Source organism: Ochotona curzoniae, unplaced genomic scaffold (genome assembly GCF_017591425.1).
Source record: "Ochotona curzoniae isolate NIBS_2020 unplaced genomic scaffold, NIBS_Ocur_1.0 contig_3255, whole genome shotgun sequence".
Classification (NCBI taxonomy): Eukaryota; Metazoa; Chordata; class Mammalia; order Lagomorpha; family Ochotonidae; genus Ochotona; species Ochotona curzoniae.
In genome coordinates this window covers 868,907-940,995 of record NW_024465777.1, presented here as the reverse complement: position 1 = coordinate 940,995, position 72,089 = coordinate 868,907, and the positions used below count along the sequence as shown (strand labels likewise).

Sequence of the window (72,089 nt, the reverse complement as noted above, 5' to 3'; positions counted from 1 at the left end):
GCAAACAGAAGAGGCTCCACTGCTGGAAACACAACTACCTTCCTTGAAAGCAAAAGGTCTGAAGAAAGCCAATAGTGGAAATCCTTCCTGAATAACACAGAGAAAAACAAAACACTCTCCTTCCCTACCCCTGCCCCTCTGGCCCTCTGGCCATCCAGGCTAAGACCTGTATGGGAACTGGCAGGTTCTCTGGTTCAATGGCCCCAGAGACCTCGGAAGAGGAGGGCTCTCCTTCTGCACACTGTAACTAGCCCAAGCCTCTCTTGAACCCTGAAATACCAAAGTTATCAGTGTCCCCGCCCACACAAGCACATTTCACTACTCCCAAGAGGGATGCCGCATATAGCAATGAAATCCATCTATACAGTTCGCAGGTTCCCCCATGACAGAATCTGCACCAATGCCGGATTCGAGGCCCAGCCGGAGAAAGAGACAATAAAGACTGCCAGTTGGCTGGAGGTTGATGAAAAAGCACGCAGTTTCATGGGAACCAGGGCAATTCAGGTTTTGGTGAGAGATGTAAAGCAAGATCTCTGGCTTTGAAGGGTAGGGAACTCAGAAATGGAAGCACAGGATACATTCTCAGGCTGCGCACTCTGTCGGCAGGGAGAATTGCCCAGTAATCTCGGGTTCTGGTCTCTCTTCTCAGGGGCAATGAGGAAAAGAAACTCAAGCAAACTTGCTAAGCCCCAGGTGCACACCAGCCACGTTTCTTGCTGCACCTCTGCCATCTAGTGGCTACTCTGGATCATTACAGGCTCACTACAAGGCCACTTAGCCATGGTCTCCTCTGTATTCCCTCTGAGGGTACACAACCAGGTACAGGTGGGTGCTTTAATTACACGTCATCAGAGGGTCAGCAGAAAATGTGATATCCAAGTTCACTCTCTTTACACTGTATTACTCCTCCTGAAGGGTCAGAAGTCCCAAGGCTAAAGATAACTTCCATTTTCCCATGAATCCTTCGTGCTCAAAGCTCTTCACAGCTGGTCTCCCACCTCCTACACCTAGACTCCCCCAGCAAACAATACAGCACTGAAAATCGGCCAAGCTACTTGACTCAAGAGCTCTGTGTAAAAATCGAGGCTGGGCCTGGTGTGATAGCCTAGTGGCTAAATCCTTGCCTTGCATGCACCAGGATCCCATATGGGCACCAGCTTGTATCCTGGCTGCTCCCCCTCCCATCCAGCTCTCACCCAGTAAAGGATGGCCCAAAAGCCTTGGGACCCTGTGCTTGCGTAGGAGACCCAGAAGAAGCTCCTGGTTCCTGGCTTTAGATCAGCTCAGCTCTGGCCACAGCAGTCACTTGGGGAGTGAACAAGTGGATGGAAGATCTTTTTGTCTCTCCTCTTTGTAGATCTGACTTTCCAATAGAATAAATAAATTGTTTTAAAAAATGAAGTTTAAGAAATTGAATTTTAAAAAATAAGAGGCCACTGAAACACATGTACCCAAATGTCCACTGGGATATTAGCCGTAACAGCCAAAAGGTGTTGCAACACATCAACTGAAGGATGAAGAAACAAACTGTGACACTCCACCCTTGGGAGACAACATCATAAAAAGGAATGAAATAATGACACAAGCTGTCACAAAAACTGCATTAGGACTCCAACGAGCAATGTCCAGAAGAGGGCGATCTACAGACAGAGGATGAACGTGCGGTTACTGAGGCCTCAGCAGGATCGGCTAAGGGGCTGGGGCGGAGCCCTCAGGGCTATGAGGTTTCTTCCTGAGATGACAATGCTCTAAGGTTAACTTGCACACCTTAAGCACATAATCTGTGTAGTACATGAGTTACACCCCAATAAAACTGTTCTACTTCACCAACCCACCAGGAGGCTGAGGAGTGATCTAAGCAGCCTCCAAGGACCAGCCAGCTGTTACCTGAGCAAGTTGCCTACCACGGTCACTGCCAATCCCATCAAGTCACAACATGAGCACCCTCTGCACCTACAGTAGCTTCTGTCTGTGCCAGATGCTTCCCAAACCTTCCTTTCACAGATGTTCTCCTTAAGTACAACTCCAGGGCCTGGCGGGACAGCCCAATGGCTAAATCCTTACTTTGTAACCGCCAGGATCCCATATGGGCACCAGTTTGTATTCCACTTCCATCCAGCTCCCTGATTTTGGGGCCTGGGAAAGCAGTAGAGAATGGCCCAAAGACCTGGCACCCTGCAGGTGCCTGGGAGACCTGGAAGAAGCTCCTGGCTTCTGATCAGCTCAGCTCTGGTCATTGCGGCTACTTGGGGAGTGAGCCAGTGGATGGAAGACTGCTCTGTCTCTCTAGTAGGACTTCAGCCCCTGAGAGGATGTTCACTCATTTTTGGCAGCAAGGATTGTGGAAAACACACAAACTTTGGAATCAGAAGAGATCTAGAACTGAGTTGTGGTCTTTATCATTTACAGGCTTTGTTTTGGACAACTTACTTCACTACTCTGCCTACATTTTCTGTAACACCATGATGAGTAGGTGGGTGCTTTAATTACACTATGGAAATAATTCTGTCAGTTGAGGCTAATGTTTAATGACACAGGCCACTGCAAGGAACATGCTCTCTCCTGAGCTCTGGTTTAAGAACTTGTCTCTTCGAGAAGCCCTACCAGACAGTCGCATCTCATTCTACAACCTAAACACCAGTTTGCAAAGTTGTTGTTTCTCATAATTTATTAAAGACTAAATTCTGCCACTTTTCACTAGCGAGAATTGCTGAGTCTTTTCGGCATGTTCAGTCTTCTGCTCTGTGACTCCTGGTGCACACGACTGAGGCTGGTTCTGCCACTAACGTGCTTTGTATGACTTGAGCTGGCAGCCACCTTTCTTGCATAAAATGGCAAACGAGCAGTAATTTTAGACCTCTACAAAACACAAAGACTTTCCCGTAAAGCCTGTCGTCACTAACAGCTAAAAAGCAAGTAATACAGGGGCTGGTACTGTGGCATAGTAGGTAAAGTCACTGCCAGCAACACCAGCATCCCCTATGGACAGAGGCTCATGTCTTAGCTGCTCCTCCTGCCAAACTACTCCTTGCTAATGGCATGGGAAAAGTAGCAGAGGGCGGCCCAAGTGCTGCGTTCCTGCAACCCATGCGGGACTGAGATGGAGTTTCAGTTCACTGGCTCTGGCTTGGCCCAGCCCTGGCTGCTGCAACCATCTTGCAAGGCATGAGGGGGGAGGTGTGTGTGAACCAGTGGACAGATCCCTCTTTTGTCTCACGGTAACTCTTTCAAATAAATACATATTATTGCTATTACTGCTGTTATTATTGTTGTTGTTACAACAAGGCATTTAAACAAGGTAGAAAAGACACTTGTAACCAGAAAACAGAATGAAATGTTGGGGTCAGACTGGGCCCTTGCTGAACTTTCACCGTGTCACTGGCCTCTCTCCTACTTAGCTTCAGTTCTTTTTTTTTTTTTTTTTCCTATGGGAACACCCTAGAACTTTTATGCCAGTGTCAAAGATTCCCTGAAGTGCATTAGATGCTTTGAAGATTATAATATATTTAAGACAGGAGAAATATACAATAATATAAACATCTTGTTGCTCTTTAACGAATTCTGGGTCATAAAAACCTAGAATTTTGAGGAGCAATTTCCTCCCCTTTTTGGCCTTAGAAGATTTTGAAGGACCTACTGTCGCAGATTTAAGAATTAACAGCAGCATGGGGGTCTGTTCTGTCATCTCCAGGACACTGTCCAGCATCTCTGACAGGTCATGTGTTTTGCTTTCTAGTACATTCTCGTAGGGACTAGAACATAAGCTCCATAGGTGTGAAAAAGTTTGCCTTGGTCACTCCGCTCATGGTAGACAATGGCTACTTCTTCGTTACGTCAACACAATAATGGACAGCAGTGGGTGTTGTGTAGGTGCAGGAACTACACAATAACCACCAAGGCAGCGCACAGTAAGCGCTGTGGGTGGAAGTCACTGTGGGCAGCGATCCCTGGACGCAGCGGGATGAAAACTCGCTACTGACAAATGATCACAGTGTTCCCACCACCAACCACCCTCCCTGAGGCCAGCCATGCTGCTTCCTCCGCCCTCACTTCTGTGCCCAGGGGTGTGCCAGCACCACTGCAGGCCCCAGGCCCGGGCACCATTAGCTGTTCTAAGAACTATGTGGGCCAGCAAGACACTGGTCACCACCCTCCAACCCCATGGCCAGGATCCCTGGCTTAATCCTTGGCAACCTCAAAGTTACACTCCCCTGGAACCCCACTAAAGCAGAGCAGAATCACGTTAACTTAAAACTAAAAAAAAAAGAAAGGGCTGGTCACTAAACAGCTATGCAAACCCAAGCGAACGGTTTCCCTTCCCACAGCTCATACCGTTATTTTAAAACATAATGAATTACCACTCCTGGCCTGCCTACCTCCCAGAGATGGTGGGATAAACTGAAAGAATGTACAACACTGTGCAAATGTGAAATCCTGGTCATTATTTTCATGGAGGAAACACAGGCCTCAGCATAGACTGGGGTCTTACCCAGAGGGACTTGAGGGCTCATTAGAAATACTGCCGGGATCGCTTGACGGATTTCTGAACTGCATCCCCTGCTCATCGCAACTACTAAACGTGGCCTCCAGGAAATGCCTAAGTCTAGCAGCCACAGGGGACTGTTTGGTGTCAGAGCACACAGCAGCTAACAATCAACAGCCAAACACTGTTTGTAGCACAATACACATATGAACTCGTCTAACCCTCCCCAAACCCGCAGGAGGCATTTACTGCTACCAGCCTCTCAAGGAAAACATCCAAGACATCCAAGGTCATAAACTTGCCCAAGATCACATGGCTGGTAAACAACGGAGCTGAGATTCCAACCTAGAAAGTCTGGCTCTTGAGTCCCTGCTCCTAATCATGATACTACACTGACTGTTGCGAAATGGACAAGACACAGACCAGCGTCCCGAAGGGAATGCACACCTAAGCGAGAATAAATCCCAGCAGGCGATTTACTAACATTATAAAATGAGATGCTGCGAGAGCATTTCCTGACCGACTAAGCTATGCCCAGCCTGTCACTGGAGGAAGGGGAAGACAGATGATTCCCTGGCATAAAGTCCTACCAAAGGTTACCAAGTATTATTGGCTCAATTTTCACAGATGTGCCAATCAAGACTCAAAAACTAGCATAATTCACTCAAATACTCCAAAGTGTGCATGCTCTTTCTACTGTTCAGTACTATTTCTCTTTAAAATTAAATAGTTGTATGTAGAACTGGCTCTGGAAGGATTCCTTACACGTAAGTGGCAACTAATGCTCCATCTACTTCATACCCAGGGACCCCCGAGCACTTACAAAGACAGGCACACCTTAGCAACATTTTACCATGGCGTTCCTTTTATGCTTGGATCCTACTGGTACAGGAAGATCCCTAAAACAGAAATGCAGTGCCTCCACCATTTCTCTTTTAGGGATAAAATCAAGTCTGATTTATCAACAAGCAAAATCCAGGTCAGCGTGCTCACTTAACAAACAAAACATTAACATAGAACCAAACTTAAAACCTCTCAAATGGATGTTAGGACTGTCAGAGGCTACAGAAATTTTAAGAGTTCAAATCTCCTGGCAGTCCCTAGAGGCTCCCCAGGGTCGCACACAGTGCTTGTCTCTTTGGGACAATGATATAGCAAGGGGAGTGAAACTGCTAGACCTGGGGATGATGTTATGGTACAACAGGTTAAGCCACTGCCTGTGAACCTAGTATCCCATTTGCATACTGGTTCAAATCCCAGATGCTCACGTTCTGTTCCAGCACCTACTAATATTTCCGGGAAGGCAGCAAAGGAGGACCCAAGTACTCAGCCCCTGCCACCCTTGTAAGAGATCTGGGTGGTATTCTGGACTCCAGGCTTTAGCTCAGCCGAGACCTGGCTATTGCAGCCACTTGGGAGGTGAACAAGTAGACAGAAGATCTTGTCTTTCCCTCTCCCTCTCTCACTGTAACTCTGCCTTTCAAATAAATATATAAATCTTAAGGGCGGGAGGGGGGAAGAGTGCGATAGCCTAGTGGTTTAAGTCCTCACCTTGAACATGCCGGGATCCCATGTGGGTGCCAGTTCTAATCCTGGCACTCCGCTTCCCATTCAGCTCCCTGCTTGTGGCCTGGGAAAAGCAGTGGAGGATGGCCCAAAACCCTGGGACCTTGCACCCATGTGGGAGATCTGGAAGAAGCTTCTGGCCCCTGGCTTTGGATTGGCTCAACTCCAGCCTTTGCAGCCGCTTGAGGAATAAACCATTAGATGGAAGATCTTCCTCTCTGTATATCTGCCTTTCCAATAAAAAATAAATAACTCTTTAAAAAAAGGGGGTGGGTGGGCATCAAACAAAACAAAACAAAACAACTGCTGGGCTAGCTAGCAAACACAATGTTTCACATGATACCTGTACTGTTTCTGGGATTCTACTGAAGATTGTGCTTAGAAAAAGAGAGGCATGCTGTCAAAAAGCCATAAACTGAAAAAGAATAGAAAGCCAATTTATTTACACACGTGGAAACGAAGACCCAAAGAGGTACAGTAGCTTATCCAAGAAAACTCTGAAGCCCTAGTTAGAGCCTGTGCCTCCAATTCCCAATCCAGAGCTTGTTTCAGCAATTTTACTACTATTACAGGAGCAATGAATAGAAAACATGAAACACTGTAACGCAAGCTAACAGCAGAAAGAGGGCTTGGTTAGTGACACTGTATTTGCCAGGACTCAGGTCCTATCGGGAGGCTGGTGCTAAGCAGAGATGGTCCTTAGAGTAACCGGGGATCCATCCACGACAAGGTGGCTTTCCGGTTGCTAGCAGGGAAACGGCCACCAATTTGGCATCCACCGGTGAAGTCCTCCCATGAGGCCAGTGACCCTGCCCACACTCCACAAACTGCTGGTGCAGGCAGTCAGTCCCTAACACCTCTGACTCCGACACAACTGAGAAGTCCTCAAGTTAGGAAGAAGAGCTTAGTTCTTTCAGGAGTGGAAGCTTTAGAATCAGGCCCCAAATCGGGGCAACCCAGCACAGCTTTACAAGGGAAGGTGATAAGCTAGCGCTGCGGCTCCTTCATGGGTCTGCAGTCCCAGCCATTTCCAGCCCCAGGGAGCTGGTGAGATGAGACTAAGGGAGGACAACATGCTCTTAGGCTCCACCCACTCCTGGCACCCACAGATCCTGTCCTGGCTTGATCCAACCAGGAGAATCCCAGTTGGGGCATGGGCGACATCATGGCTACCCTGTTTACAGCCAAGCACCTCCGACTCATCAGGCCCTTGGCTGCGTGCTTTATACATCTCAAACCATGGGACCTCTCGAAATGTTCAGACAGATACGGAGCAGTGTTCAAGAATCAGGCTCAAGTCACTTGCTAAAGTCAGAGACCAAGTTAGCAGCCCAGACAAACCCAAGTTTAAAGCTTATGCACGGGCCTGGCAGCATGGCCTAGCAGCTAAAGTCCTCGCCTTGAATGCGCTGGGATCCCATATGAGCGCAGGTTCTAATCCCGGCAGCCCCACTTCCCATCCAGCTCCCTGCTTGTGGCCTGGGAAAGCAGTCGAGGACGGCCCAAAGCTTTGGAACCCTGCACCCGTGTGGGAGACCTGGAAGAAGTTCCTGGATCCTGGCTTCAGATCAGCACAGCATCGGCTGTTGCGCTCACCTGGGGAGTGAATCATCAGACGGAAGATCTTTCTCACTGTCTCTTCTCCTCTCTGTATATCTGACTTTCCAATAAATAAATAAATCTTAAAAAAAAAAAAAAGGCTTATGCACATTCTATATAATACCACAATGCAAGGTGTTTGGCTTCACTCTCGCCATTTTACCAAAGACACCATCTGGCTCAGGGTTGTACTCACTCAGGTCAATATGTCAATTTACTAATACAAACATGAGTTGATGGTCACGAGTCTACTTCCTAAACTCGAAAGCACATTGGTGAAATGAGGTTAGTGCCAGCTGCCTCGCTGTATTTGGGTCAAGTTGAAGACAGAGGTTTCTGAGTCGGCTTCTGTCCACTACACCTTAGTTAGACACAAAGGTCCAGCTTTCTCACCAGAAAAACCCTGCTCTGTCCAACTCAAAGGCTGGAACATGCAACAGGGTTTAAGTAAAAGAGACGGGTGGCAGCTCAGCACAGACTACCAAAATTAGATCCCAGTTCCTTCATTCACTAGTTCTGAAATCCTGGATAAGTTACATACACAGATCAGTTAATAAACTAAAAACACTGAGTGCTGTCAAGAATGAGTAAGTCACAGAAGGGCTTACAAGAGTGCCAGGTATAAAGTACACACCAATTAAAAAAATCAAATGGAACAACAGGTGATAGCACCTCAGGATTCTCAAAAGCCACACAAAGGAAAACAGCACGTCATTCCCTCATGCTACAGGCAACCACTTCCTTAGGCGTTGTGGCACAGTACCTAAGTTGCTACCTGTAAAAACAAGCTTCCAACCCAGATCCCTGCTAATGCATCTAGAAAAGCTGAGGAAGACGGTCCCAGTACTTGGGTCCCTGTCACCCACACGGGAGACACAGATGGAGTTTTAGCTCCTGCACACACCGTGTACGAATCAGTGCATGGAGGGTATCTGTCTTGTCTCTTTCATCATTCTTTCAAATAAACAACACAGTGTAAGAGTCCAATAAACACAGCAATTATTTCATCAAAGACCATGTTCCATTTCTTGCATGATCCTCAGCAGCTGGGGAATGGCCCTCTCACCGTGTGACTAACAGTCCTTCTTCAATGCACTCTTTTAGGGGACCTTTCTCCCATTGGCTCCAGGTTCTATGCTGATGGTGCTGATGGTGCAGCACACTCATCCACCCTGTGGAGTTGACACCCAGCAGGGCTCCAGTTTGAGTCCTGGCTGCTCCACTGGAGACCCAGCTCCCTGCTAATGGCCTGAGAAAGCAGCAGAGGGTTGACCAAGTGCCTGGCCTCCCTGCACCCTCATGGGAGACTCAGATGAAACTTCAGGCTCTGGCCATGGGCCATCCTCAGCCATCACTGCCATGTGTAAAGTGAACCATAAGATGAAAGACCTGTCTTGTGGCTCTCTGTAACTCTGCCTTTGAATAAAATAAATTTTGAAGGAAATAAACAAACAAATAAATAAATGAAAACATGGGGACAGTAAGATGCTGTAGGAAGTTAAGCATTTTGTGGTGTGGGCATGCACGCAGCATGCTCAGGGCATCAATTCAGGTCCCAGTTGCTACACTTCCAATACAACTCCCTGCTTATGGCTTGGAAAAGCAGAGGAGGATGGCTCAAGGCCTCGAGTCCCAGCACCCACATGAGACCCAGAAGCTCCTGGCTTCTGGCTTCGGACTGGCTCAGCCCTGCCTGCTATGGCCATTGGTGAGTGGGCAAGCAGACGGAAAACCTCTCCCTGTGTGACTACTACTCTGTAAAATCATTCAAACAAAAATAAATCTTAAACAACGACAACAAAAAAGTGTACCCGACACTTGACATGGGATTTTCAGTGCAAAATCCAGTGAAGAGACATGTATTACGGTGCGGTGCTTTAGCTGCCACTTCTAACGCCCCAATCCCACACTGGAGTATTGGTCTGAGTCCTGGCTGCTTCACTTTTGATCCAGCTTCCCGTTACTGTGAGCACAAAGGCAGCAAAGACGGTTCAAGTGCTGGGGCTCCTGCAGCCCACGTGGCTCCTGGTTTGGCCATGCCCAGCACTGCACAATGCAGGCATTTAGGGGCGAGATCTCTCTCTGCTTTTCAAATTAAAAGCAAAGCAAAACAAAACCAAACCTTGAAAAACACTTCAGTGATACAACTAGACCCTTTTATATGCAAACATGTTAAAAGACCCCAGGAATCATTTTCATTATATTCACAAATAAAGCTTTTCAAAAATGTAAGGGCTGTGTCACCAGGGTATGCACTGGTCCTGAAAACACAGCTAATTGGAATTCACAAAACTTTGAAATGTAAGACTGATTTCCAAGGCCTAATCCATATTTACAGATTCAGAATCTCATGGGATTTCTTTCTTAAAGCCCTCCCCATGTAACTGTTGATTGGGCCCCCACCTTGTAGGTTAATAATTACACAGAGGACAGGAAAGTGAAAGCTACCTGCCCAAAGGTATGTGGCTGAAGCACAGCTGCACACTGTCAGAAAAAGGTCACATGAGATAAACTGCTCTTACCTTTGACTTGAAGACCTGTCACTTGTTTTTCACAGAACAGTGTAGCAATGAACCAAAGTTCACAGGGCACTGCTCTGCATGGGAGGAATCACCTACGTAATAAACTCAGGGCTGTCCTGCCACCCTGACCCACTCCTCAGTGAAGTGCTCTGAAATCTCCTGCCATTCTTCCTTAGACCGGTCTCACTTGCTTTCCCTGCAACACAGGGCTTTACTGACTCACTGATTTGCTTCTGACAAAGATCTAATTTAACCAAAATATAAAGGTTCTATCACAAGCTAGCTCTTACACTCAAACTGCCTGAAAGTAGCAAGATTGGAAAAAGCTTCTAGGCAAACACTAAGTAGAGAAAAGCAGTACACAGCCATAGGCGGGAAAGCTGCAGACGAAGACCGAAGATACACTGCTGGATCTAACAAGACCAGGCAGTGAGGCCAGCCGTGTGAACTCTAAAGCCAAGTTTGGCTAGTCCGCAGCTGCACAACTCTTGCCATGTGCAGCACAGCGAGATGAAAGCAGCCATCTGCGCTTCTGTGTGCAGCATATGAACATAAAAAGGGCTACACGGCGTCTCCCCACTCAGCCATCTTACTGTACTCTGCTGAAACACAATGAAGAGTAACCGTCACTGCAGCACAATTCTGCTATAAACTGCAAATTGTGTATTCAAGGACAGCACACCTAAGGCAGGACTGAGGTATCTCACAAAGTAGATTTGTTTATTTACTGTAACAACTCTAGCAGATGGAAGAATCTTTTTAGTACAACTTTATCACATATTGCTACAATGTCTTTGGAAAGGTTTAACTCACACAAAGGCTCCATGTGAGATGGCAGTGGCCCACCCAGGGCCTCAGCTGACCATCCACACAGCAGCACGAGCACCAGGCATCCAGCACAGAGCATCCCATGCGATATGTTGATATGAATCTGTCTGCCATACACCTGTGTTGTTCATACTCCAATGTCTCTGTGTCCAGCACAGAACAAAGGTTTCAGTGAACACATGGTGGCTATGCATACACTTCCCCAAGAGTAATTTAGAGTAAGACCACACAGTTATTCAAGAAACACATATCCAACTGCAAGGAGAGCATTTCAACCAGAAGCTGGGAGACATCTATTTTACTCTCTGCTGTATTTTCAGTGTCGTGATGCACATAATTTTTTTGGCTCAACCTACTAAATGATTATAAAAATGAACGAATTGGGGGGCTGGCATTGTGGCACAGCTGGTTAAGCTGCCACATCATTCCGTATCAGGGAGTGCCAGTTCGAATTCTGCCCACTTTTGATTCAGCTTCCTGCAAATGTGCCTGGGAAAGCAGGAAATCTGGATGGAGTTCCAGGTTCCTGGCTTTGGTGTGGCCCAGTACTGACGACTACCAGAATTACATGGGGGTGAGTCAGAGAACTGAAGACCTCAGCCCCCTCAACTGAACAGCATTGACTTTGGGCTCAGTTCTATGGCCTTTACTCTGGACACGGGAATCTGAACATCCCTCTGTGCCAGCCTAAGTCCAATACCAGATAGCCACTGCTCTCTGAAGCTGGACTCCAGAAAAAGAAACCTGGAGGCCACCTGAGCCATGTGACCACGGAGGCAAGCTTGTTGACACAGGAACTAATCAACTAAATAAACAAAATAATTGCAGTCTGAGGTTAGAAATGCAAAATAATGGAGGCAACAGCTAATAAAATGAAGCTTAAAAAAACACATGGGGCCAGTATTACAGCACAAAAGATAAAACCATCGCCTGTGGTGTTGGCGTTCCACTTGGATGCCAGTTCTTATCCAAGCTAACTCCATGTCTGATCTGGCGCCTGCTAATGGCCTGGGAGAGCAGGTAAGGCAGCCTAGGTGTTAAGGACCCTGTACCCACCCAGGAGAACCAGATGGACCTATGGCTCTTGGCTTTGGTCTAGCCACATCCTGGTCATTGCAGTCATATGGGGAGTCAACCAGTGACTGGAAGATCTTTAACCATGATTTTCAAATGAATAATCAAAATCATAAAAAAAATGGTGAGGGCACTATGGAAAGACTAGGGTAGCACTTACAAGTATTCAAGCAGCCACAGAAAGAAAATAACCTGGTTGCTGAGGTCTTCTGTTGTTGTATGTAATTAAAGAACCAAGCCCTAGCTGGGAGAATGCAGGTTAGGACTTACAAGAGCAAGGAAAGCTAAAACAGGAGTGCAATTTAAAGCCACTTCCCTCATGAGTCAGATAGACCTGCACATGAAAAATGTAGCCCTTGCTGGAAAATTGTTGAGTTGTTATTTCCTGGGTTGAGCCTGGACCTTCGCCACACTGTTACATGATAGTGCTAATTTATGTTACCTACATCCAGCATGATTTATGGCTTAGTCCTTCAGCAGGGTCCTTGTATACCAAATTTCTTAGTACCTAGCACCTAAATATCCAATAAAAAATCTCTAGGTGGGCCCATCGCGGTGGCACAAGTGGTTAAAGGTCCTCGCCTTGCATGCCCGGGATCCCATATGGGCGCCGGTTCTAATCCCACCAGCCCCGCTTCCCTTCCAGCTCCCTGCCTGTGGCCCGGGAAAGCAGTCGAGGACGGCCCAAAGCTTTGGGAACCTGCACCCGCGTGGGAGACCCGGAAGAGGCTCCTGGCTTCGGACCGGCATAGCATTGGCTGTTGCGCTCACTTGGGGAGTGAATCATCGGACGGAAGCTCTTCCTCTCTGTCTCTCCTCTCTGTATATCCGCCTTTCCAATAAAAATAATAATAATAATAATAATAAAATCTCTAGGTAGGAGCAGAAATTAAGCTGGTATTTTTGGCACAGCAATTAAACTGCCCCTTAAAACACCCATCCCATAGTCAAGTGCCTGTCGGAATCCCAGTATTTTGCTCAAGGATCAGCTCCTACTAACAGGTACCCCGGGAGACAAGAAATGATGGTCCAAGGACTTGGAAGGAGTTCCAGGCTCCTGGCCTCAGCCTGGCCCAGACCTGAATGTCGCAGGCATTTGGGCAGTGAATCAGCACACAATCTCTTGCCACCTGCCCCTCTCTTTGCCCTTCAAATACGCAAGTCTTTAAAAACCTAGAAATCGGAGGAAAAATAAAAAGGAAAAAAGTCTATAGACTTGACACTTCTCATGATTTTCTCCATTTTCTAACAGTCACAAGACACTGTTAATATATAGTGAAAGCCGCAACACGGTGGAGGAATCCACCATGGGGAGAGGGTTATGGGAGGGGTGGTGGGAATCCCAGAACCTATAAAACTGTGTCACATAATAAAAAATATACATATATTGAAAGCTTTTCAGAAGAAAAACACAGGCCAGCATTGTGCCACAGCCGGTTAAGCTTCTTCCTGCAACTCTTGTATCAACATGAGCACAAGCCAGACTGCAACTCCACTTCTGATCCAGCCTCATGCTGACGCACCCCGGGGAGCAGCAGCAGAATTCGCAGTACTTGGGCCAGTACTTGGGCCGCTGCCACTCTTGCAGGAGACTTGGATACAGTTCTAGGCTCCTGGCTTTGACAGGACCCATCCCTGCAGTTCAGCCACTTGGAAAGTGATTCGGACGATTCAAGATCTCTTTCTGTTGCTCCAACTCCTGCCATTCAAATAATTGTTTAAAAATAAATACTACATTAAATGAACACAAACTATGAAACTACTGTGAGAAAATACACATTAGAAAAAAGGAAACAGTTGCTCTTTCCTCAACTCTTTCACACCGGTCGGTCCCCCAGAATAAACTCCCCTAACAAGACGAAGTCCAGCTCTCTAAGCAAACAGCTTTGACATCTAAAGGTCATCAGCACAACAGTATATTTTATAACACCGGCAAAGTATTGCTGTATTATACTAAATATTATAAATTTTGTCAAACACTAAATCTTTAAAGACTGTTTTCCTAATCCTTTTCCAGTTTCTAAGCCACATTACCTGAGAAATATCATTCAACTACCAAGTCAAGACTAAATCTAAGTTTGTAAAATCAAATGGAAAACAGTATTTATAAACAGAGAACAATATGAGCGCCATCCATTTGCTAGCTTTGTTCTTCCAATATTTAGGAGTCAAACCAAAATATTTGAATAGAAAAGCAATATCTGCTCTAACCAACCCTCCTTGCCAGCCTTGTTCTAATGTGTAGATATCCACATAACAGACATGTTAAAACTTTTTTATTTTCATTGGCAAGACAGTTTGTTTCAATTGGAAAGTCTGATATGTAGAGAGGAGAGACAGAGAGTAAGATTTTCCACCCAATGATTTACTCCCCAAAAAGCTGCAAAGACTGGAGCTGCACCAACTGGAAGGCAGGAGCCCAGAGCCTTCTCCAGGTCTCCCTCGTGGGTGCCGGGTTCTAAGGCTTTCGGTCATCGTCTCCTACTTTCCCAGGCCACAAGCAGGGAGCTAAATGAGAAGTAGGACCATCAGGATTAAAACTGGCACCCATATGGGATCCCAGCATGCACAAGGCGAGGACTTTAGTCACTAGGCCACCACGCCGGGCCAAGCAAGAGAGTTTTTACCGAGAGAAAGAGAGATGGAGAAAAAAGATCTTCCATCCACTGGTTCACTCCCCACATGGCCACAACAACCTAGATTGAGCCAATCCAAAGCCAGAAGCCTTCTCCGGGTCTCCCACACGGGTGCAGGGTCCCAAGGCTTTGGGCTATCCTCAACTGCTTTCCCAGGCCACAAGCAGGCAGCTGGATGGGAAGTGGAGCAGTTGGGACACAAACCAGCACCCACTTACGATGCCAGTGCTTGCAGGTATTAGCCATTTAGCCATCATACTGCTCCAGACTTACTCATTTTCAAATCATTCATTCAATAACTAATTTTGGAATAGTATTAATGGTCAAGCACTCTTCTAGGACAGGACACGGCAATAATTAAACACCTATTTGTCACTCTCCTGAGAACTAGGATATACAAGTCTGTTCTCCAGCATACACAGGACTGCTCCTTAGCACAGTCAACAAGAAACAAGCAAAACACACTGGTAATGCCAGATCTCTCTTCTGAACCCCTTCCCAAACAGTCCAGTTTAGTTTTAGAATGATATGGGATCACACCAACCCTGATTCCATATACAGAACTGTCAAACGAGGCTATACTCTTATGTCATTAAATGAAGGATTCTTAGTTGCTATGATTCCCACACTGATGATCATCATGACTCTGAGGTAAGCATATCATCCTTACCAACTAACAACATTGCACCCCTTACTGAGATTCACTGCACAGAGTCTGAAATCTGAGGACAGTGATCTGGGACAACCACTTAGAGGCAGTGGCTCTCAAAGCTGACTGCACTTTAGAAATTACTAGAAAACTTTCAAAAACCGCACTGCTTAAGTTGTATTTCAGTAGGTAGCCAAGTCTGGAGAGCCACTAAGGCAGAAGACTTTAGGGAAAGCATAGTACTTTTTCAACTAGCATAGTTTGGAGATGTATTCACATTTTCTTCCAACATGAGCAATAAGCCTCACTAACAATTATTGTAGATGCCAATTCTACAGTAAGAGTCTAAGGTGAAGGGTTTCTGAGCTGCCTGACAAACTTAGGGAAAAAGGCATAACCCTGAACTAAAGAGAGATCATTAACTCAAACTGAATGCCAAGAAATAAATGAATAAAGTTTAAAAATCGTGTCCCAAAATCTATCAGAAATTGATGACATGTTAAAAACCAAGATCCCACTCCTAAATACCTGAAAGAGACGAAGGGAAAATAACAACCCTCAGACTGGCTTGTGAAGGGTTTTGTTTGTTTAATACATCTGAAAAGAATGCATATACAAAGAATTGAGACATGAGAAAGCATTGGTTCAACACTAATGAATCTATAAGAATTAGGATTTGGGAAAGGTGATAAAGATTATCTAAACATTTTTAAAAATTCGAGACTGCAACCGAAATTAGCTGATAAAACCCCTATTAACACTTAGGAAGTCTTCTTAAGACTCTTTCCATGATTTTTATTAAACTAGAGAGCCTCAAGTGGCTTCTCTATCATTTCTCTTACACAAAACAAAAATAAGGGGATTCTCCTGACTGGTCCCCTTGTTGTTAAGTGTCTCCCCACCAAGTCCCATTCTCAGCTTCTTAATGAAGCAGGCCTGCACCCTCTTAACCTGAAAGAGGATGTGTATCAGTCCCCAGGGATCTGTCTGCTAGCACCACCCCTCATGTTTCCTCTACATACCAGGTCTTCCACTGGGTTCTAGGAACACCATAACACACTATGAGTTGAAAATCAATGCTAAGCATGTAAGACAATGACTGACAGGGAAAGAATATTTTAATTATGAACTCAATCCATTTGGTATATTTCAAAAGGTGCAATACTTTTCTTATCAGTGAAAGAAGTTAGAAATTAACTTTCAAAAAAAAAAAATCAGCAAATGGCAAACAAACTTCCTTGAAAGTCACAGTCACATACATAGTGCATCCTAGAACAGAGGAGGGGCAAGGCAGGTTCCAGCCACTTTCATCAAATACTGGTTCTACTCAAGGGTGGAGAGAAAAGGCAACTTTCAAAAAGGAGTATGTTATTAATGAGGCATTTACTGACTCCTTCCTAAGAGCACCGGGTGGGGACGTGTCTTCTACACTAGGTCTAGGAAGTGGAATGTGGAATCAATCCATCCTCCTCCCTTAAGGGCTGTCCTCTGGTTAATGAATTTAAAAAACAAGACTAAAAAACCCCACACACACTCTGCCCCCTCAAAAAAAAAAAAAAAAAAAAAAAACCTAAACAAAAACACTAGATGTCCCAGATTACGCTCCAGAGAGGAACTAGGGAGCAGCTCTAACAATTCAAGTTAGTCTGTTACAGAGTCATCACAAAGCATGCCTTGCTTTAAAAATAACAACAAAAAACACCTGGTTTTTGAAGAACAAAACATAAACTAGTATACTGATCACTTTCCTGACAATACACAATTACTCAAAATTAACTAGTACTGGAGGAGAAAGGGGGACCATACCTATAGACCTTGTCTCACACAAGTGCATGTGGGTAGGTGCAGGGCATTTGTCATTATTGCAAAAACGAATTTTAATTTTTAATCTTTAGTTTGATTTAAACATTGCTTTTAGTGCGACGCCGACCCCAGCTTGCAGAAAGGGCTCTGGAGAGTGTTCATAGCAGCACACACCTGCGGCTCTTCTTCGGTTCTGGAGGCTCCAGGGCAGCCAATATTGCTTCATCAAATACATTCTTTAGGCCTTTCTGAAAAGGGGTAGAAAGAGAAAATGGGCAGTCTGATTTTCAGTAAGATAAAGCTGGAGCTCAAACCTGAAACATTCAAATCCCCAGGAGTTGGCAAAAACAGAAAACATTAAAAACTCTGAACTTCCACCACCTCACTTCACCAAGTGCTGTCCAGGCAGTGCACTGACTCAGGAGCAGGGATTCATCAGACTGGGCCTCTGAGAAAGCTTTTTTGCAGAACATTGTATGTCAGAAGAAGCAAACAAGCATTAAGAGTCACTTGCTCATTAAACATGAGTTTTGCAATGGGCTGGTGAAACATTTTACTTAACAAGGAAAGCAGCTCCGCATTCAAATGAAACAGCTGGATATGCAACAGGACAGGGCAGCGACACCCTTATCATATGGAAGGCGCAGGCAAAGAGAGCACGCAATTATGGTAGCTGCAGATATTCCTTTTAAACCCCTTTCATCCCACCGGTCAGAGTCAAGGAGACTCAAGGAAGAAAGAATAGGGAGCAGACACACATATCAAATCAAAGCCAGTCAGTAACACAGCAATAAAGTTTCATCAGGCATTTATACAAACAATTGTATTTTTTTTTTTAATTTCAAAATTTGAAGTTAACCACAATTGTATGTTCCCCTCACAACAATAAAATCAGAGGCAGGAAAATATAAAGATGGCAGCTTTACATTTCAACATTAACAAATTTTAACTGTTAAAATGGATGCTATTTTTCAAAGATAATGTAACAAATGAATAAAGCAATAGCAGATACATCAATATCCTCCCCACCCCAGGCTGACAAATACTCCACCACAGCACAGACAGCCAAAGCAACGGGAACACAAAGTTTCACTGCACAAAAAAACAACAACAACAAAAAGCCAGGAATGAATCCTCCCTTCCCCAGTACACTCTACTAGCAGGTCACCCTTTTTCATTACGTTTGTCATGCAATTACATTTAACAATTGATCATAAGAGTAAAATGATGTTGTAATACTTTCTTTATCTAGAACTAAGATCTGGAAGTGTCAAAATTCTTATTTTCTCCAAGAGAACATTCTTAATGCCAGACCAAGTTCCCTTTTGCAACAGTAATCCAAACCAAAAGCTCTGAGCATCAGGCAACTCAAGCAGCAGAAAGTTAAACATAAGTTGAACTTGACTACTGATCACAAAAATATTCCGTAAGATACTGCATTCTTGATCAAAAACTAATACAGAGATTGATTGCTACAAGGTGGTGAGTAAAAAGACGCAGAGGCTTTCAAACAGGATGGTTTTATTCCTTTGTTTTTAAACGATCTTTCTACAATAGTGGGACAGAAAGCAGCAGCAAAGAGGGGAAGGAGAAAACAGTTTAGAATATACAGCACTTCCTTTTGGGTTGAGTTTCCGGAGGCTCGAGGGCAGCTAGGATAGCCTCATCAAACACATTCTTCAGACCTCTCTACAAGACAGAGGGGAAGAGAGAGAATAGCAGCCAGGTTAGAGGATTAGAAAGACTAGCAGATACAATAGCAGTCTGGATTAAATGAGCTGAATTCTCAAAAGCAATGAGCATTAAGAACAATAAAGGCCAGATTTCTGGATCTGAAACCCACTGTTGGGCAAGAAGATAATGCAAAAGAAACACCACCTCAGAAAAGGTTAGCCAAGCAGAAGGCAATTTTTATAGAAATGGCAATATTTTGACTGCTAAAATCATTGCACACTGGAATAGTAAACATTTTAAGAAAAAGCCAGGATAGCAAAAGCAGATACATAAGCACAAAAATGGGTATCCTGGCTAATTACATCTTGTGGATTCTCCCAGTATTCTACTTTTAATAATAGCATGTATTCTTTGGAAACAAATAGCTTTACATTTCAGGCTTATGTGAATTCAGCCCCTGAATAACTGAAGGACAGCAAAAGCAGACTAACAGGCATGCTACATGTTTCTAGGTTCAATGACATATTTGGAAGGGATTAGTCAGGATTTTGAAATAAATTGGTTTCTCAGAACAAAACAGTTTAGACATTTAGAAAGGGTGTTAACTGAGCAACAGTCCCAACTGGGAGGAGTTTAAAGAACAGACTCTAGAAACAGCACATGCTTCAGTTATTCAGAAATGTTACTATACAGGTAACCACCACCCAAGCCGTAAGAAAACCAAGAATGGGCTCCTAGAATGAGTTTTAGCAAGCAGTCCAATGCTTTAGGAGGTCTGCACGGCTATCACAGCATAAAGCATGGAGTGAAAACAAAGACTATTCTCAGATTTACAAGGATTAGGATGCAGAAATGCACTTACACCTCAGCCAGAAACTCCGTGACAGTGTGAACCAGCAGTGGTGGTACCGTGAGCTCAGGTCTATATACTCACCTAAACTCACCTAAATAGCTAAAGCCAAAGGTTTACTACTCGAAGCCATTTCGCACATTCTTTATGTAATGGTTGATCCCAGGTTAAAAAAAAAAAAAATGCCCCCAAAATCCCAGAACACACAATGTTAAGTGGCAATCCCAGCCTTTCCTAGGTGTTCCCATCCTCACCCTATTCCCAACCTTGGCACTGGAGGACCAGTACCCACACAATAGCAATCAACACTTAAAAGGAAGCTAAAGAAGTTCAAATATTTTTGTCTTTCTACATCATGCACAGAGTTGAAATGCCATAAAATCTTAGTTTCTTTCCAAATATTTCTATACATCTAGAAATAAACTTGACAATCAAATATAAAAGGAAGGAGTGAAATATATACTTTCTAATGTAGGAAGACCATTAGAAACTGGGGTATACTCCTTAATAAGAAAATCTTTCCTTTTTAATTGTGAACAAAAATCAACAAATACTCTATGTAACAAATCTCGTCTTTGCTTTACCTTTTACATAAACATTTTTAGAAGCTCCAACAAATAAAATCCAAACTCCCAAACACAACCAGACCCCATTTTCTGTCCACTCCTCTTCTGACCTCTTCAAACTTCAAAATCCAGGAAGAAAAACTATACCTGTTTAAATAAGACCTTCCTATTTCCTGCCAAATGATTCACTAAAGAAACCTGATCATACTATAGACCCCTTCAACGAAGCACACAACACCAAAGCAAGCCTCACTAGTGCCTCAAAATCAGGTCCCTGGGGCTTCCTAGTTCGCATTTCACCAAAGGCAACTGTATCCGGGGCAGGGCAGGGCAGCTCTGCAAACAGAACTAGCATCTAACCAAACACCCTGTTCGCCCCAATCCCCAACACACAAATATACAAAGACACAGTCTTCTAGGGATGGACTATCACAACATACAGAAGCACCAGTAAGTTATTAAATATCAATCAGTATGAGAACATGTAAAATTTTTCTAAAATTTTAAATAAACACTTTTACAATGACATTAAAATATCCAGAAAAACTGGGTTGGTGGGTTAGGGGAGGAAGCTTAGTGATTAAGGCACAACTCTGGACAGCTGTGTGCATACACGTGTCTGGGCCCAAATCCAATTCCAGCTTCCTGCTAATGCACACTCTAAGGCAATAGGTGATAACTGAGTCTCTGCCATTCACAAGAGAAGACCTGGATTCAGGTCCTGGCTGCAGCATGACCCAGTACCAGCTGTTACGCGCACTTGAGAAGTACTTCACAAAAATTAAAAGTTAGGTTTAATAATGGATTTAAATTATGTGGTATCAGGCTTTGAAATTATCCTGTAGTCCAACAAAGTATCAAAGTTCTATCTTTACAGGTGGTAGTCTGGAACAAGGAGTACCTGAGGGCCCAGCACGGTGGCTCAACAGGCTCATCTTTCACCTGCATCCTTTATGGATACTGATTCACACTCCAGCTGTTCTACTTCCCATCCAACTGTCTGCTTACGGTCTGGGAAAGCAGAGGAGGATGGCTTAAGTCCATGGGACGCTTCACTCAAGATAAGCTCCTGATTCCTAGCTTTCGATTGGCTCAAGCTCGGCCATTGTGGCCATTTGGGGAGTGAACCAATAGATACAAGATTTTTTTCTGTCTCTTCTTCTCTCTGTAAATATGCTTTTCAAACAAACAAACAAACAAAACAAAAACAACACCTGAGTTGCCTGTATTCCACATTACAGTGCCCGATTCAACTCCCAGTTGCATTTCTGATCCAACTTGCTATCATGCAGACCTTGGGCATGCAGCAGGTGACGGCTAAAGTACTTTGTCCCTGCCACACATGAGACCTACACTGAGTTCCCAGCTTCTAGGTTCAGCCTGGCTGAACTCCAGCTATGTAAGCATTTGGGGAAGCAAACAGCAGATAGAAGGTCTCTGCCTTTCAAATTTAAAAAAAAAAATTCTAAAAATGTCTTAAAGTTTTATCTTCAAATATCCAACCAAATGTTAAATCGGGGATTACTGAGTAACTCACCAGGCCATACAGAATAAATGTAATATTTAATTATACATGCTACTTATTTCAGCATACATATAATAAAGAACAATGTTTGAAAGACAGTAAAAATGAAGTTACTTTAAAAAGATCAACAAATGAACTTAATATACTTATTAAAAAAATCTCTCCTCCTTTTGCCCTGCCCAATTTTAATCAGGCATGCCTGCTTATTATTCAAACTTCAAAGCACCAGTACTGGTGCAGAGTACGTAACCTATGCTCAATTCTTCCACTAATTCTTTACTTTGTCCCACAACTCTACTCAAAGGAGGTAATCAGCAATACCATGAAAAAGGAGCAGTCAGCGTAATTCTCACCTTAAACAGCACTGCTCCCTACCCTTAGAATCTGAATTTCCTATCAACTAGATCATTCAAAACGGACACAAGGAAACAAAGGTCCACGTGAGGGAGCAATGCAGGAATAGACATTACATAGAGCACACCTAAGGAATATGAGAGAAATAACCAAGGCAGTCTACTCTGACATTGACTATGACTGTCAGTAAGGTTGTCCTGATTAAATTATCCCAGAAGCACTGTAGCGTCCACTGTTGGACTGCACAGAAACAATCAGGTACACAGAGATAAAAGGTCTGGGGGTGAGGCAGAGGCAGTCTCATGCCCATTCTCTCCTTAGTGTGTGCTTATCTGAACTTCTCTTTCAGGTCTCTGCCTTGCTTTTAACACAACCCTGACCACTACAAATCATTCAGTTCAATAGGGGAAGATATCACTAAGAGCTGTATAAGACTCCTAACGTTCTCCATAAATAAAGAGAGTTAAAGAATATACAGCAGGACGATGGTCACATTCTTCCTAGGTCATTTTGGGCATTGCTGACCACACTGGAAATAACTCATTAGAAATAAGTCCTGTATCTTAATACTCTAAAAAAAAAATACTCAACCATAAATAACCATGGGGTTTCCCACAGTTCTTACCTGTGTGAGCGCAGAACACTCCACATACTTGACAGCTTTCAGATCACGGGCCAGCTTTTCAGCAGTCTCTGGAGTGATAGGCTTCTGTTTGTTCTTGGCAAGTTTCTCGATGGTAGAGGGGTCATCTCTGAGATCAATTTGGGTCCCGACAAGCAAGAAAGGAGTCTTTGGACAATGGTGAGTTATCTCAGGAACCCACTAAAGAAAATGCATGTTAAAAAATACACCTTCATTAATCCACAAATCTAAAGCTATTGCTAACAAGTCAATAGAAATTCTGTGACAGCCTTTCTCAGCTAAGAGATTATCTGATCAACTTACCTTTTCTTTCACATTTTCAAATGAGGATGGAGAAACCACTGAAAAACAGACTAAAAATACATCTGTTTGTGGATAACTCAGTGGCCGTAATCTATCATAATCCTCTTGCCCTATAAAAAAGAAGTTGAAGAAGTCAGTAACTGCCTCTTGTTGCCCTCACAGTGTTAAAGTCACAAAGCCAAACAATCATTAGTTAATTGTTCAGGTATGCAACTTAACCACACTGATCATTAGCCTGAAAACAACTTACAAATAAAACATGTCTGTATAACATAGTATTTGGGAAACATCCTCAATTCAGTAATTCTTCTTTAATGTCAATAATTGATAGCAAAAATCAATCTGCTAGTCTATTATGTGCTTTTATTACCAGTGGCCTAACATCCAGTAGTGTCCTGACAATCATTCACAACAATACCCTGCTAAAAAAAAGTTAAAATTCAATTCCAGTCTGATCTGGTTAAGAAACAGAGAATCCATTGACAGGGAAATCTGCTATCAAAAGTAACTATACATTCTGACCACCAAAACAGGGTACATGTTTAGGTAATGTGATGTGTACATTCAAGATGAATATCTGATACAGATACAACCAAGTAGAAAAAAAAACCTGTCTAAGAACCAATTTTATACTAAAAAAACAAAAACAAAAACAAAACAAAAACATATACTTAGGAATTAACCAAAGAGATGAAAAACATCCTACAGATTCAATGCAATCCCTACGAAAGCCCTATTTTTTAATGTTTTGTTTTGTTTCTTGCAGACACCAAAGCATTTATCTTAAAATTCACATGGAATCTCTAGAGATCCCAAGCAGTCAAAACAATCTGTTTTTTTGTTTTGTTCGTTTTTTTAAAGGTTTACACAGGGCAGGTCTCGTGGTGTAGTTCATAAAGCTGCCACCTCCAATGCCGGCAACCCTGAATGGATGCTGGTTCACATCCAAGCCACCCTACCTCAGATGGAGCACCCTACTAACACACCTGGGAAGGTGACAGAAAATGACCCAAGTCCTTGCATCCTTGCACCCACATGGGAAATCCAAATGAAACTCCTAGCTACTACCTTCAGTCTGGCCCAGCTCTGGCCATTGAGGCAACTTGGGGAGTGAACGGGTGGAGAGAAGATCTAGCTTTTTTATTGCAGTTTTTTTTTAAGATTTACTTATCTTTATTTGAAAGTCAGATTTGCATAGAGAAGGAGAGACAGTGACAGAGATCTTCCATCCATTGGTTCTCTCTGCAAACAGATACAATGACCAGAGCTGAGCTGATCCTAAGCTAGAAGCATCTCTTCAGTCTTCCACGTGGCTTCAGGAGCCTAACCATTTGGGTATCCTCCTCTGCTTTCCCATCCAGGAGATAATCAGGCAGTTGGATGGGAAATGGAGCGGTCAGCACATGAATCAGTGCCCATGAGGAATACTATGCAGTTAGAGAATTAACCTGAAATGCTGGCCCCTGTCATTGTCTTTCAAATAAATAAAATAAATCATAAAAGATTTATGGGACCTTGCACGGTGACCAGTGATTAAATCCTCACCTTGCATGGACTAGGATCTCATATAGGTACCAATCTGCACCCTGGCTGCTCCACTCCCCACCCAGCTCCTTCTTTGTGGCCTGGAAAAAACAGTGGAGGATGGCACAAAGCCATGGGATCCTGCACCCGCATGGCAGATGTGGAAGAAGCTCCTCACTTTGCACTGGTTCAGTTCTAGCCATCTGTGCCCACTTGTGGAGTGAACCAACAGACTAAAGGCCTTTCTCTTCTTGTCTCTGTAAATCTGCCTTTCCAAAAAATAAATCTTAAAAAAAGTTTATCTGAAAAACAAAGTGAGTGGTAGACAGAGAGATCTTCTGATCCACTGGTTCATTCCACAGATGCACACAGCAGGTAGGCCTAGGCCAGGCTAAGTTCAGCAACTCCACCAGGGTCGCCTATGTGGCTGACAGGAACTCAAGCACCTGGGCCATCATCTGCTGCATTCCAGGTGCATTAGCAGGGAGATGGACTGCAAATGCAACAGCCAAGCTTCAAGCCAGCATTTAGACAGAATGCAGACATCATAACACCTGCCCAGTCAAAACAAATTTGAAAAACAAAACAAAAAAACCCAGGACTCCTACTTCATGATTTCAATGATTTCACGATTTGACCCACAGCAGTCAAAACTGTGGTACTGGCACAAGGCAGACATACAAGCATATAAACTTCCAAAAGTCTGTGAGTAAAACAGAATTAAAAGTTTATTTTAACACAAAAAAAAATTAAATTTACATACTTCTTCATAACATATTTTCTGTAAGATGCTTGAAGTTCATGAAACTTCTTGGGCTGGATGGTCCAAAAGACCACAGAAATAGAGAATTCAGAAACAAACCCTCAATATATCACCAGACTGGGCCTGGCAAGATAGCCTAATGCGTGAGTTCTCGCTCTGCAAGCACCAGCATTCTATATGGACACCAGTTAGTGTCCCGGCTGCTCCACTTCCCATCCAGCTCCCTGCTTGTGGCCTGGGAAAGCAACCAAGGATGGCCCAAAGCCTTGGGACCCTGCACCTGCGTGGGAGACGTGGAAGGAGCTCCTGGCTCCTGGCTTCATATCAGCTTACCTCTGGCCAGTACAGTCACTTGGGGAGTAAATCAGCAGATGGAAGATCTTTCTCTGTCTCTCCTTCACTGTGTAAATCTGCATTACAATAATGCTTAATAAAAAGCTCTCCGAAAAATATAGGGGAAAATATAGGGCAAAACTTCACATCACTGAACTCAACAGTGATCTGTTTTCGGCACTAGACCAAAGCAAAGGCAGCCAAGCAAACAACAAACAGCTTGAACATCACAAAATTAGCACGTGCATGCATCAAGTGGATCAACAGTTAACAAGGTAGTGTGATCTGCCTATCAAATATCCAATCTGATCTACAGAGAACTCTTACAACTTAACCAAGCAGTAAGCAATGTAGCCCAGCAAGTTGTCTTTAAATAAAAGAACTGTAAAGGAACAACAAAAACAAAATCCAATTTGAAAATGAGTAAAGGACCTATTGTTTCTCCAAAGCTGATACATATTTTCATTTTTAGGTTTTTCTTTTTTGTTTCAGTTAACATATAAACAATGTGACAATATTCACCATCACTAATCAGTAGCAAACTACAAGTCAAAGTTCCCCTGAGATCTCATCTTACACTTGTCAAATGCCTACACTCACAGGACAGAAGACAATGAGGTTGGCAAGCATGTGGAGAGATCACGCTCTTGCACATTGCTAATGGGAATGTAAAATGGCACAGCCACTTTGGAAAGCAGTGTGAAAGGACCTCAAAAACATAAATAGAACTTTCGCATGATTAGCAGTTCCACTAATATGGGTGCTTAAAACTGGAACAGTCATCTACCAATCTGTAAGTAAACAATGACAAATAAAGTATATTTAGCAATAAAATGAAATCATCAAAAGACTGATGGCAGCAATATGCTAAAGTAATCAAACACAAAACCCTGCATTTTGTATGATTCTATTTATATGAAATCTTAGGAAAGTGAAATTGCAGACATCTATAAATCAGATTTTTGGTTTCCTGGAGTCCGAGCAAGAGGGGACTGACGGTGAAAGTAGACAAAGGAATTTACAGTGGCACAAATGTTCCACACAAGCAGCACTGGCTATTTATGGCAGAAATAAGCAAACTGTATTGAAACTGAATACGTAAAATGAGTACTTTTTTAACCCAGTGTGATGGCTCAGCTGACTAATCCTCCACCTCCAAATGCCAAGATCCTTAATTACTTAGATCCTAAATCTTTAGTTACTGATTAAAAACAAAGGTTTACCCAAAAATACACTCTACAATTTGAAAATAAAATTTTAAATTGAACCTCCCATGTCAGCCCTGGTAGTATGGTAAAATTCCTTCAGCAGACCTTCTGGAAGCTCAAATCCCACAGTACTTGAAGGGTAAGGATCCACTACACTCAGGGAAAGTGGGTTATCACAAGTAAGCTGCAATAGAGGACAAACTAATCTAATTTTCCAGAAAATGGTTCAGGCCACAAAGATTGTACTGAGGCTTCAAAGCATGGAGCCCAACTGTAGAACTGAGAGAACACTGGCTATTAAAAGATGTAAACATTTTGAACTGGGAGGCAGTGAGAGAAGAAATGGCCAAAAACCCCAGTTCTAAGCTTCACCTTTTGTCATATTATGAAATTAATAAAATCCTGAGGTTAAGATTAATAAATTGCTTTATTGATTTTCAACCATAAGTAGTCATAAATTTTTATTTTTTTACATTGTCAGTTTCTTTTTAACTTTTATTTTCTTTCTAATATTGTTTACATAATTGAGAGGGATGCATATCCATATAGGCCACTGATGAGAGTGGGGAGGGTTAGATATGGAGGAAAGTAGGTATGACCAATATTTTGACTTCTTTCCTGTGTTGATAAAGGACATTTTTTCTACACATAGAGTATTTTGCAGGGTACCCAGAAACTCAGTAAGGAAAAATCCCTCTCTTACAAGAACATGACTCAAAATTTTATTTCTTTTAATATAACATTTTTAAATGAGTGTATAGGAAACATGAGTCTTCAATATCTCCATTCACTCCTAAATATCCCCCTTTTTTAAAAGACCAGTTTCCTAAACATGCCTAAGGTTGCAAGCTCATAAATCACTCTGCAATCTGAAGGTTTAGTTTAATGTATGTGTTTGCATAATACACTTTTAGTTGGCATATTATCATAGATAGGTGCCTTGTTATTTTACATATATCTGAAAATACTGTAAGGGTGAATCAGATTCTAGATCATAATTTGCTGTCAACTATCCATATTATAAGAACAAATTCCTGGGGCTGGTGTTATAGCCCAGAAAGAAAAGCCACCACCACAGTGCTGGCATACCACATGGATGCTGATTATCATCCCAGCTACTCCACTTCCCATTCAGGACCCTGCTAATGGCCTGGAAAGATCAGTGCAAGTGCTTCAGCCCCTATTACTCGGACTTGGAATAAGCTCCTGGCTCCCTGCTGGCCAGCTACAGAGTGAACCAGTAGATGGAGATCTGTTTTTCCTTCTCTCTCTGTAACTCTTAACAAATATATAAACAAACAAATCATTAAAATGTAATAATTAGGGGCCACAACTGTGGCACAGCAAGCTAAGCCTCCAACTAGGGCATTGGCATCCCCTATGGGTGCCAGTTCATGTCCTGGCTGCTCCACTTCCTATCCAGCTCCCTCCTAATGATCTGGAAAAGCATAAGAGAATGGCTCAAGTCTTGGGTTCCTGCAACCACAAGGAAGACCCAGACGAAACTCCTGGCTGCTGGCTCCAGACTGGCTCATCTTTGACAACTGCGGTCATTTGGAGGAGTGAACCAGTGAACGGAAGATTCTCTCTCTGTGTTCCTCCTGCTATCTGTAACTCTTTCAAACAAATAAGAATATAAAAAATTTAAAAATAAACATTTTAAAAATTGTTTAAAAACTTTAATAAACATTTAAAAAATTACTTTAATTACCTAATTTCTTAGTGTTCGTATTAGTCTTTCCTCAACTGCTAACCTAGTTCCCAGCTCGCTGCAAGGTGTACATATCAGGATTTCAGTACAAAGACAAACTTTTCTAATGTACATCACTCACACCATTGTACCTTGTATCATCCTCCAGACTTCTCCTATCAGCCATCCCAATCCTGATACTGCTCCCTGATCAAACATCAGACATGAGCAACTCTGCTTAAAGTGGCCAGTCAATATGCTAATTTCCTAAAATGTCCAAAAAGGACAGACAACCAATGACTGTTACAGTTCTATATCAAAATATCATAAAAGTTATTAAATTTGCACCTGCAGTATCAAAAAGTCCAAGAGTATATGGCTCTCCACCAATCATAACTGTGACTGCATAGTTGTCAAAAACCTAAAAACAAAAAAGAAATACAACAGTGTTAGCATACAAGGGGAGGGTCAAAATGGAACAGGATAACTTTTAAGCTAAAAGAAAAGCTTAGCTTCATTTCTGAGATTGAGTCTTCCCTTAGTCCATGTTCCTTGTGTAACTAACCTTGCCAAATAAGCTCTTGCAAGAGCTAAACAGTTTCTAGAACAGTGACAGAGGATGTGTCCTGGGACTCCTGCATTCTTCCAGCAGGAAGGACACAAAGACTGAAAGGTGCCACAGCAACTACATAAAATGATCCTTTCTCAGTTTGAAACTTTGGGGATAGCAGGTCTACTTCAAAGTTCAAGATGATTTCAGCAACTATCTCTGCTTAGGCCATTTAGCTTTAGTCTACAACTAAAATCCCCTAGACATGTGACCACCTCCTCTCCAGATAACAATCTTGCTGCAAACAAGCTCATGTGGGAGAACTCAAAGTTCCCTCAAAATACTCAAGGAAGTGTCCAAGGGGAAGGCTGCTAGATTGTTTGCTGGGGGCTTCACAAATAAAATGCATGCTATTGGACACAAATCACATGACCTAAGCTATCGTTTCTGGTTACATGCTTCATTTGTCCTTTAGAAAGCTCTGCAATACACTAATACTGCACTAAGTTTAAGATAATGAGAGCTGATGGTGCCAATGGGAAAACACCCAACACTAATTTATGGGCTCCTTAAAAATTTTAACTTAAATTGTATTTTCATTTACAAATATAGCTACTTAGAACCAAATTTTTAAATTTCAAATTAAGAGACCGAGATTCCTGCCCAGAGGGCTAAGCCACTGCCTACAACCTTAATATCTCAAATGAGCAACAGTTTAAATCCCAGCTGCCTGACTTGGGATCCAGCTCCATGCTCAGGTGCCTGGGAAAGCAGCGCAAGACGATCCGAGTGTTTGGATCCCTGCACCCACTTGAGAGACCTGAATGAATTTCCAGGCTCAATCCAGCTGTTTACGAAGTAAAGCAGATGAAAGATCTGTCTCTCCCAACCCTCTGCAAACTCAGGCTTTCAAATAAATAAATCATAAAAAAACTTAAAAAGAAAATTTAAGTTAATTAAAAAATTTTAAATGGATGTCATATATTGAGCAAGCCTGCTTAACCTTTTCAACTCTGTACTTTTTCTGGATCTTTTGCTAGTTGTTCAGTAGACTGATTAAAGGTGAAAGAGAACACAAGGACAAGAAGGAGCCGGTAAAGCAGCCAGCTCGAGAGCAGGAAAAAAGAAACAGAAGCTAGAGAGGTTATCTCATTAAGTCACACTTAAGATACACTAATAGCCCTTCTTTAATGGGCTGGACTACGAATCAGAAATGCTAAAGACTCGCTCTCCTCCCTAAACTGGGCTCAGCTTCCTCACCAAGAAGAGATGGGTAAGATGGAATGTACGTAGAATCCCTTCCAACTCTTAATTTGTCTAAAAGTGGCAGATCTCAGTTCAAAGATGGTTACAAACATTTTATACCACATTTTCCTAACAATTTAAACTAATAATGAGGATATTCTTTATGCCTCATGGTCACTGACTTACCTAAACAAGCCCAGTTTAAATTTCATTCCTCTTGTACTCTTCCTCCAACCATACCCTCTTATGGAAATCCACATATAAACACAAATATGAAACAGCACCCACAAATCCATCTTAAATATAGCACCAAATAATCTAAATTATAAAACAGACTGAAAAATATTTACAAGTAAATAACTTTTAACAGAAATGCAAAATCCAGACAGTTGTCCTTATTTGAATGAGATCCATACATTTCTGGAAGTCCCTTTCAATCTCAACATATGACCTTTGAGTCTAAATATACTTTAAAATTCTCTTCCACAAAGAAACGTTGTTTCCTTTGTCCCTATTTCCTTGGCCTAACTCAATTATTGCCTATTCTGGGACATCATAGAGCCTTTCAATGCCAATAAAACACAATGTAAAGGTTTAAGCCTGTAGCCCCCTTCCTAACAAGCATCCTAACCCCAAGTATCCATTTGTTTTGTTTTCACTCTCAAACAACATTAATTTCAAGACATTTAAAATACCTCAACCTGGGCCTGGCGGCGTGGCCTAGCGGCTAAAGTCCTCACCTTGAGCATGCCTGCACCCATATGGGCGCCACTTCTAATCCCAGCAGCTCCACTTCCCATCCAGCTCCTTGCTTCTGGCCTGGAAAAGCAGTCAAGGACGGCCCAAAACCTTGGGACCCTGCACCCATGTGGGAAACCCAGAAGAGGTTCCTGGTTCCCAGCTTCGGATCGGCGCAGCACCGGCCGTTGCGCTCACTTGGTGAAGCATCGGATGGAAGATATTCCACTCTGTCTCTCCTCCTCTCTGTATATCTGACTTTGTCATAAAAATAAATAAATAAAAACCTCAACCTAGCAGATGTGGTTGCTTTGACAGGTCAACCCCACCTGCCCCCCCTCACTCAATTGTCAAGTATGTTTAACATAATTACACCACTGAGTTGGCAAAGCAACTAGGGACAAACATTGGATTCTCAAAGATGCTCATTCACAAATGGGTATTAACTCTAAATAACTCCTTATCACTTCATTTTTTTTCCACTATTTCCACCTTTCCTCTATGCTTTTAAGGAGTTGATAACAAAGCATTTGTTGGAGAAGATCCTAAGTTTTCTGTTGGAGTTCTCACAACAAAGCAAAACTGTCCCTAGAAACCAGCTGAGTGCTCCACTACTACTAAAAGAACAGCTCTACAAAAAAAGAGTCTATTGTGTTTGAGATTGTAAGACCCCAAATAGCAACCCAGGAAACCTTCAAGTGCTGATTTGGCCAAGACATTAAAAAAAAAAAAAGTCACCTTATTCCAAGATATACAACTACAACACAGGTCTCTAAACTGAATCTTTACAATCTTGTTTATGGAATGTGCCTCCAGCACATCCTGCTATTACTCCTTCTGGACTTTCACTGATTTCTTTGAGCTGATTTTACAGTATATGTAATTTACTCATGAGAAATTCTCTAAAGACAGGACAACAGAAAAAACAGGTAGAAAACAGAAAAATTTCAGTACAAAAAGAAAATATTATCAAAAAGTTAACACATCAGAATACATTTCATTAAAAGATGGAAGCCTTTATACTTACAGTCGGTACATATTCTGATGGAAATTTATTTGTTGTGTAGGAAATCAGGAGACATGTTTTACCAACAGCACCATCGCCCACAACAACACACTTAATTGTCTGCATTGCTGAAATAGTTTTGTATCCACTTTAAGTATCTCAAATTTGATGTTGACCTAGAAAAAGATTTAAAATATTTCATTTATTTACACTCATATATTTTTCCCTCAAATGGCAAAAGTTCATTTACACAAGGACAAAAGCATCCGAACTACTTATGACTGCATGACTCTAAAAAGAGAAACCGTGACTTATTCAAAGTCACGGTAACAAGAGTCTACTTCCTAATTTTCTGATCTTGGGTTGTTCATTCTTTTTTTCCAAGAGGCAGAAGACAGTTTCTATCAATCACCAACTCCCTGGATGTATGCAACATCCAGGGCTGCAGCCGGGCCAGTCGAAAGTTGTGAGCCAGGAACCCAAGCACATGAGCCACCACCTGCCCCCTCCCAATATGCACACCAGCCGGAAGCTCAAACAAGGATCAGAGCCAGGGCTCAAAGCAGGCACTCCACCACAGCAATGCTGGCCCAGGGGGTTTCATTACTATTTCAATATCAGGTAGAGTGCAAAGCCTACGTTTGTTTTATTTTTATTTTTCATGGTACAGTTCCTTAAGCACAGGATTTTCCTCCATCCCCAGTTCCCCCCATATTATTACAATTGAATAGTTCTTCACAACAGTTACAAGTCCAACATTGTGTGGTCTAGTGCATCATGGCATTGTAGGTATAGATAATGGTACAAAGTTTAGTGTACGTACTACTGTGGAGGTATGTTTAAGTTTCATTGGGAGTCATCCCTTTATTCAGGAGTATAGACGCAAACTGCAGCCTATCTTTACTTCTCAGCATGCCTGTCTCTACACATGTTTACCTTTGTAGCTATTGATCTTACATTTTACATGGAGATTATATCAGAGAGAACCTGTATTTGTCCTTTTGCAATTGGCTTATTTCACTGAACTTAGTGGTCTCCAGCGTGAACTCTTTTGTTGCAAATGGTAGAATTTTTTAACGGCAAACTAGTATTCCACAGAGCAGATGCACCAGTTTCTTTATCCATTCTTTTGACATGCATCTCAAAGCCTACATCTGTTTAATGATGAAATCAAATTGCTCTAAATCATGTTGGCTTAGTTTTCTTAAGGGTTATTCCTCCTCACCCCACCCCCTTTTCCTTCTCTTTTGTGAAAGGCAGAATGACAGTGGGAGAGACAGACTTCCACCTACTGGTCTGGGATGTGAACTAAACTACTATACAAAGGTCACCTGATGAAGTCAGGAACCAAATTCCATCCCCAGTCTCTATATGGGTGGCAGGGGTACAGGCACTTGGGTCATCTTCTGCTAACTACCCAGGTACATCAGCATTAGAAGATGGACTGGAATCAGAGCAGCCAGCCTGGAAATGCACACTGCAAACACAAGCAGCTTAACCTGCTACACACCCGCCCTTAGCTCATTCACAGACTTCATTACCCTGGCTTCTCTTACTGTGTTCCTCCCTTCTGAGAAGCTAGCACTTACAAACTCATATAAAATACTTTCTTCATTCAAATACTTCAAAATTATTTTGGAATGGGATGCTTATCAAGCTTGATTTATAATTACTATCAGATTTACTTTTCCCCACAGCCCATGTATACCTAGGTTTTAAGGAAAAGCCCTATTTTAATTATCAACTTGAACAGGCTATAATTTCTTTTCAGCTAAGCAGCCACCTGGTAAAAACACGGGACCACCTGGGCCCAGTACAGTAGTCTAGTGGCTAAAATCCCCGCCTTGCATGCCCTGGCCAGGATCCCATATAAGCACTGATTCAAATCCCAGCAGCTACTCCATTTTCCTTACAGCTCCCTATCTGTGGCCAGGAAAAGCAGTCAAGGAAGGCCCAAAGCCTTGGGACCCTGCACCTGCGTGGGAGACCTGAAAGAAGCTCCTGGCTCCTGATCAGCTCAGCTCTGGCCACTGCAGCCACTTGGGGAGTGAACCAACAGATGGAAAACCCTGATCTCTGTCTCTCCCTCTCTCTGTAAATCTGACTTTACAACTAAAAACACAAACAAAATCTTTATAAGCGTATATGTAATACATACGGGACACCTGACTGAGCTGGATGCCATGCCTGTGAATTCCTACAGCACCTCTTACAACATGAGCTATAAATACCCGCTAATATCTCTGTATATAAGCCTCCACCATTTCACACATCATTGTTTCAATACTTCTTAGCACTCAGCTCAGAGACTGAGCTATTGAATGAATGAAAAAAATTTACACATCGAAACATGAAACTACAACAGACATGAGTAATCTATACAAAATATATTCTCCCATTTCTTATCAAAACTGTATTATCTTTATTCAATTTTGTTTCATTCTCCTTCTCTTTTCCTTATTATGCACTAGAGAATTACTTTACTAATACAATATTAGAGGCTAAAGATCCTGATCCCTAAACTGAACTACTGGCTCACTCACCTTTCTCAAATATTCTGGAATAAATGATGCAAATACATTACACGTACTGAAACATTTCATCCTTACAACTACTGAAGGAGATATGTACTGATTATGCCTGGTTTTTTTTTTTTTTGAGTAACAAAGTGAGCCTCACTGATGTCAAGTAACTAGGTCAAGGTTACCCAGCCAGTAAATGATCAAAGTGGAATTTAAATTTAAGTAATCTGATGCTCAAGTTTCTATTGTTTTTTTTTTTAAGAGGCCTTCCCACTTGCTTGGACTGTCATTGGTCTTAAATTTCTATTCTTTTTTAAAAGATTTATTTATTTTTATTACAAAGTCAGCTATACAGAAAGATCTTTCATCTGATGATTCACTCCCCAAGTGATCCCAAAGCCAGTGCTGTGCCGATCCGAAGCCAGGAGCCAGGAGTCTCTTCCTCCAGGTCTCCCATGCGGGTGCAGCGTCCCAAAGCTTTGGGCCATCCTCAAATGATTTCCCAGGCCACAAGCAGGGAGCTGGATGCAAAGCATGACTGTTGGGATTAGAACCAGCACCTATATAGGATCCCAGCTCGTTCAAGGTGAGGATTTTAGCCACGAGGCCACTGTACTCGACCCTCAAGTCTCTATTCTTAAATATTACATTATACATCTTCTCTTGAGCCATGACATTAATAAATACAAACAGTGTAAAAGGAGTAGGACAGCATATATGTATGCAATGAGGAAGGCAAAAATAAAGAGGAAGAAAGAAAGTTCATAGTCACTTCCTATTTGTTCATTCTGCAGACTACCACTAAAGTTCAAGACAGGGAGGCTAGGCAAGACAGCTTCAGTCAACACAGACTTTGCAGTCTTCCTCTTTTTTCTTCTTCTTCTTTTTTTTTTTTTTTGAAAAGATTTACTTAATTTTACTGTAAAGGCAGATTTACAGAGAGAAGGATAGACAAAGATCTTTCATCAGCTATTCACTCCCCTCTCACCACCTGCATCCCAAATTGGGGGAAATCAGGTTTTGAATACCTGCTGTTCTGCTTCCTATCCGGCTTCCTGTAATAATGTTTCTGGCAGACAGAGAAGGGAGAGCCAAGTACCATCCATGTGTCTCAGCCGTCATCATCAAGGCCACGTGGGAAGTAAACTAAAAAGTAGATATAAGATGTTTCTCAACCTCCAGCCCCAAGTCCCTTCCTTCCCTCTCCTCTCCTTCTGTCACTCTTTCAGATAAATAAGCAAATCTTTAAAAATAATAAAATTCAAAGTAGAGGTGAGCATCTGGCTTAGCAGTTAAGTGCCACTTGCCTGGCCTAGAAGCTGACTGGCCAATTAAGACACCTATGCGCCCTTTCTGAGCCCCGAGTTTAGTGCCTGCCTTTAATTCCTGACTACAGCTTCCTGCTGATGCAGGTCTGGAAAGCAGTAGAGATGGCTCAAGTAACTGGGCTCCTGCCACTGAGATGGGAGACAACGGCTGAATTTCTGACTCCCACCTTCCATCTTGGCCCAGCCTCAGGAACCTCAGGCAAATGAGCAGTCAACCACCGAATGTGGGCTCTCTCCCACTTTGCCTCTCTGCCTTTCAAATGTTTTTTCTAAATAAAGTTGAGTTCTGAAAAATAATTCTACTAAACCATAATTATGAAGTAAGATCAGGTTACTTCCACCTTCCTTTCCAGTATCTGTCCCTCTAACCAACAGCAAAATCAATGAGGATCTCCCACATTCTTAACACTCCAGGGGTTCAAGTACTTCAGATAACCTTAAAGCTAGGGCTCCTGAGATTTTGTAGAATTCATGAGCTCTAAAGCCTGTTAATAAAAAGCCTAACCTTTATTATCATTATTACTGGCTGGCTGCCACCCAAACTCATTACAATCTCTAGGAAAAAAATGTGGATGGAGGAAGGCAAGGCAGAGCCACAGATGCCCCACGTTCCCATACCTCATACTGCATTCTAGGTGCAAGAGACCTATAATACAGGGAATAATTTGAAATGAAGTCTTTGCTAATATGTATGCTGTGTCAAATACATTACTTTTCCAATCACATTATTGTGCACTTTATAAAACTACATTAAATATTAAAAGCAGCACAGGAATTGAGGTGCAGTGGGTAAAATTACCATTTGTAATGTTTGCACCTCATTATCACAGAAAGGGTCCAAGCATCAAACTGCTCCACTTTCAATCCAGCTAACATACCAGAGAAGGTAGTAGAAGATGCTTCAAGTACTTGGGCCTAGGCACAAACACATGGAAGGCCCAGGTAGTTTCTGGCCCAGACCCAACTGTTCTCTTGCAGCTATTAGGGAAGTCAATCAGTGAATGGAAGATTTCTCTCTCCAACTCTCTTATCTCCTTCTCTCCCTTTAATGTTCTGCCTTGTAATTTTTTTTTTAAATCATTAGCAATAAACAGTGTGAATCAAGTCAGTTCTTGGTAACCCACTTGGTCTCTATTCCCTGTTCTAACACAGAATTCATCAACATTTTGTGAGTGATAAGTTTTTTTTTTTATTATTATTCACAAAATCACAACTGGATTTATACTAGTAAAACAACTTTGGGAGAGGCCAAGTGATTACATGACTCCCAGCACTCAGGGAAGGAAAACGGGCTAAAGTTTTATATGAATAAGACGATGTGGAGTTTCCAGTTGGTAAGCATACTGCAGTGCTAGGAAGTGAAGCTCAGAGAGAGCAAGGAGCACCGCAGGCCTGTGTTGTGTAGCTCTTTGGGAAAAAAAAAAAAAAAAAAGAACTGAACTGACCAAAGTGGTGTCAAAAAGATACCAGATTCACAATGCAAACTATAATATATAAAAGTAAAGCCACTTTCAACTGAAATAAATACCCTCCCCCAGGTAATCCAGGCTTCTGCTAAAAAAGAAGAGCCCTTAGAACCATAAGAGGATCCAGTTTCACAACAGAGAGATTAGGCAGCTTGTCTACAATCAGAACAATTGTTCTTTCCCTACAAATGTCCTCACTTCAGCAGGGATGAGGAACCTTTCATCTGCCAAGGGCCATTTTAAGTCCTGCCCGCACCTGTCCTCGCAGAGACAGACCAAGTGACACCTCAGGCCTTCTCCAGCCTGCGTGCTGCTCCAGAGAACACAGTTATTTAGCCTTCTGCCATGAAGTTATAGTAGTGTAAAATAAGAGGGGAAAGACAGACATGTGCCCCTGGGACTGAGGAACCAAAAGTACTTACACCACAAAGGTGTTTCCACATTATACATTTGTGCAGACACCATAACAGTGTCTTTGTCAGAACAGGAATGTAAAAGGCATCCAGCTGACCTTTTATAGTCTATTACTTAGAAGGCTCTATCCAAAAATCCTACTGCTGCTCCACTACAGGCAACTATGTCTCCCCCAAATATCTTAAAGAGGTATATGACACCCTAAATGTTTAGTCTCAAGAAAAACCCAAAGGAATTTAACTGGATAAGTTTGTACAACATTATTCAACAGAACTAAAACAAATGAAAATTGCTTTTCCTTCTTTTAATGAATGGAAATGCTCTGTTCTTAATAAACTTAATTCTCGTAATAACTTAACCCTATTATTTCATAAATTTAAAAATTCTGACCAAAACAAAAGCCAACAATCAGTGCTAACACACCCAGACATTCTTTCCAAATTCTTCACACTTTCAGCAAATACAGAATAAGCCATGTAAAAACATCTCTTTTTGGACTTTACAAAGTTCTGAAGAAACAAATAAAAAAATTCTTAGAAAACACAGGCACTCCTTCAAAATCAAGTAACACAGCTACTGCTCTAAGTATGCATCCTGACAGAACCCACCCCTGAAGTGTTTCAATAACTGTAACCACTCCGCAGAATGCTTTAAATCAAAAAAAGAAGACAATCTTCTAGTGGGAGATGTTCCTGCTGGTCTCCCATGCTTAGATACATTCTCCTGAATAAGCCAAGGGAGCAAGATCCTGACCATCTCTTGACCCAGGGCATCCATTCCACAAGGCAAACGCTGAAGGATGCTGCAACATCTCCCTCTGCAACAAAGGGCAAGCTCACTTACTGCCTGCCTCTGAACACTTGTTCCCCAAGGCTGTGTTCCTGAGCTCTGCCATCCGCAGGGACAGGATCCACCTGGGCAACTCTGCATTCCTCTTCATTCTTTAGAGGAATCAACACACACACTCAAGTTGCTTACTAGGTCTTAAAGCAATTTCTGTCTTTGACTCAAGAGACTTGTGTTTCCTGCCAGCATCCATATTAGGCTACTGCATTTAGCTTCTTAACAGAGTAAAATAAAATCCCAGGCCAACTGACCAAGCCTTCTGAGAAATAACTTTACAAAATGTGTTTTATATATAAATATAATAATTAAGTACTTTCTTAGGGGCCGGTGCAATTGCCCAACAGGTTAATCCTCCACCTGCCAAGTGCTGGCATCTTATTTGAATACCAGTTCACATCCCAGTAGCTCCACTTCCCATCCAGCTCCCTGCCTGTGGCCTGCGAAAGCTGAGGATGATCCAATCCCTTGAAACCATGAAACCACGTGGGAGACCCAGGGGGGCTCCTGGCTTTGGTTCAGTTCTGTTCAGCTCAGCTCCAGTCACTGTGGCCATCTGGGAAGTGAACCAGTGGTTGGAAGATTTCGTCTCTCCTCTCTGGAATTACGCCTTCCCAATTAAAAATAAAGAATTTTTTAGGAAAAAAAAAAAATTCTCAGTTTAATTTATTTAGGATACTAGGCAATAATCAAATACTTTCAAATAATCCAATAAAACCAACTATTTTAGTCATCATGTCAATTATTTTCATTATAAAAGACGTTCCTAAAATAAGTGCTTTTCTATATTCTCTCACTCCTAAGCCTATCAGCATGTCTACAAACTAACTATTGTTTCAATTTGCTTGTGTTGCATTTCCTAGGCGCTTATTCTTCCAAAGAAATTAGCAAAGGCTGGAAAGCCACCATCAAGAAACACAGTATAAAGTGCTTCTTCAGAGCAAGCACTTGAAGACTGACTGAAGCAACTGCTAACAACAAAGAATAAAAAAACAAATCAGCTTTTTAACTTGCTCTGCTCTAAATGAGAAAGGTTAATCATCTAAATTCTTTTTTAAAGATTTATTTATTGGAAAGTCAGATATACAGAGAGGAGGAGAGACAGAGAGGAAAATATTTCATGCGATAATTCAATCTCCAAGTGAGCGCAACGACCGATGCTATGCCGATCCGAAGCCAGGATCCAGGAACTTCTTCCAGGTATCCCACACGGGGTGCTGGGTCCTCACCTCGCACGCGCTGGAATCCCATATGGGCGCCAGTTCTAATCCCAAAGGCCCCATTTCCCATCCAGCTCCCTACTTGTAGCCTGGGAAAGCAGTCAAGGATGGCTCAAAGCCTTGGGACCCAGCACCTGCATAGGAGACCGGGAAGAGGCTCTGGGCTCCTGGCTTCAGATTGCAGCCACTTGGGGAGTGAATCAACAGATGGAAGATCTTCCTCTGTCTCCTCTCCTCTCTATATATCTAACTTTACAATAAAAATCTTTAAAAAAAAAAAGATATGGATTTACTAATTTTTTTCCACTTTTTAAAGCACTTACTATGTATCAAGAACTGTCCTATTACAACAAAGTTCACATCCTCTTGGGGCAACAATATTGGTAGGCTACTTTAACAATAAACAAGTATCATCCCCCATATATTCTAGCTTCATAATCTTAATAACAACAGCCACCCCCCAGGAGTAATTCTCTCATCTTGATCTCTTAATGAAGCACAACATAATTTTACTTTTACCTAATGCACAAAACTCCCTAATATTTCATGGAAAACATAGGTAACTAGAACACTTGGTTTATTCCAAATCCCAAATCTGAGTTTTCCAAAATCCTAAGTCCTAGACAACCTGGGGAGAACAAGACTGAAATTCTTCAACCAGTTTCCATGCATTTTATTTGACCCATCTAGTTACCTGTAATCATTAATACTATCCAAATTATCGAAAATGCTTTGGTACCTATTCAAAATCTATGCCTTGATTCACATACCTCCTCTTTAAAACTGTGGGTACCCAGTCTCCCCATTAATGTTACTTTTTTTTAAATTTTTATTTATTTTTATTGGAAAATCAGATATACAGAGAGGAAGATCTTCCATCCACTGATTCACCCCACAACAGCAAGAGCTGATTCAATCCAAAGCCAGGAGCTTCTTCCAAATCGCCCACGCAGGTACAGAGTCCCAAGGCTTTAGGCCATCCTCCACTATTTTTCCAGGCCACAAGCAGGGAACTGGATGGGAAGTGGGATTAGAACTGGTGCCCATAAGGGATCCCAGCACTTGCAAGGTGAGGACTTTATCCATGAGGCCCCCGTGCCAGGCCCTGATGTTACTTCTATTCTAATTCCTCAAGAATCTTCCCTTGAGACACCTGCGCAACCATTTTTTTTAAATTTATTTACTTTTATTGCAAAGTCAGATGTACAGAGAGAAGAGACAGATCTTCTAATTGCTGGTTCACTCCATAAGTGGCCACAATGGCTGGAGCTGAGCTGACCCAGAACCAGCAGCCTATTCTGGGTCTCCCACAAGAGTACAGGGTCGCAAGGCTTTGGGCTGTGCCCGACTGCTTTCCCAGGCCACAAGCAGGGAGCTGGATGGGAAGTGCAGCTGCCGGGATTAGAACCAGCGCCCATATGGGATCCCGGCGCGATCAAGGTAAGAACTTTAGCCACTAAGCTACCGTCCTGGGATTAAAAAATAAACAAATTTTTTTTAAGTTCACAGAAAATGAATGTTGTGAAAAAACACAAATTTCAAAAATTTTTGCATCAAAATAAACTTTAATGTCATTTTCCACAAACTTTCTGAATTACCCTCGTATCCAATTCCCTTCCTGTTGAAGCTACTGCGCATCCTTCAGAGCTCAGTTCAATCACCTCCTCAGTGTTCTCCTCATAACGTGACCCAGAATATCGGCCCTCTCCCTCCTTGCAGCCTATCATATTACCCTGTGGATTTCCTTCACAGAACAGTCATAACCTATTATTATCTTACTTGTCTGTCACTGAGGCAAAGGAGACAGACTGAAAAAACAGGGAACTCTCCTAAAGGTACAGATTCTGCTGTGTTCGCAGCCACACACCAGGTACACAGCCACTGGTAAATGGACTACACACACCTAGACGCCATTTGCATTTACAGGTGCTTGTGTTTCAAGCTCTCTGTGGAAGCAGGCTTCCTGTATTTCATCTCCTTTCCTAGTGTCCTACTCTAATACAGTAATGAACATGGACCAAGGACAAAACAGAATAAAATTCTGAAACGTCTGTAAAACCTTGCTTACTACTCAATAGCAGGAAGAAAGGCATGAGATTTTTAAAAACAGGCACATGCAGATTCCACTTCAGCTCAAATTAAGCGTGTGACCCAGCAAGCTGCTCCACTTCCACACCTCCCAGTGTTCGCCTACAAGTAACAGGAACTCACAACTGCTGACATGAGGTCATGTACATACCGCCTGACACATTTCAGTGGACACAGGGAAAAAGTGCTCCATTAACACTCACAGAAATCAAAGTAACCCTCTGGTGAAGACCTGAGCCACTGCCAGTAACTTTTCAATAACTTATAAATAAGATGGTCTTAGGAAAATATTGGATTCTACATGACAGGGTTATTTACCAATATGTTCAATCCTTTCAGAAACCCCCTCACTGGAACCCCAAAAATCAATTTAAATCACATGTCACATTTGTAGTCAGGAAACTTAGAATGCTACAGAAAGGGTGTAATCTTTCTTGTAGACACAAAATATTACATAATCATATGCCAAATATATATCAAGTCTATCTAACAAGACAACACAGAGTAGTAGTAAACAGCACAGGATTTCAAACCAAGCAGTCGTTAAGTGTGTTATTTTCATTCCTATGTGACTTTAGCCTAGCTACTTAACCCCTTTAAGCCTTCCTCTCTCCATCCATAACAAAGATAAGAGAATTCATATCATAGCACAGGTGTTCCATGAGAACTGAGTTACTGGTGTACAGCACTTAACACTCAAATATGAGCTTAGTGTCACCATGATCAAAGAAGCAGCCAATTTACAATCTGGGCAATCATCTACAACAGGCTGTTTCAACACCAACAGAATAAAAACCATCTGTGGGGCCCAGTGTGGTGACCTAGCAACTAAAGTCCTCACCTTCCCTGGCCAGGATCCCATATGGGTGCTGGTTCGTATCCCAGCTGCCCCACTTCCCACCCAGCTCCCTGCTTGTGGCCTGGGAAAGCAGTCGAGGAAGGCCCAAAGCCTTGGAGCCCTGTACCCATGCGGGAGACCCAGAAGAAGCTCCTGGCTTTGGACTGACTCAGCTCCGGACACTGTAGCCACTTGGGGAGTGAATTAGTGGACAGAAGAGCTTTCTCACTGTTTCTCCTTCTCTCTATAAATCTGACTTTCCAACAACAACAAAGAGAAATCTTTAAAAAAAAAACTGTGAATCTCCTGAAAACCAAAGAAAGTGCTAACAAAGTTACTTCCTAGATGAGAAAGAAAATTAATTAGATTTTTCCATTTTTCCTCAAAATATTATTAGGACCTCACACACAAGACAATTTAGCACCTGACACACAAGCTAAATTACTGCTTTCAAAAATTAGGATTGATAGGAAACAAGTCTTCCATTTTTACCTATATATACCAACTCAATATATACATTCTTTGATCTGGCAATTTCATATCCCAATCTTTCTCCAATTATGAAAAGAGGGAAAAACAAGAATATTCACTGCAGCTTTTCTTGAAGAAGCATAATGACAGGAAATTGTCTACATGTGCAGTAACAAAAGGTTGGCAAAACATAGTACTAAAGAATCATGGGGTCTGAGCTGTGATATAGCGAATTGGGCATCCCCCCCCGCCATGGTGCTGACATCCCACGTGGGCGCTGGTCCAAGGTGGCACCACTTCCAACCCAGCTCCCTGTTGATGTGCCTCAGACAGCAGTGAAAGATGCTTCAAGTCCTTGAGATCCTGCACCCCGCATGCAAAACCCAGAAGCGGCTCAGCTTCGGCCACTGCAGCCATCTAGGGAATGGACCACAGGAAGAAAGACGTCTCTCGGAAATGCTGCCTTTCAAAGAGAGAGAGAGAATCCTATGCAACTATTAAAAAGAATGTATTATAGCATTTATGGACTAAACTACTCCTACCCAAAGGACTCTCAAAACTCATTTGTTCAAGTCCTAACCCCTAGCACCTTCCGATGTGACTGTGTCTAGAGAACAGGACTTTCAAGAAATACTAGAGTAAAATGAGATCATACATAGACCCTAATCAAATGTGATGGGTTTCCACAACAAGGAGAGGATGAGGATACAGACAGGCACACAGGGAAGATCACCTGAAGACACCGAAGCCAGTGATCCAAAAGCCAAGGAGACCCTCAGAAAAACAACCTTCCAACTCACAGCCACCCACAACTTCAAGGAAACAAATCCGCATTGTACTTTATTATAGCAGCCCTAGAAAACCAACAGTGCCAACACGTAAGATCTTCACAAAACATCAAGTTTTTATAAAGCAAGGGACAGGAGCCAGCATCCCGGCACCATCTGTGATACTGACATCCCATATCAGAGTACTGATCCCAGTCCCAGCTGCTCCACTTCTGATCCATCTCCCTGCTAATCCCTCTGAGAGAGCAGCAAAAAATGGACCAAGGTGAACTGCTGGCTTCCACCTAGCCCAATTCCAGCAGCTGAATCCATTTAGGGAGTGAACCAGTGGATGGACTAGCTATCTCTAACACTCTGCCTTTCAAATAAATTAAATTGCAACAGGCAGAAGAATAATGCAAAATGCCAGTTCTGTGAGGGTTTTTCTCCCTCTTTTTACTGGATGAAAACACACAACTCATTTACAGAGTCCATTTGCAAACACAAATTCTTGTCATATTCCCTTTTGTATGAATGCCTTTTCAATTATGTGTTTAGTATTTTTCTTCAACTGTAAGAATCAAAACACTACAACGAAAAAATCTAAAAGAAACAGTTAACAACCAAGAGAAACACCATCAGCAAATCTGAGGTCTACAGCTATTGAAACCTGGTCAGTCCGCCTCACCAACATCCTTCATTTCCTTTACCACCTAGGTATAATGTCTTTCACATATATGTCAAGAGCTGCAAAAATATGCGGATTTCTTCATCTTTCCTCCTCTCTGTGTATCAGACGTGTCAATAAAAATACATAAATCTTTAAAAAAAAAAAAGGGTCCCAGCTTGGTGGCCTAGCAACTAAAGTCCTCTCTTTGCATGCACTGAAATCCCATATAGGTACCAGTTCTAATCCCAGCAGCCCCGCTTCCCATCCAGCTCCCTGCCTGTGGCCTGGGAAAGCAGTTGAAGATGGCCCAAAGCTGTGGGACCCTGCACCTGCGTGGGAGATTTGGAAGAGGTCCTGGCTTCGATCATCTCAGCTCCAACCATCAAACAGAGAGTGAAGCAAACAGAAGGTCTTTCTTCTTCCTGTCTCTCCTTTTCTCTGTGTATCTGATTTTCCAATTTAAAAAACAAATCTTAAAAAAAAGAAAAAAAACACTTGGATCTTGAGGATAGCACTGTGACACAGCAAGCCAGGTCTCTGCCTATAGGCATGGCATTCTATAAAGGCACCTGTTCCAGGCCCAGCTGCTCCACTTCCCAGCCAGTCCCTGCAACGTGCCTGGGAAACATCAGCAGACAGCCCAAGTTCTTTGGCTCCTGTACCCATGTGGGACACCTGGAAGCAGCTCTGGGCTCCTGACTTCAGAATGGCCCAGCTCCAGACATGAGGCCATGTGGGGATAGAAGATCTGTCTCTCCTTCTCTTCCTGTAAATGTACATTTCAAGCAAAAATAAATTTTCAACACACACATTTTGCCTCAATGATTAATTCCACTGCAGCTATTTACCCCAAAAAGAAACACCTCACCAATAAATGTATATATACATACGGAATGCTGTAACATCAAGACAGATAATGCCTCAGAAAAATGGTAAATGATACACTACTATATAACTATACCTACTAAAAGTAACTGTCATTAACTACCAACATGGTCATTTAATGCTATTAGAACTGTATTAAATACTAACTCTTTTTGTTCTAAACAGAAAAACGCAAAAAAAATTGACAAAATTGGTGTTTTGTGTGTCACTTAAGAAGATTCTAAGTGCCTAACAATTTTATTCCATCAGGTCCCAAGTTGGGATCTAAGATATTTATTAAAATATGCTTAATTCACTCTTTCCCTCTGAGCAGAAGCAGTGGCAGTCATGGCCAAGATTAAGGCTTGGAACCTACGCGGCAAGAAGGAAGAGGAGCTGCTGAATGAAGCAGCTGCATGACTCAAAGTAGAGCTGTTGCAGCTGCGCGTCACCAAGGTCACTGGCGGTGCAGCGTCCAAGCTGTCCAAGGTTGGCATTGTCCGCAAGTCCATTGCCTAGGTCCTCACGGTCATCAACCAGACCCACAAGGAAAACCTCAGGAAGCTCTACAAGGGCAAGAAGTACAAGTCCCCGGACCTGTGGTCCAAGAAGATGCGCACCGCCACAACAAGCACGAGAACCTCAAGACCAAGAAGCAGCAGTGGAAGGAGAAACTGTACCCGCTGTGCAAGTACACGGTCAAGGCCTGAGCCCAGCAGGGGGTGGCAATGCAACACACACACACACACACACAAAATATGCTTAATTCATCCAAGAAACTACTGCATTAACTGCAAGTCACCAAGACAATGAAATGTCTATAACAACAGTACAGTGGGGAAAACAGAAGCTCCACTCTCAGAAGTCTACAAGACTCAATTTAACAAATGTCTACTACACCAAACACCATGCCAGGTAACATAACACGCTTCATCTTGTATACGTCACGGTTTACAACGACAGTCTCAGACTGGTACATATTTACACTATAACCACAAACACCATAGGAGTGGTCCAAAACTTGAGAACAAATCCCTGGTTTAATGGAGTGTCAGAAAAAAAGGCTCTAATAAAACTGTCAAGTGGAAGAAACAAACAACCTGGTTAGATCCAAATCATACAAACCCAGGAGGCAGGCAGAGTGTTGATTTCGTCAGGATGGGAAACAAAAACGTTCATTTCTTTCATGTTTATGCACAAGTTTTAGTTAACACCAATACTGTCCTGTACTTGAAGATGAATGGTCAGAGGGAACCACATCAAGTCACGGAACTCAGCTAAGAGACCACCAGAGCAATTAATTACTGAAGTGTAGAATATGCACCAGGGAAGTAGGTAGAGCAATGGAAAATAGGTAATGTAACTGGCAGTGAAGTGTCTGATGCAGGAGGTAATTATGAGGAAATATAGTTTCAGAAATGAAAAGACAGTCTGTGCCAGGTGGAAGACAACACTCAGGCTACACACATTCTTACATGAGGGTATTTCAAAAGGTTCAAGGAAAAATTAAAGTTTATTTTGATACAAAAAGATTGAAATCTATTTCCAATGCATTTCAAATGCATTTTCTGTAAGCTCTCTCAGACCTCTAGTATGGGAGAGGATTCTTCTGTTCATGGCTCTACCCGACCCAGAACCAGTGAGTGACCAGCTGTAAGGACAGTCCCCTAGCCTCACTTCCATATAAGTCAGGCAACAGGGAGGGAAGTGGGAGTTAACCCAAAAGATGAGAGAGAAAGGGAAACTGGAGCAGTATACATGGCAAGAAAAAACTACTATTTTATGCCCAATTATAAAATACAAGAAGTGTACAGATCATTATTACAAGCTTTCACAGAAACTTCTGGTACATGTGATCAGATTTTAAAAGTTCTTGGGTCTGGGGCCCAGCGTGATAGTGTAGTGGTTAAAGCCCTCGCCTTGCACGTGCCCATGTGGGAGACCCGGAACAGCTCCGGACTTCGGATTGGCTCAGCTCCAGCCGTTGCGGCTGGTTGGGGAGTGAACCATCAGACGGAAGAGCTTCCTCTCTGTGTCTCCTTCTCTCTGTATATCTGCTTTTCCAATAAAAATAAATAAATCTTTATAAACAAAATTGTTTTTTAAGTTCTTGGGTCTGGCACTGGAGTAAAGTGGATTACTCTATCACACAATAGGATAACTATGGCTGAAAATATCTGCTTGAATATATCAAAATAGCTAACAAAGGTCTTCTACTGTTACCAACTGAATGATGCATCTGAGGTAAGACACACCAAATACCCCAACCTGATCATCACACACTGCTTGTTACTACATGAACTGAACACTACACTTTAATTAATACATATGCATTATTACCACATGTCAACAGAAACACATAGAGGGAAGGACATATACGAGCTAAGTCACCAACCGGGACACCCAAAACCCTGCAACTGATAATCAAAATACCTAAACTTCAGTCCCAGCTCAGCTCCAACTCTAATTTCCTGTTAACACATACCCTAAGAGGCAGTAGATGACGCCTCAAGTACTTCAGTCTGCCATCTGCGGGGGAGACCCAGAGTGACTTTTAGATTGCTGGCTTGCTGCGCTCATCTGGAAAGAATTCAGGAAATGGAAGACTTCTATGTCTGTCCCCTCAGCGCCACATTTTTCAAATACAGTGAAAATAAAAATTAAAATATCAGAAAAAAAGGGGGCCTGACAGCAATAACACAATAGCTAAATCCTCACCCTTGTAAGTGCTGGGATCCCACAGGGATTCCGGTTCCTGACCCAGCTGCTCCACTTCCCATCCAGCTCCCTGCCTGTGGCCTGGGAAAGCAATGGAGCCTTGGGATCCTGCATCTGCATTAGAAGACTAGGAAGAAGCTCCCTGGCACTTTTGGGACCTAACCACTTAGAGAAAATCTGGATTAGGTTTCTGGCTCCTGGCTCCAACCTGATCCAACCTCAGACATGGAAGGAACTTGGGGAATGAACCAGATGAGGTATAACTGGTTTTAAACATCTAAGTAAATGGCTTTAAAGTACCACTTGGCAGAGACTGAACACAGTTGGCCTGAAACATCACTCCCCCAGCTCTCCTGGGGGGGTCTACAGCAGCTCTACCCATAGCAATCTCTCCTTTGTCCCACAGTGGCATACACATACTTTTCTATGGATGTCTTGATTCAAACAGGGTGAGGAAGCATCACTCTAGAACAGAAGTGGGGAACTTCCAGACAGTAGGCCACAGGAAGGCCTGTGTAATCACTTAAGTCTGGCCATCAGCAAGGCAAGTGCAGATGGGACTCAAAATTCAAAAAAGATTTATGGATTTATCTATTTATTTATGTATTTTTAAAGACATTTTTATTACAAAGTCAGATATACAGAGAGGAGAAAAGACAGAAGGGAAGAGCTTCCGTCCAATGATTCACTCCCCGAACGGTCACAATGCCCAGAGCTGTGCTGATCCGAAGCCAGGAGCCAGAAACTTTTTCCAGGTCTCCCAAATGGGTGCAGGTTCCCAAAGCATTGGGCTGTCCTCGACCGCTTTCCCAGGCCACAAGCAGAGAGCTGGATGGGAAGTGGAGCTACCGGGATTAGAACCGGCGCCCATATGGGATCCTGGCACGTTCAAGGCGAGGACTTTAGCCACCAGGCCATGCCACTGGGCCCAGAAGATGTATTTTTTTATTTTAAAGGCAGAGTTACAAAGAAGGAAGAGAGGGAGAAGGGGGAGAAAGATCTTCCACCCACTCACTTCACAAAAGGAACAGGGCTAGGCCAGCCAAAGCCAGAGGCCAGGAATTCTACCGTGGCTACCGTGTGGATGGCAGGGACCCAGGTGCTTAGGCGGTCTTCCGCTGCTTTCCCACGCACATCAGCAGGGAACCATATAGTGGGCAGGCAAATGGGCCTCCAAGCAGTGTTCACAAGGTATGGGGCATCACAGGTGGTGGATTAGCCTGCTGTGTCACAATGCTGGCTGTACCAGGTTGATTTTTAGCTGATAATTTTAATGGCCAGCGAATGATATAAATATCCAAACAGCTGTTGGCAGAAAAACTTTGCTCTCCATGCTTTGGAGCACACACTGCACAATAATGGTGCTAATGAACATCCCCTACATCAAGAGTTTAGGAAGAAACATATCAGAGAAATAAATTCAATCTTGTCCTTGAAAAACAGCAATAATCTTTTCAGCACAGCAACCAAAAATGGACTAGATCTTAGTAACACTTTTATTCAATGCCAGAGTTAACGTCTTAAGCTTGCTTTGCTAAAATAAACCATTATTTTACACTTGGCCAATTAAATGCCAACTCTGCATGGGCCAAGTACTTGGGCCTCTGCCATCTACGAAGGAGACCAGGACAGAGCTCTGGCCTCTTGCTTCAGCCTGGCCTAGACTTCTTCGTAACCATAGTTTTCAACAAAATACCATTAAGTTCAAAAAACTAGACTAGAACTTAAAATTAATTATTACTAAGTGGACAGAAGCACCTGAATATTAAATAATACAATAGCTCCTAATAAAGGTAACAGACACATGAGGCAATCCCACACAACAGTCAAGACAAATACCCTTTAAATCCATCTGGAAATCACCATTCCTGGAGCCTGCACCATGGCACAGCAACTTCAGCGGCCACTTGGGAAGCCTGCCTCCCCTACAGGAGTGCTGGTCACAAACCCTGGTACTTAGATCCAGTTTACACTCATGTTCTTGGGAGACAGCAGGTGATGCTTTGTTGGCTTGGGTCCCTGCCATCCGCCTGGGAAACTCGGAGGGAGTTCCAGGAGTCTTTCGCGTGGACCAGCCCTGGCTGCTGAGGACACGTGGAAAATGAACCATCAATGGAGCAACTCTCTCCTTTTCCCCTTCCATCCCCCTCTATTATTCTTAAAAGTCAAGAAAAAAAATTTTTAAAAAGAGTTACACTTTTCATCACCGTACTCAGCTGCATAGACATAAAAATGTTTTGCCCAAAAATAATTTAATGCTTTCATTTTCCATGAAATTTTTTAAAGTACCCTGGTATTTTCAGTCTACACTTCCAAGCACTCTAATGGCAAACTATACTTCAAGAACACATAATGTAGAATTAAAGAGGCAAATACAAAGTCTACTTTTAGAGAAAATGACCCAAGTGTGAATGTAAAGCATTAAAAAGCAAGGAGTAGCACAGCCATGAGGCAGAGGCTGTCTTAGGCGACACAGCACCAATACTTAGAAAATATTAGTTTCCTATATTAGAAACTGTTCTGAACTATGGCTAACAGGGAATTCCAAGTATTTCGTTTAAAAATACTTCTTCTAAAACTACAAGGAAACACATCATTTCAGTGGTAAAATATTTGGTTTCACTTCACAAAGTAGCTTGAGATCAATGTCCCAAAGGCAACTGTGACCAATGAGAAGAAACTTTGACATCCAAAAGACTTGTACAAGATTAGCAGTAGCAGACATGTCTGAAACAGTCAGTAATAGAACTGCTTTAGGAAAAATATTCTGAACTGAAGGGAGGAGTAAGTAAAAGTGAAATCTGGTAAAGGACAAACATAACATGACCAGGAACTTGATCCTGCAGAGGGGAAGAAACCAAAGAAAAAAGTGCTGCTATTTGCAAACAGAAGAAAGCAACCATTAAATGACAATAATTTTTAGGCAAAAAAAAGAGAACCAGTTGTCAGATTCCTGGTGTTGTGATGTAACGGGTGAAGATGCCGTTATCCTCAATGTTGCCATCCCATACTGCCGATGGTTTCCGGCACACCTGCTCCATCCAGGTCCCTGCTAACGTGCCTGGGAATGCAGTGGAAAATGGTCCTAGACCTTGGGCCCCAGTATCCACTTCAGACACCTGGAAGAAGTTCCAGATTCCGGGCTTTGGACAGCCCAGCCCAGCCCTAGCCATTGTGCCCATTTGGGGAGCGAACCAGTGGATGAAAATCTCTTGTCTCCCTTACTCTCTGTAACTATGCTTTTAAATTAGGTAGATACATAATTTACGTGTGATGGTACACTGTCCCGACAGTGCAGCTGCAGAAGCTCCAGGCCCAAGCACATGGACAAGGTCAAGCACAGGAAGGTCAGTGCTTGTCACTCCAATGAGCCCAGAGACGGAGCTGGCTGACAAGGCCCTCAGCAGACACAGCACAAAACTCTAGGAACCCACAGAAGGGAAAAGGTTCCTCAGACACCACCAATTCCGTTCAGCTGATAATCATTCTTGAAGGTGCTGGTGAGCCAGGGCGCCAGATACATCTGGTTCAAGGAACTTGAATTCTCATGGGGGAAACATGTGGCCAACACTATTTGGAAGAGAACAATGAGCAAGAGCCTAGAATGCAGCCCCTTATATAGGGGCTAGGAGATCTACTCGAGGGAAGGGAACACAAGCTAACCGCCCTTTCCAGGGAAACCACACAGCTGGCGTGCTCACTACCTGCTCCTCATTCTCTCAACAAGGACCTGCATTAAAAACACACTTACATAAAAGAGACGACTTTCACTTGTCACTACTTTCACTTGTCACTACTGCTCACCACACAGGCACCATAAACTGAACCTCAATGCTTTCAAATCTGACAGTTCCTAGATTCAAATATTTTACTACTGTAATCATTTTTATAATAACTGGAAATGGGGCCCAGTGTGATAGCCTAGTGGCTAAAGTTCTCGCCTTGAACGCGCCAGGATCCCATGTGGGTGCTGGTTCTAATCCCAGCATCTGCTCCACTTCCTTTCCAGCTCCCCGTCTGTGGCCTGGGAAAGCAGTCAAGGATGGCCCAAAGCCTTGGGACCCTGCACCTGTGTGGAAGACCCGGAAGAGCTCCGGGCTCCTGGCTTCAGAATGGCTCAGCTCCGGCCACTGTGGCCGTTCGGGGAGTGAATCGTTGGATGGAAGATCTTCCTCTCTGTGTCTCACCTCTTTCCAATAAAACTAAATCTTTAAAGAAAAGTAATAGCTAGAAATGCTTTTCTAACAGAACAAAAAAGTGGGAAAAGTACATTAATAAAGGTAAACAAATCTTGAAGAGACAAAGCTCCAAGCAGCTCTGTGACGATTAAGCCTTCCCAGGACCCTGAGGTATAACATACACTCCACAGCCACCTGGAAACATAAGTCACAGCTGTGGTCATAATAGCAAAAACATTTTAATGGTAAGCATAAGGTGTACTACCATTTATCTCTTGAAGAAATTACTGCGAAATAATTGACTGTTTATTCTTTTATCTCCTTGTCTGACTCTAAGTATTCCTCTTTCAAACTAGCTACACGTTGAAAAAGGAAAGGTACAAATGGCTATACAAAAATCTCAAATACAGCAGACAAAAAAAAAAAAGGCAACAGATGAGTTTTACAATTTTATATTTCCGGGAAAAAAAAATTCCACACGAAGGCAAAAAAGAAAAAGAAAAAAAACCACTGCATTTCCGAAGCTCCACCTGCACAGCCACCCAGCTGCACCTATCCCGGGTCTGTCACACCCACAACGACAGCGAGTCATCTGAACCCATCACTCCTTTCAAGGGTGTCTTAAGCAATCTGGTCTCTCCATATAAATGACAAACAATGGGAAAGAACGTGTTCCAACACGAACCACCCTCCCAACAGCGTGTTACACAATGGATCCCTGTGCTGTGGAAAGTGACATCTTCCTGTGCGGTTGCACTCCGGGGTCCGACAGGACAAGCTAACACTCTGAGGGGACAACACTGTCATCCACGAAGACTGAGAACATTCAGATTGTTGTTGCTGCTGTAAAAACCCCAAACTGTTTTCAATGATCAAACAAGTGTCAAGCAACAACGAGGTGTAAAAACACACCGATCTGTGTCAACACCCGCCCCTCCGCCCCGGCCAGCTTGGGGGGGTTCCCGCCTCAGGGAGCGTCCTATGGCAGAAGACCCCCGTAAGGAAGCTGCAGGGAGGGGAAGGTGCGGACCCTGGGCTCCCCCACAGCCAATCCTGAGACTGAACCCTTCCCGGCTTTCAGACGCCAACACTGTAACAGGATTCCAAAGTCACCTCCACGCGGTGGGAGGGCAGCGGGGTCAGCCCCGGGGGCGCCCCACCAGGCACGCCGCCTGCATTGGGGGGCCCGACTTCTTGGAGTTAAAACTCGCACCCCTTACTGAGATGACGTCACCTTCTACCCTGCATTTCTCTCGGATTTAAAAGGGGAAACACACACACACACACACACACACACACACACACACACACACACACACACACGAACAAAGAAAAACGTTCCCCCAGTTAGAGCGACCAGGCAGGCGGCCCCCGCCAGGGTCGTGAGCAGCTTCGGGAAGTGTCTGGAATGGAAGCCTTCCCAGCAAGGGCAGGGCCGGGGTGGGAGAAGGCAAGGACAGACGCGACCCGAGCTCGGTATGCATCGAGGGGGGCTGCGAAGCCGGCTCGGGTCCACCCTGGGGCCGCCGCCTGTGGCCGAGCTGCCCTCCCCGCGGCCACGGCCCCGCCGCGCTCGCCATTCCGCTCCCCTCCCCCGCCCGCCGCAAAATGTCCGCGGCGGCGCGCGGCAAAGCAGGAAGTGCAAGCCCGAGGCCGGTGGGCAAGCGCCCAGCCCTGCCACGCTCGGGCCCCCGGCGCCTGTCCTCGCTGGACCCCCGGCGGGCGGCTCTCCGCGGCCTCGGGGTCCCCCCGCCGCCGCACGGTGTCCGGCCGGAGCCCGCGGGGACGCGCGGCGGGGGGAGGGGAGCCGGCGCCCGGGATGGGTGTGACCCCCCCTTCCTTCCGCCGCTGCCCGGTGACAGCCCGACCCCGCCCGAGCCCCGGCGTGCTCCGGTCGGCTCCTCGGGGGGTACCCCCGCACGCGCCCCGGGCCCGGCAGCTCTCCGCGGACCCCTCTCCCTGCGCCCCGCCAACCCTCAGAACCCGGACCCGGGCGCCTCGGGAGGGCGCAGCGCGAGCCGCGCACGGCCTCCCGGCCCTTCGCTCCCAGGCCTCGCGCCGTGCCCGAGACAGGCCGGTCCCCGACGACGGGGAACAGCGGGGAAGAGCGCGGCGGGCACCGGCCGGCCGGGAAGCCGCTCCCTCGGGGAGCCTCGGGCCCCGTACTCACCTCGGCTTCTCCACCGGGGCGTTGGCAGCACTGCGCGGGGTCTCCTCCGCTGCCGGACAGGGGCACGCTCCCGACGTCAGCACGCACGACACGCACGGTTGGGTGCCTGCGGAAGTGGGAGGGACGGGGAGGGGACTGAGGCCGTGGTGGGCGGGCCTCGGCCGGGCTCGCTCTGGCCCCGCCCAGCCACCGCGCACGCGCAGGCTGGCGCGCCCCGCTCGCTCTGAGCTGTGCGGTGCGCATCTCTTTCCGGTGTTGTGTGGGCGGCCAGGCTGAGAGCAGCTGTGTGCATGGCACTTCCTCTGGCGATTCGCCGGATGTTTGCAACGTGTGAAGCGGAGTGTGACCTCCTGTTTCGCGAAGAAGCCGAAAACTTCTCAAGGGGGCTGCGCAGGATGCATTCACCGGGCCGGGTTCCATGCCTTGTCTGCGGAACCTGAGGCTGCTTTTCCGCCCCTGCAGCAGCTGGGGATCTTTTGGGGGCTCAGACACTCTCCCCTCCTCCAGGCCGTGCTTCTCCTGTTCACTCCTCTTCCCTCCGATGTTACCACCGTCCCTGGCCACCCTAGCTTCATTGCACCGGCTCCATTGGCTCCCTGCTAGTGTGCAGGCTTCTGGATACCAGGGACCTCCTCCACTCCTAACGAATTGTCGGTCATCAATAATGTCTCAATTATTGCCTCCCACCAAGAAGGACACCTAATTCTGATCGATTTAATAATCCTGTTTGCTGTTGGATTGTTGACATACAACTTCCATTCCGCTTGCTTGGTGTTGTCGACCCGGTGCTAGACTTTGCACGTGGTAGCGGCTCATCAAAAACGCCACCAGTGATAACTTCACGGCATAGCACGTAAACCACTGGTTCCGGTCACAGCTGCCCTGTTGCCCATCTGGGGCCTGCTGATTGAGCTGGGAAAGACTAGGTGATGGCCCTAAAGCCGGGCCTGCTGCCACCCAGGTTGGAAACCCAGATGTAGTTCCTGGCTGCTGGCTTCTGCCTTTGACTACTGGGAAGGGAACCTGCAGATGGGGACTCTAGCTCGCCCCGAGTGTATCACTCTGCCTTTCAAAGAAATACATTTTAAAGACAAAAACAGCCATCCTGAGATACAAGAACTATTCCCCACTTACTGATATCTGAACTGAGGTTCAACCTGTTACTTGCCTGTTGTCAGAGCTGGGACTCCAGTTCAACGGCAGCATGACATTGGCCATTAGGGTTTGAGGACACTGAGCAGGGTCAGTATCTAGAGCTCAGCAGGTGGGTCCAGCAGCGGGCAGCAGGTCTAGCCGCTGCTCACCCTGCTGCTCCTTGCTGTCCTCCCGTGTGCCTGCTAAAGCCCCAGGAGACTTTAGGTGACGGTCCAAGTACTCAGGTTTCTGCCAACTGTGTGGCAGATTCCTCCTCCTTGGCTTCAGACTGGCCCATCTGTGGCTGTAGGCATCGGGGGAGTGAACCTGAAGATGGAAGACATTGCTCTCTGCGTGTGACTGTGCCCATACAATCAATAAATATTTTTTTAAAGAGACCAGCAGATGAGCAAATGTATTCTGTGATGAAAGCACTGACATGCTGGCAAGCATATTTCCACAATTTTTTCTGGGGATGGCACCATGGCATAATACACTAAGCCTCTGCCTGCTAGCACCAGTGTCCTATATGGGTACTGGTTTCTGTCCTGGCTGCTCCACTTCCCACCTAGCTCCCTGCTTGTGGCCTGGGAAAGCTGCAAGGATGGCTCAAGTCCTTGAGACCCTGCACTCACATGGGAGACCCAGAAGAAGTTCTTGGCTCCTGGCTTTGGACCAACTCAGCTCTGGCCATTGCAGCCACTTGGGAGTAAACCAGTGGATAAAAACCTATCTCTGTCTCTCTATATATAAAACTCTGCCTTTCAAAGAAAAATAAAATACAGCTTTTTTAAAAAGGTTTTTTTTTTCTGTGCACCTATACATTTATTGCACAAAAACAAGACTGTAATTTGGGCTGAGCATGGTAGCCTAGTGGCTAAAATCCTCACCTTACATGCACCAGGATCCCAAAGCCTTGGGACCCTGCACCCGCATGGGAGACCCAGAAGAAACTCCTGGCTCCTGGCTTCAGATCAGCTCAGCTCCAGCCATTGCAACCACTTGGAGAGTGAACCAACAGGTGAAAGATCTTTGTCTCTTTCTCTCCGTAAACCTAACTTTCCAATAAAAATAATAAATAAATATTTTTAAAAGACTGTAATCTGATTTTCTCTCTCAAAACCACACAATGAACATCTTGTCAAATAACACCTTTTGTCAAGACTACATTCCATTGTGTAGAGAGTACAATGTTTACCAATCTCCTACTCAGAGTTTAGATTGCTATAGGCTGTTATAGGCGTTTGTGAAATGAGCAGTGTATAAATTGAACAACAAAGTGGTTACATTTCCCCCAGAGACTAGTTAGTCATGCCCATTGCTTTAAACTGTCTTGTAGGCTCCATTAGCATTCCCAGCATCCTCTGTTCCATCAGCATCACTTTCTTTTTTTATAATATAAATTAACCCCTTTATTATAGGCTGCTGAGGTCTCCAAGATGGCACCTCTACTGGTCTTTCAATTCCTTCAGTCTTCTGATCGCAGACTTGACTGTGGCGGCAGAAGTGGTGTTGTATGTCCAGGCGCCGCCGGCCGCCATCTTCATGCAGGAGTCACAGTGCCAGATACCCACAGCACACCACTTCCTGTTGGTTTTGCCTCAGAAGGAGCAGGTGTACTTGGCATGCTGTCTGATTTCAATCTTCTTCACCATCTTCCAGAGGGAGATGCAGTAGCCGGTCCCGTATTTACCCATGATCCTGACTTTCTTGGTGCTTTTAGCCTAATCCAGGGGGCACCTGAGGCCTGGGTCGGGGGGGGGGCCAGGCTCTGCAGGGACCACGTCACCAGGATTCCCAGGGAGGCCATGGGTCAAGGCACCCAGCAGAGGCCAGTGAGGACAAAGAGCAGCATCACTTTGTTGATGAAATGTTACCACAGCGCTAGCTTTTCGAGGCTTTCTTTGGAGGACAGAACTTATTTAGCACTTATGTTCTCAGGTTTTGTCAGCAGGATCCTCCCTCGCCTTTTTCACAGCCCCACACAGCAGTGCCATTACTGCTTGACCTTCGACCCCATCACTTGCTGCTGGGCAGACCCCACCCTCCCACACCTGCTCGTCATAGTGAGTGAATCCTCCACTGCTTTCCCAAACTGTAAGCAGAGAACTGCATTGGACGTGGAGCAGCCGGGACACAAACTGGTACCCACATAGGATGGTGCTTGGAGGTGAAGGGTTAGCCAGGTGTGCTAGCCCCTCCTCCCTGAACTTTCAATCCAGGAGGCTCCAGAGTGATTTCACCTCCTTCTGCAGGCCTGGGCAGTGGCCCAGGCTCAGCCAATGGGGCAGTGTAGAAAGCCCTGTGGCTACAGCATTCCAATAGACATTGAACCTAATGAGCTCAGTTCTGGAACTTGGGTCAGAACTGTCCAGTCCAAAGAATCTCTGGAATCTGTTTGGGCTGTTAGCTTCCCGCTGTGAGGACAGAATCTGCCTGAGAATGAAACTGAGAAACAGCTGGACAATGGAGACCTGAAACCAAGTCCCAGGAACAAGTCCTGTTGGATCCGGGGACATCTGTCCCGGACATGAAGTCTCTTTATGGCTGTGTAAGTTTCTGTCACCACCACAGCACTCCAGATGAAGTACTCTGCCACTGCTTCCCCCCTGCCCGTCTGCCTTTGAGTGGCATTTGTCACCTCCCTCTGTATAAATGACCCCCTAAATCTCTACCTCCTCCAGCACCATCCCTTCTCCAGTCTTCTCCCTGTTCAGACGTTCCATCCTCTCCAGTGGAACCTTCCTCCAGTCCCATCTGCTCTGGCTTCTCTGGCACCTGTGCCTGCACCCTGCACATTTCCAGCCTATTCTGCATCATATGTCCATGTCCACCATATTCATACCCAGATGCTGCAGGCTTCCCTTAAGAACCTTTGCTGTAGGATCGGTCGCAACAAAAGCCAGTGCACAATACGGAATGCCAAGGTGAGGTTGCCTGTACCGGATGTGACTGTAGCACCCAACCAGCACACGTGAGAACCAGGAAGGGAGGGGGCAGAGCCAGCAGGGGGAATAAGGAGGGTTTCCCTTGCTGGATAGCTACTCCCACTGGAAAGCGTGAGCTGGGATGGGGGCAGACCAGATTAAGCAGGGCTACAACACCTGTGCGCCTCATGTGGACTAGATCAGGGAAAAGCCAGGCTGGGCTGATTATTCTTACTGGTGCAAACAAAATTAGAGTGGGTGAAGGTTGTTTGGGCTTAGCCGCAGCATCAGCTGGTAGAAGCTGGCACTGGGGGCCAATTCTGTCAAGTCAAACCACAGAACCACCTGGAGAGTGCATAATCTGGGAGTGGGAGAGGCCTGGGAGGGAAATAGTGGGCTCCTCCCTCTTGGGCTATCACTCCCACAGGAGGGCATGAAAACTAGGACGGGGCTGGGGTAGCTAGACAGAGAGGCACTCAACAACATCCGTGAGGGCTGGATAGTTGAGCTGGTTTGATGGAACTAAGCTTCAATGTCCATCAACATGTACGAGAGCCAAATGGAATGTGGGACAGACTGGACTAGTCTGCTACACATACTGGAAAACCAAGGTAGGGGGTGGGCCTGGTGGGGGTTATTGTGGGTCGCTCTGACTAGGCTACAGCTCCTACTGGTCTATGTGAGGGCCGAGTATGTGCTGGGCAGAGCCAAGCTGAACTGCAACACCCATTGGTTCCAGTGGAAGTCGGGGCTGAAAACAGAACCAACCCAGCGATTGCAACCACCAGCTGATCGGGGCGATGGACTGAGCCGGGCCCTGTACTTGTTAGCACATACAAGAATCTGGTCTAAGAACACCTCAGACAAAGTTTCTTTGGGGATCTCCCCAATTGAACTGCTGAACTCAGAACCCTAACCATGAAAGGACAGAAGATGGAACAAGTCAATCAACCACCTCAGCTATATGTTGGCAGCGAAATACTGGGCAAATGGAGACTCTATGAGGGACTGTGTCAATCAGTGGATTCTTCAACGACCTCATCATGCTTGGAGTGGCAAGATTGGCAGCGATTCATAATTGTTGAACTATCAAAACCACTTGAGCAAAACCCTCACAGCATGCCCCAAATCAGGGACCTGGGGTGGGTGGGAAACTGGGTGGGGCTTCTCCCTCAATATCTCGCTTTACCTCAGATACATGGAGGAAACAATATGGAAATAATAGTCTTACTTCCCTGTAGCCCTTGAACCTTTTTACCCTAATTAACTATGTAAAGACTGTCAAAAATATAATAAAAAATGAAAAAAAAAAAAGAATCTCCGCTGTGATTCACTTGACATCACGGGTCTGATTAAGCCATTCCTGCTCAGAAGCCTCAGGATGGTTCTTTCTTTGTTTTCAGAATTGAATCTCAAATCTTTCAGCCAAGTTTCTCAGTTCTCTTCCCCTTCTATATTTTTGTTTGTTTTTTATAATCACCTTTATTTTTTTTTAAGATTTATTTATTTTTATTGGAAAGTCAGATCTACAGAGAGGAAGATCCTCCTTCCAATGATTCACTTCCCCAGGCTGCTGCTGCAATGGCTGGAGCTGAGCCTAGCTGAAGCCAGGAGACTGGAGCCTCTTCCAACTCTCCCATGCATGTATATGATCCCAAGATTTTGGGGTTTCCTCAACTGCTTTCGCAGGCTACATGCAGGAAGCTGAATAGGAAGTAGAGCCGCCAGTATTAGAACCGGCACCCATATGGGATCCCAGTGCATGCAAGACAAGGACTTTAGCTGCTGAGCTGCTGCGCCAGGCCCTTCTCCTTTTATATTGATCACGGTCTTGCAAGGAAGCAGAACTGATAGGATGTGGATGGACAAATTTTTTGAAGTCTATGTATTTGTTAGGCAGCATTATAGCACTGGCATCCCATACAGGCATCAGTTAGTGTCCCGGCTGCCCCATTCTGATCCAGTTCCCTGCTTTTGTCCTGGGAAAGCAATGGAGATGGTCCAAGTCCTTGTCCCTTTTACCCAGGTGGGAGACCTAGAAGAAGCTCCTGGTTTCAGACCAGTCCAGCTCAGGACACTGCAGCCATTTGGGGATTGAACCAGTAGATGAAAGATCTCTATGTGTCTTTCCTTTCTGTAAAATCTGCCTTTCAAATACAAGCAAAATAAATCCTTAAGATAAAAAAAAAGGGTGGGGCCCGGCGAGATAGCATAGCCGTTAAAGTTCATGCGTTGAATGTGCCACGATCCCATATGGGCACTGGTTCCAATTCTGGCAGCCCCACTTCCCATCCAGCTCCCTGCTTGTGGCCTGGGAAAGCAGTCAAGGATGGCCCAAAGCCTTGGGACCCTGTACCCATGTGGGAGACCTGGAAGAAGTTCTTGGCTCCTGGCTTTGGATTGACTCAGCTCCTGCCGTGCGGTCACTTGGGGAGTGAATCATCAGACTGAAGATCTTCCTCTCTATCCTCCTCTCTGTATATCCACCTTTCCAATACAAATAAATAAATCTTTTTTAAAAAATGAAGTTACACAGAGAGAGGGAGGGAGAAAGAGAGAAAGAATGAGGACAATGAGATCTTCTATCCACTGGTTCATTCCCCAAGTTGCCACAACGACCAGGGCTAGGCCAGACTGAAGCCAAGAGTCAAGAGCTCCTTCTAGGTCTTCTAGGTCGGCCACAGGGATTACTGACATTCAAGGAGCTCGATCAGAAATGGAGCAGCTGGGACTCAAATCTGCACACATACGGGATGTCGGTGCTGCAGGCAGTGGCTTAACTTGTTGCACAACAGCTCTGGCCCCCAGGCAGATTTGCTATGAGGGATTGACTCACATGGTTTGGAGGCTAAGAAGTCCTGAGGGCTGCAGGGGAAGTCTACAAGCTGGAGACACCTGAGACCCAATGCTTTCATTTAAGTCTAAGTGCCAAGGCCCAAGAACCAGAGCTGCTACCTCCATTCTGGTCCAGAGCTGGGAGACATTGGAGTCAGGAAGGGCTGACATGTCAGGCTGCGTGAAAAGGCACAAAAACCTCCTTACTTGAGGAATGGTCAACTGTTCTGTTCTATTCAGGCCATCAACTGCTTCTGCGGGGCCCACCCCTCAGAGGGGCAGTCTGCCTTGCTCAGTCCACTGATTCAAATGCTGAGCTCACGCAGTAAAAGCCTCACAAATACACCCAAAATAATGCTGGAAGCAGTGTATTTGTGTACTCTGTAGTCCAGACAAGCTGATGTATAAAATCAACCAGGGGAGCAGGGTTTTGGCCTAACAGTAAAAATACATGTGAGATATGTGTGTCTTTTTCTAGTACCTGGGTTTGTGTCCAGGCCATGAGCCACAAACCCGGGTACTGATTCCAGCTTCCTGTGATCCAGCAGGCAGTGAGTGATTCAAGCAATGAGCTGCTGACATTCCCATGGGAGACGATGATTGAGTTTCTGGCTCCTTGCTTCAGCCTGGACTCTCCTTGGTCATGGCCAAGATTTTGCAGAATAAGCCAGATTATGGAAGCACCGTCATACACTCTCTAAATAAGGAGAAGCAACATAGAATGTGCTCAAACAATGTACTATATACCTTACCCAGAGCTGGACTTAGTGTTATGCACACAGCTGCCGTGACTCCTGGCCTCAGTGCCCCTGCTGTCCTCTGGCCTAGCATACCTTCCCTTCTCATCTACTTTCTGGAAAATTCATACTCCTTCCCATCGTGGAATGCACCTTTTGCCAACACTAACCTTGCACCCTTTCCCACCTCTGTACCTCTGTAAACCTTGTGGGTCCCTTCCCGTCTGCCACTCTCCTGCTCTCTCCCAAAAGGACCAACCTGGCCTCAACTCGGAAGTCTCCACTGACCGATCAACTCACTGCTTTGTGTGTAAATCATTTCTGTGACACACCAGGTTGGAATGATCTTTGTCTATGGTGCCTAAACCACCAGGATTTGCATAGGCAGGGATTTCATCTTACTCATTTTTGTCTTTTTACCTAATTACCTGGCACACAGGTGGCCTTCACAAAAGTTTCATAAATGATGTATGAACAAACACGAGGCCATCTCTGCCTTCCACAGCCTTATCTCAGATCCCAGGGCACTTAACTGACCCCTTCTCGAGGGGTTCGCCTGTTTAGCCATGGGTTCCCAGGCTCTGTTTGTCCTCCTGGGACCTCCCGGGGGCAAACTCTGCTTGAGATGCACTGTGTGCCCCTCACCGTGTTCTTCTGATACTCTCTCACTGAATGAGAGAACTTCGGAGTGTGTTTTCTGCCAAGGTTACAACCCACAAATCCCCCACCATCTTCCGTGGGGACGCCAGGAGCAGGATATGCAGTGAAGATGCCTCCTGGAGGCAGGCTTTTGGCACAGTGGTGACCACGCTCCTTAGGATGCTGGCAAGCCATGTTGGGAAGCCTGGGTTCAGGACCCAGTTCTGCTTCTGATTCCTGCTTCCTGCTTATGTGTACCCTTAGAGGCAGCTGTTGATGGCGCAGGTGCTTGGATTCCTGATGCTCACATGGGAGACTTGGGCTGTTCTAGCCATTTGGGGAGTGAACCATCAGATGACAGAGCTCTGTGTGTGTGTGTCTACCTCTGTGTGTGTGCCTGCCTTTCAAATAAAAATGAGGAAAAAAAGAGATGCTATCCTTTGTGTTCTTCCATCTTAGCATATGTGTGAGAGTAAATCCTAATTTAAGGCTTTCCATATGATTCACAGGTGAAAAACTACAAAGAAAGCAAGGAAGTGAAGGAGCTGTGACCTGGAAGGGGTGGGTGGGTTGAGGCTGCGATGATCCATTTCATGGCCTGGCTGATGATTGCACAGACGTTAGCTTCACAACAATTCACTGTACTTGTACACTTGTCTGGTATGCCTTTCTCCTGTGTCAAATTTCATAGAAATGCAGCTTAGAATTGTTACATGGAACTAAAATATTTAAGTTGTTATCAAAAGGGTGTTGATGGTGTGCAAATCCATATCATTGAGGCGCAAGCCCCACCCTTTGACCTGAACCCCTGGTTGGTCATGGCCAAGACCATGTCAGGGGCCTCACCCACCTCAGTGTGCTAGAATGCTTGGATTGGCTTCCAGAGGCTCCAGGGAAGGACCCTCTCCCTTTTCCCCCTCCACTTGAATTCACAGCAGTAAACTTGTCCAGGGACCTGGGCCTTCTTGGAGTCAGAGAAAGGACAGGAATTAGCCCAGGCTGTTTCCCACTTGCCCTCTGACGGGCCCAGGCTTGCCTCCATCCTCTCAGTTCCACACCTCTGGCAGACAGGATCTGGGTCACTGAGGACAGGTGCAGAGAAAAATCTGGAAAGAATTCAATAACCCCATCTCCTTCTTATAAAATGTGGTCTAGACCCACAGGCATGGGGCAAATGAGTTTTAACTTAAAAAATGATCTGAGTGTCTCTGACACGTGGCCAAGTTGGGACCAATTCTCCTGTGTGAGGCCTCTCTTTAACCCTTCACTGGCTTCTCCCAGCACTTGGAATTAAATCCAGACCCTTCGCCTACACGGCCCTCAATAGTTGGCCCTTGTTTATCTCCCTAACTTTTTCTTGGACAACTCACTCACTCCCTGGGTCCACCTCTACTGCCCCCTGGGTTGTTCCTTATTTTCAGGTCATCACACCTGCCAATGCCTTTGCACTTGCTGTGCCCACTCGTGCTCCGTAGACGCCTCCTTTAAACCCAGTCTTGGCTCATATATCTCCACCTCCAGACCTTCTCCCCTACAGCCTAAACAACACCCCCATTCTACCACCATATCACGCTGCTCTGTTTCCTTTATAGCATTTGTCACTCTCCAAAATGTCTTGCTTTTTTGTTTTATCATTTGCCTCCTTCCATTGAAAACAAACTTCAGAGGATGCCTCACCTCTGTAGGCTCAGTTCTAGAATATAGGGCATTCTGAATAGCAGAAGAAATATAATGAATAGAGACACAATCGCCACTCAAGCAGGTAAGAACTCCCCCATGGGACAGAAAAATATCAAGTGCTGGGGTAAGGGCATGCACTTGGGGTTGGAGGAATCGGAAGACCTGAGTACTCCAGGGTGATGTGGTTGGCTCTCAGCACTCCCTGTGCTCCAGGCATACTTCTCAGTGCCTAATGTTTGCTCTCACTTGAAACTCACAACGACTCTAAAACAGACTGTTCACAAGTCAGGCACGGGACAGAAGTAAGATTTGCCCAAAGTCACACAGCCGAAAGGCAGACACAGGGCTTCAAACCCACAGCTGCAGGCAATGTCTCAGAAAGCAGCAAGGTTTGATCTAGAGGTGGAGGAGCTGCCCGGACTGGCCGGACCAGGGGGAGGCAGGCTGATCCAGGCAGAGGAACAGGAAACTGCAGACCTGAAGAAGCACGGCACTGCGGGATGGCTAAACCTCACAGACAAGAAGTGAGACACAAAATGATGCCCTTTGCTTCCAAAACTTGCACGACTGGTCTAGGCAATGAAACTCACGCCAGGTGTTAGTTTTCTGGGAGCAAATGACCAGGAGCTTGCCTGAGGCAGGCATCCGGTGTCGGGCTGGGAACTAGTTGCATTTAGTCAGATCAGGACTGGTGGGTGGGGTGGGGTGGGGTGGGGTGGGGTGGGGCGGGGGTAGGGGAAGGTGTGTGTGTGAGAGAGTCACAGTACTGCACCCCCTTGGGACAAATTCATGCAAGTAGGATCTGTGCACTTTTTTAAGCATTTTTTATTTATTTGAAAGGCACTGTGATGAACTACAGCAAGACAGAGGAAGATCTGCTGGTTTAGGCTCACTTCCAAAATGGTGGCAACAGGTCAGGCTGAAGCCAGGAGTCAGTCCTGAGTGGTTGGGCCATCTTCTCCTGCTACCCAGGTGTAATGCCAAGGGAAAATGAGTAGGAAAAAAAGTAAAAGAGAGAAGGCTGCACTCCAGGGGTTCTATACTCTGTTTTGCACCTTGCAACAAGCCCTTGGTTAGCTCTGCCTGGAAGCTCAAAGGCCCCTTGGTGTCTAGCAATCGCCAAAATGCCCAGAAGCTGGGCATTTGAAGCTGTGTGTGTCTCCTGAGCAGGAAGCCACCCTCAGCATACAGGCAGCCAGGGCCACCCACTTCACTTCCTCTGAGACCAAACGGTGAGCCCAGCCAGGCTGCGCTCAATGCTCAGAGCCCCGGTGCAAGGGGGGGACTTCTCCGTGTGATATCCTTCTCCGGTCACCAGGGAGGATCTCCGATGAGCTTCAGCCTCCACACCTGACTTCACCGTCTTAATTATAGGGGGCTGATCTCAGCACAACAGCGGCGGCACAAAACACTCAGTCAACACACACCCTTGTATCAGGATCTGCTGAGGGGAGCTTCTGGCTTTCTCCAGCTGACTCCTGGTCTCCTCTACTGAGTACCTCTACCCTTATTTTTTTTTCCCACTTTTTTCTTTGTTTTTGACAATCTTTATATAGCTAATTAGGGCACAAAGGCTCAAGGGCTACAGGAAAGTGTCTACCCTCATTTTTTTTAAGAGAGAAAGAGAGCTATCTTCCATCACTGGTTCAATAGCTAGACTTGACCAGGCTGAAGCCAGGAGATTGAAACTCCCATTCGGGCCCATAGATAAGTGACAGGGTCAAACTATTTAAGTCATGAACTGCTGCCTTTCTAGGCATATTAAAGGGGCACTGGGTCAGAAATGGAGCAGCTGGGTCTTGAACTGGGGTTCACATGAGATGCCTGCGTGGCAAGCGGCAGTCTGACTCACTGCACAACAGTGCTGGCTCCCTGAGCCCCCTACGAGCCAGCTTCATCTCATGCTGTACACCAAATCTGCGCCCACCTTCCTCTCCCACCTATTCTCTCGTTTTCCACATCCACTCAGCCTCATCTTCTTAAAAAATTACTAATGCATGTCATGGTGGTGGTGAATCATACTAAACCAGCATGCTATATGGGTTCTGTTAGTGGCCCAGCGGCTCCACTTCCAATTCAGCCCTCTGTTTGTGGCCTGGGAAAAGCAGTAGAGGATGGCTCAAGTCCTTGGGATCCTGTACACATGTGGGAGACCCAGAAGAAGCTCCTGGCTCCTGGCTTCAGATTGGCTCAGCTCCGGCCGTTGTGGCCATTCGAGGAGTAAACCAGTGGATAGAAACCTCTGTCTCCCCTTCTCTCTCTGTGTGAATATCTGTCTTTGAAATGAAGAGTGAAAAAAAAAAAAAGGTTGTAATAATGTTTTACTTAAAAATGAAAATATAACATGCAGTAATCCTGAACCAGGGGTTGTGGTGCAGACAGTAGAGCTGCCACCTTGACACTGGTATCCCATGTCAGAACACTGGTTTGAGATGTGGCTACTGTAGGTTTGATCCAGCTCCATTTTAATGAACCTGGGAAGGCAGCAGCAGATGGCCCAACCAACCTGGGCCCATGATACACATACGGGTGGGCCAGAGGGCCAGCCTGACCTCTGGCTTCAGGTTGGGATGTTGCAGCACTCAGAGGGATGAACTAGCAGATAAAGATCTCTCTCTCTCCCACTTAATTTTTCAAATACATCTTTCTTTCTTTCTTTTTTTTTTAAGAGAACAGCAGTAGACTTGTAAAGATTAGGGAAGACAGGAAGAGGATCATGTCAGGCCAAGAGAAAACCTCCAATAAATGAATAGCACTGGGTGGGAAACAAAAGCCATAGTCTCCATAAGCGCCTGTGCTGAGGTGTCAGTGGAGACCGGGAGGGCCAGCTGCACTTGAGTTTTCCACCACCCCCATCCTGTAGGAAACTCCTGGCTCCACTTCTCCTGGAGCTGGCCTCCTCTCCAGCAGCCAGGGCCTGGCACCCACTCACAGCTGGAGGAGCAGCTGCCTGGCAGATGGCCTTCTTTCCATGGCTCCAGGCAGTCATAGGCTATCACACCTTACTCTGTGGTCCCAGCACTGCTCTCTGCCAGTGGTTTCAGGCAGGAACCGCTCAACAACATGGGGTGCTCTAGAGCTCCAGGGCAGGAGCATGTTGATGTCGCCCTTCTCTTTCCCTCTCATGCACAGCACTCGGGGTGCCTCAGAGTGGGGTCAACATTAACCCAGGTGGGCACTGGGCAGGGCTGGCTGCATGAAGCGCTGGCACTACCACAGGGAGGGGCAGAGGCCTCTCTTCCACGTCCCCAGTGAGCCCTGAGCACAGCACAGCTGATCCACTCCTGACGCTCCAGGCAGTGTGACCTCGTGGCTGGGGCATGGGGCTATGGATAAAGCTCTCCACTTGGAAGGGTTGTTTGGGGAATCTTGGTGTAAGTTCCCTTCCAGGGTGAGGGACCACAGTGTGTGAGGGCTGGATTCAGGACATGGAGGTTGAGCCCTGGCTCTGTTCTCACCTCTCGAGCTCATTCAGAGGTTCCCTACCTCACAGCTCGGCCTGCAAAGCGTAGGGCTGGGTAGAACCCAATAAGTGGCTACTAGGAAGACTTTTTAATGACATCAAACCTATGTTGATAGCAAAAAGACCTCTATGATTTTTGGGGGGCAATGAATAAATCATGTATGAAAAACACATAGTATATATTTTGTATAAATGAAAAAAGAATACATGTATCTTCTCAAAAATGAGTTTTTTCTTTTTATCCCTTCCGTGTTGCTGCATTTTTGTAACCACAAGTATTTCCTTAACTTTTATAAAATGTTAGTAAGAATGCCCTGAGCTGGGACGGCGCCGTGAGACAGTAGGTTCAGCCTCTGTTTTAATAGCAGCATTCTGTATCAGACGGGCTGCTGGGGTTCTGACTGCTTCTTGATCTCCCAGCTCCCTGCTAACGCACGCAGGAAGGCAGCAGAGGATGGCCTAAGCACGTGGGTTCATGCCTCCCATGTGTAAGATAGCTCCTGGCTTCAGCTGGTCCCCAAACAACCCTTCCAAGTGGAGCGGTTTATCCGTAGCCCCATGCCCCCAGCTACTGCAGCCACATGGGCAGTGAAGCAGCAAACATCTCTTTCCGTCTTCTACGCGTTGCCCGTGTTCGTGTCAGGGACACAAGGACTGAGGTCATCATATGTTGCCTTCCCAGGCACATTACGGGGATCTGGATGAGAAGGGGAAGACTTGGGACTTGAACTCACACTCTAATATGGGATGTGGTTGTTTCTGCTGGCGGCTTGCCCCTCTGCACCACAGTGCCCACAGTGAAGTCTTGATCTCACGTTTCTGAAGACTCACCAGAGTGGACCCAAAGGTGTCGAAGGAATACAGAGCTCAATTCATGCCACCCTTCAGCACCATTCTTAGTTGTACAACCAGTCTGAGGCCACGGAGCTGGGGACAGTGATTCTCGGATGGGGGCGTTTCTGCACCTTGCACGTGTATAGCAACTTGACATATATTCGATCGTCACATTACTTGCATCTGGAGGGTACAGACTAGGTACATCTTCCACTGCAGAGGGCAGCCAAACAGCACAGAACCTTGGTCCAACATGTCAGCTGGGCTGAGGTTGAGAAACCCTGTTCTGTTCAACTCAGGAACCTCAGCTGTCCCTGAAAAAATCCTAGTTCCACCTCGGGTCCTTCACTCTCATAGTAAATACTAGCATGAGCATTTTTTCCCCTGCCAAAGTCAATTTGGATATTTACAACATAACTTGTAAGTCAAACAAAATTGTCAACTTCAAAACTCACCTACTATAGATTCTCTGGATTTCAAATTCCATCTGTGGGGCCTGTTGCAGTGGCCTAGTGGCTAAAGTCCTAGGGGCTGAAGTCCTGGCCTTGCATGCGCCGGGATCCCATAGGGGCACTGGTTTGTTGCCTGGCAGGCCCCACTTCCCATCCAGCTCCCTGCTTGTGGCCTGGGAAAGCAATCGAGGATGGCCCAAAGCCTTGGGATCCTGCACCTGCGTGGGAGACCTGGAGGAAGTTCCTAGCTCCTGGTTTTGGATCAGCTTAGCCCTGGCCATTGCAGTCATTCGGGGAGTGAATCAACGGATGGAAGATCTTTCTTGCTGTCTCCTCTGCTGTGTATATCTGACTTTGCAATAAAAAGAAATAAATCTTAAAAAACAAAACAAAACAAAACAAAACAAAAACAAAAAAGCCCACACATTAAAAAAAAATTCCACCTGTGGTTGCTTAGGCAGGGCCAGAGCCAAATGATTTCATGGGATTTAAATGAGCTGTGGGCTGGATATTCCCCACCCTGCATCACTGAAGTGGCTGAGACACTGGTGAAGGTTGGGAGATTCCCATCATCAACGGGGATTCCTGGCCCCTACGACTTAAAGGCAGTGGCTTCAGAACCTTGGGACAAACACAGTGCTGGAGACACCATGAACCTACCTGGGTCCCTACCTCCTTTGCCAATGGTAAACTGCATTTTTCCAATCAGGAGAAGAACTCAGCTAGCAATGCCCAGCTGCTCTCTGATTTTGCGTGTCTATGCTTTCCCCCCAGCTGTGCTTCCTCTGTGGAGACCTCGTCCCCTTCTTGACAATGTTCCCTGCTCTGTTTTTAACATTTTTAAAAAAATGACAAATTTTTTTTTTTTTTCCTTCACGGTACTTCAGAAACTAGACAACAAACAAAAAAGGTTTTACTCTTCAAGTTCTCGCAAAATATTTTTTAAATGATTTGCTTGTAAGGAAGAAACCCCAACAGACAGATCTACCAAGTACTCATTACTTGCTCAGTGGCTGCAATGGCCAACCATTGGTAGCAGGGGTCCAGACACTTAGCTCATCTTCCGATGCTTTCCCAAGCATTCTGGCCAGAAGCTGGAGCAGAAGCACAGCGGCCAAGAACCAGCACTTACATGGCATAGTACATTGCAAACGGCATCTTAATATGCTATGCTACAATACTGGTTGCTCATGTTTTCGAGTGCTTAGTCTTCCCTCCTCAAAAACCACACGTTGCCTTAGAACCAGATGCTATGTTTGTGTTCCAACACCTGGAACAGACTCCAAGATACAGGAAGCAGCACGCAAACATCTTCAGGAGCTGTGTCTGGGTTGGTCCAAGTCACGGGAGCACTTCCACCAGTCCGGAACCAGGGGCTGCAGGGGAGGAGAGTTCCCATGGACAAAGACCTGTGGGAGAAGCAGCAGCTGTTGAGCCTCTGCCTGTTTCAACCCCAGTTTCTCCCTGTGTCAGCTGTCAACACAAGCACAGGGACCCACACACAGATAGGCCAGGATCCCCTCTGTCACCCAAGAGCAGAGCAGTGTCAGCCCCTGGCAGGGAGTTCTCTGCTGGGGAACAACTGCAGGGGACTGGTGATGGGAAAGGGGGAAGTGTGAACCACACAGCTTGGGTAACAGCTCCTTATCCCATGCTGCCCTGTTTTACCTCTTTCTCCATTTTCTTCCAGTTCAAATCCTGCTTAATAATAAAGACCAGCTGGGCCTGGAGCAGTGACCTAGCGGCTAAGGAGCGCTGGGATCCCATATGGACACTGGTTCTAATCCTGGTGGCCCTGCTTCCTATCCCGCTCCCTGCTTGATGCCTGGGAAAGCAGTCGAAGATGGCCCAAAGCTTTAGGACCCTGCACCCGTGTGGGAGACCCAGAAGAGGCTCCAGGCTCCTGGCTTCAGATTGGCTCAGCTCCAGCCCTTGCAGTCACTTGGGGAATGAATCACTGGATGGAAGATCTTCCTCTGTCTCTCCTCCTCTCTGTATATCTGACTTTCCAATAAAAATAAACAAATCTTTAAAAAAATAAGAATAACAAAGGCCAGCTTAGGTGAGCAAACATTAGAGTGGCAGAGCTTATCTCCACTCATACCTTTCCTGATAATGATCTCAGATGCTGACTGGTAAGAGTTCAATCACTTCCCAGTGTTACTGAGGACAGACCTTCAACACTTTAGAGCTGGTGCTGTGGCACAGCACTCCAAGCCTCTGCCTGCTGCTCCACATGGGCTGCGGTTTGAGTCCTAGAGGCTCTACTTCTGATCCAGCTCCCTGTTAATAGGAACATAGTGGAAGAAGGCCCAAGTTCTTGAACCTCTGCACCCATGTGGGAGACCTGGAAGAAAATCTTGGTTCCGGGCTTTGGATCAGCTCAGCTCCAGTCACTGCTGTTATTTGGGAACTGAACCATCAGATGGAAGATCTCTATGTCTCTCCTTCTCTCTCTGCAACTGCCTTTCAAAAAAAAAAAAAAAGATACTACTGAAACCTCACAGAAGCAACAACAAAAACCCAACTTCAATTCTTCAAAGGCTTCCCGGGGCTGGCTTGTGGTGCAGGAGCTCATCGCTGCCAGTGACACCGGCCTCCCACAGAAACACAGGTTCTAGTCCTGGTTGTTCCACATCCAACCAAGTTCCCTAAAGTGTCTGGGAAAACAGTGGAAGGCGGCCCAGGTATTTTGGCTC

The 72,089-nt window shown here is 45.0% G+C and overlaps 1 protein-coding gene and 2 pseudogenes across 2 annotated transcripts; 1 reads left to right on the top strand and 2 right to left on the bottom strand.

Moving 5' to 3' along the window:
* Positions 1-15,928: 15,928 nt before the first annotated feature.
* On the bottom strand, positions 15,929-54,803 carry CDC42 (cell division cycle 42). Of its 2 annotated transcripts, none has more exons than XM_040979495.1 (6): positions 54,690-54,754; positions 32,154-32,308; positions 28,942-29,014; positions 23,076-23,185; positions 22,755-22,952; positions 15,929-17,408 (listed from the first exon to the last, which is right to left on the bottom strand). In XM_040979495.1, the coding sequence occupies exons 2-6, from the start codon at positions 32,256-32,258 to the stop codon at positions 17,319-17,321; spliced, it is 576 nt and encodes a 191-aa protein (XP_040835429.1). In that variant the 5' UTR covers positions 32,259-32,308; positions 54,690-54,754; the 3' UTR covers positions 15,929-17,318. The 2 variants fall into 2 exon arrangements, with proteins under 2 accessions (XP_040835429.1, XP_040835430.1); XM_040979496.1 differs by having other exon boundaries at positions 17,316-18,849; positions 54,690-54,803.
* On the top strand, positions 45,972-46,333 carry LOC121156012 (annotated as a pseudogene).
* A 2,419-nt stretch (positions 54,804-57,222) lies between the features above and the next one.
* On the bottom strand, positions 57,223-58,549 carry LOC121156116 (annotated as a pseudogene).
* Positions 58,550-72,089: the final 13,540 nt, after the last annotated feature.

What these genes read in the sequence shown, in the direction of transcription:
- CDC42 (XM_040979496.1), bottom strand. Translation starts at nt 32,258, where the DNA reads ATGCAGACAATTAAGTGTGTTGTTGTGGGCGATGGTGCTGTTGGTAAA. An exon ending in CATCAGAATATGTACCGACT is followed by an intron (nt 29,015 to 32,153) that starts GTAAGTATAAAG and finishes TTTTGTTTTTAG; the next exon opens with GTTTTTGACAACTATGCAGT. An exon ending in AGTGTTCTGCGCTCACACAG is followed by an intron (nt 18,850 to 22,754) that starts GTAAGAACTGTG and finishes TCTGTCTTGTAG; the next exon opens with AGAGGTCTGAAGAATGTGTT.